Source organism: Triticum urartu, chromosome 3 (assembly GCF_003073215.2).
Source record: "Triticum urartu cultivar G1812 chromosome 3, Tu2.1, whole genome shotgun sequence".
NCBI lineage: Eukaryota > Viridiplantae > Streptophyta > Magnoliopsida > Poales > Poaceae > Triticum > Triticum urartu.
Genome location: NC_053024.1, coordinates 653371902 through 653443990, shown reverse-complemented (window position 1 = coordinate 653443990; position 72089 = coordinate 653371902). Strand labels below are relative to the sequence as shown.

At 46.1% G+C, this 72089-nt stretch overlaps 3 protein-coding genes across 3 annotated transcripts; 2 read left to right on the top strand and 1 right to left on the bottom strand.

The window, feature by feature from the left end:
* Positions 1-38415: 38415 nt before the first annotated feature.
* LOC125545727 (zinc finger CCCH domain-containing protein 12-like) lies at positions 38416-43471 on the top strand. The gene is made up of 7 exons (XM_048709755.1): positions 38416-38711; positions 39137-39297; positions 39954-40016; positions 40715-40834; positions 40932-41228; positions 41722-42048; positions 43080-43471. The coding sequence occupies exons 1-7, from the start codon at positions 38561-38563 to the stop codon at positions 43266-43268; spliced, it is 1308 nt and encodes a 435-aa protein (XP_048565712.1). The 5' UTR covers positions 38416-38560; the 3' UTR covers positions 43269-43471.
* A 978-nt stretch (positions 43472-44449) lies between these two features.
* Positions 44450-45425, top strand: LOC125545728. The gene is made up of 2 exons (XM_048709756.1): positions 44450-44783; positions 44866-45425. The coding sequence occupies exons 1-2, from the start codon at positions 44712-44714 to the stop codon at positions 45151-45153; spliced, it is 360 nt and encodes a 119-aa protein (XP_048565713.1). The 5' UTR covers positions 44450-44711; the 3' UTR covers positions 45154-45425.
* Positions 45426-48626: 3201 nt separating this feature from the next.
* LOC125545726 lies at positions 48627-51834 on the bottom strand. Its single transcript, XM_048709754.1, has 2 exons — positions 51327-51834; positions 48627-50477 (listed from the first exon to the last, which is right to left on the bottom strand). The coding sequence occupies exons 1-2, from the start codon at positions 51584-51586 to the stop codon at positions 49082-49084; spliced, it is 1656 nt and encodes a 551-aa protein (XP_048565711.1). The 5' UTR covers positions 51587-51834; the 3' UTR covers positions 48627-49081.
* Between the last annotated feature and the right edge of the window lie 20255 nt (positions 51835-72089).

Genomic DNA, 72089 nt, shown 5'->3' with positions numbered 1-72089 from the left:
AAAATATGTGTATACCCATCAGAGGAAGGAAACGGTCCCATATGGTAGGCCAATAAAAACCGGATTGCAATACCTTATGTGCAGTTCTATCTCCAGTGTGGTGTCCTTCATAAGCTTCGGAGTGACACTTGCGTAAGATCTGTTCCTATTCATGCTCAGGTATACAACGTTTGATAACACCATCTACTCCTTCTTTATAAAGGTGTGGGTCATCCCAGAAATAATGTCTTAAATCATAGAAAAACTTTTTCTTTTGCTCGTATGTGAAACTAGGTGGTATAAATTTAGCAACAATGTAATTAGCATAATCAGCATACCATGGAGCAGCACGAGAAGCATTTATGATAGCTAATTGTTCATCAGGAAATCTATCATCAATAGGTAGTGGGTCATCAAGAACATTCTCTAACCTAGACAAGTTGTCTGCAACGGGGTTCTCAGCTCCCTTTCTATCAATAATATGCAAATCAAATTCTTGTAGCAAGAGAACCCATCTAATAAGTCTAGGTTTAGCATCTTTCTTTTCCATAAGGTATTTAATAGAAGCATGATCAGTGCGAACAGTTACTCTAGAATCAACAATATAAGGTCTGAACTTATCACAAGCAAATACAACTACTAAAAATTCTTCAAGTTTGAGTGAGGAAGGGAGAGAGGAGTAAGTAGAAGGAGAGAGGAGTGCAGATTTGTAAGAACTTTGTGGCTTGGTGGTACGATAGGCGTATAATATTTATAGGATAGATTCAGTTTTGATTGTAGGTTATTGGGATGTTGGTTATATAAATACCATTTTTATTATTTTGTACGTGTCTTTTGTTAAAATACGCTGTTAGTGTTTGTTACTTTGTCAGGATTAAGATCAAATGACCACGGTTTATACAGCTAGATCGTGGCTTGTGAGGATCCACACATAAATTTCAAAGGGTTGTATTGCCAAAGGTTTGTCAGGGTTGGGCTTGGAACAATAGGGGCAGGAACCATTTAAAGTTTCTCCTTTATAGATATTGTCAGCTGCCTTTCTTACCTAAACCATGTGTCCAATTAAAGGATCAAAGAAGGCGAATATAATCGTTTTTGTATAAGAGTTTATGTGAGGGTTATAGACCGGTCGGTTGAGGAGATTTTTAATGATGGATATAGTTCAACTAGATGTATGGTCCTCTCTATATAGAATAACTGACCGATGCGACACCAAAGGTAACTTTCTTATACCTTGGTTTTACATGTCGTTTGGACACGGCAATGTTGCTTTTTCTATAATTATCATAAACTTTAGCTAGTTCCAAAAGCGGTGTCGAAGATACCATTGGTCTTTTCAAGAAAATTTTTATGGCCCAGGGATAAGATACTTTCGATTTTGTAACAGTAATATGTGTAGTGGTAAAACATGGGTTTTCTTCATATTCAAGGATAAGTGTTTACGTCTTCTCACATCTTCGATGTGTCGTTGCAATGTGCCATTGCTCTAAAAGAATGGTCATCAAAAAAGATCGATGTTCCTATAGGACTATGGGAAAGCGTGTAATCCATTCCTATTTGGAATAATAAAACGAATCAATATTGCTTTTCACAAGTAAGTCAGTGGAATTTGTGAGCCATCTGCATGTTTTGGATAATATTGTTATGTATATGTAATAGTTTGTTTAATTTATGGGATATAGCAGGGCATTTACTTTAAAACCAATATGGCTTATTGTCATGAGTGAAGCTAAAGGTCTTAATACATATTGTTGTGTGGCATGTAAAAAGTTGGGTCTTTTTCTTGTTTTTCCTTTCTTGTTTGTACACAGTGTATTTTGGAAGTAGTAACCAGTAATTATAATACCATTCTAAGTGGCGAAATAGATTTTTGGGCTGTGTTGTTGGCATATGTTTGTTGTTATTCTAGCGAGGGTGTTTTCTTGTGGATTCAATAAAAATATGTTTGTTTCTATTCAATGTGTGATTGTAAAATGATTCTGTGTGTTAGTATGGGCTTATTTATTTGGGGGAAGATCATGTACGATTCTTTAACCTTGTGAAGTAGATTCTGTATGGGGAGGTCATTAGTGTTATACTATCCGATTTGGCCGGTATGAATAACTAACAATGTTAAGTACTCTTTCCTCAATTCTTGGGGGAACTATCTATGGGGACAGGGGACTGACCCCACTGGGGAACTTCAGAACGGTGAAAGCTTATTACCCTGTCCTTTCCAGAGCTATTTGGGTTTTTTCTCTCTTTAGACTTATCTTCTTATTTCTATTTCTTAGGTGATTTTATAACCGTCATGTTAAAGTCTGGTAGTGAGAATTCTAGTCAAAACAAAAAAACTGGGTTTTTTAAGTTTAGGCGTGGAGTTTTATCTTATTTTATTTTAGTTGTTGAGTTTTTATCGGAGATGGGTTGGTACCACTTAGAGTGTAAGGAAGGTAACTAATGCCCTCTTAGGTTATTTTTTATATGCAAGGCCTAAAGGTATATTTTCCTTGGAATTGGCTGTGTCAGCTGATAATAGTGTGTGTATTCTTTAAGGCACGCTCTTTCCATAATTTTTCTTTTCCTTCTGCTTCTAAAAAAAGTGACTCGTGTACGGTTAGTGTGTTTAGCACTATTAATTAGACATTATGAGTTATATCTTTTTCTCATCATTGATAAGCATATTGAAGGTATTCAGGTAATTCGGTCTAGAGGGCTTGCAAACCACGGGGTTCACCCTTGGGGTGTGAGAGGTTTTAATGCTTTTTTTGTGTTTCATATTTAAGTGGGCAAGTTGTTGTTTGCTAAGAATTATTGTGGTGTGTGGGTGTGTGCACATTTTTTAAAGAGGAAATTAGCTTCATACTGTTTTCCTTTTTTTTTCTTGTCTTTATATAGGATCATTTTTCCATTGATTTATGGATCTAAAGCAATTTGTGTCTAAGAGTGATTTTGTACAAATGTGTAGAAGGAGGGTGTATTTTGCATATGGTTTGTTGCTTTTTGATCTTGATAGGACCAAATTAAACTTCATATCTTTGTTTATAGAATTGGGGCGTATGTTCCTTTGGACACAATATTTGGGTTAGTGTTCTTGATCTCGGATCTAGATTTTGTCAAGTATATAATAATCATTGAGAATTCATTATCCCTCTCCAAACCCATTTATGATAACATACTATATGGCCTTTGTGGCTGCAGTTAGGTTGCTTTTGTTTAATTATGCTGTATAATACAAGTTATTCAGGAGAATGTGCGCGGTCTGATTCTATACAATAATTATGTGGTGGTGGATATAAAAGCGCATATATTTTTTTGTTTGGAAAACCAAGAATAAGAAATCTAGCGAGGGATATTTATTTTCGGGCTTCACACCCAAAGGATATTGAATGGATATCTCTCTGATACGAATCCAGACTGTTGGTGTAATATATTTGTTTGGTTCTTTCGTGGGTTTAGGATGGCACTTTATATTGGGTTGTGATAATATCAATTATTTCCATATCTTCATTTAATAAGCTTTCTTAATGGCAGGGGGCCGTAATCTCCTATTGCCATAATAATTTCTTTGTTTAGTGAAGAGATTCTTGTGATAGGATGGGGTAATTACTGCTAGCTTTGACTGAACTATAGTACGAGCCATATCAGTCATAGTTACCGTATCGGAGTAAGCCCAAATGAGGATCTTTATCATCATAGTGTAATTAAAACCATTGTTCTTGATAGTCTTGGTACAATTAAGGTATCTATGTTGATTTTTGGGTTGATTAATTTTGTCCGTAGTGAGGTGTAATTCTAGATGCATTCTAAGCAGGTGTCTTTTCATTTTGAGGAAGTAAGAATAATAAATTTACAATGTGCTCTATGGCATCGTTAGTCAGTTCCAAAGGATGGCTTAAAGCCCATAGGATAACACTAATGCAGAGCTACAAACTTTTTAATTGTTTTTCAGGGGTGGTTGGGGTTTGTTTTACATGTTTACTCCCTTTTGTTGTTTTGAACCACATTTGTGGGATATCATGTTCAGGGTCATGATTTGCGTGTGTGTATTCTAAATCTGGGTGGCATACAGGTGGTTTCTCAATTATAAAGCTTCAGTTGTCGTAGGTTTTGAGATGACCTTATGGATTACATTATATAGTTGATAGTGCTTTTTCTTGAACTTATTAATATGAGGTTGCAACTTATTTTATCTTTGGGGTTTCACGTTGAGGGTTGCGTAGGGAATTAGTGTATTTAAAGAACCGATAAATAACCTTTCTCCTTTTTAGGGGGATGTTATAAATCGATAATGTTAGTTGCAAAATTTGTTTAAAAGTATTCCACTGAATGAGTAGTGGAGAATAAGAGAAGCTACAATATCTCAGGGATGGGTATCTTATTAGTCTCATGATTAAGTGCATAATTAATTCTTGCGAAAAATCGGTCGGAGAGTGGTTATCCATTATAAAAAAGATTTCTCAACACCATATCCATTACACTAAAGTTTATATTGGTTGTAACTTCCTTGGAGCTTTTGAGATTACTCTGGGACTCCCTTACCTTTCGTCGGAAGTGAAGTTTGCCTTTGGATTCCTCATGATTTCAGTTGAGGTTGTGCGTTGTTAATAATTTTTCCAATTAAAAATTTCCCGATTTTGATCTTTCATTATAGTGTGATGTCATCATTTCTAATGAAGAAGCCCACTTTCCAAGTAGTTATGGCTCTGATGCACCCAGGTTGGTTATCAGAGAAGTGGATATTATTTCGAAGGTGGGAGCAAGGAGACCTTAAATTATTGATTGAATAATTTTCATTTACTCTGTGAGGATGTCTCTGGTTTGTGGAATGTTGGCATGGGAAGTTGATAACATTGGAACTTTAAAAAGGGCCGTCCCGCTCTCCCAAGCTGTGAGATGATGCTTCTCCTTCGGCGAGGCCAAAAATATTATATATATATAATAACGATCACGATGAACAAGATGCATAGGATAAAACTTCTGATGAAATTCCAAATTCAATCGTTTGTAGTTCCATGATCCCATATCATCACATAGCCTAACCATGTCAATGCATCTCCCTTCAAAGATAAAGGGAAGACCTTCTTCTTGATAACATCCTCGGGCATACCTGCAAGCTTAAATAATCCACAAACTTCATCCACATAGATTAGGTGCAAATCGGGATGTAATGTTCCATCTCCTGTAAAAGGATTAGCTAGCAGTTTCTCTATCATACCGAAGGAATTTCAAAGTAAACATTTTCAGTAGGTTCAGTAGGTTGAGGAGCAACTCTTTGCTCTATTGGTCGGGGTGAAGATACCCCGAACAAGCCCCTCAAAGGATTACTTTCCATAGTAACAAGTGACAGTAAATTTCAGCACACTATATAAATTTTTCCTTACCAAATTCCACCTACCAAAGGCGCTTCACTCCCCGGCAACAGCGCCAGAAAAGAGTCTTGATGACCCACAAGTATAGGGGATCTATCGTAGTCCTTTCGATAAGTAAGAGTGTCGAACCCAACGAGGAGCAGAAGGAAATGATAAGCGGTTTTCAGCAAGGTATTCTCTGCAAGTACTGAAATAAGTGGTAACAGATAGTTTTGTGATAGGATAATTTGTAACGAGCAAAACAAGTAACAAAAGTAAATAAGGTGCAGCAAAGATGGCCCAATCCTTTTGTAGCAAAGGACAAGCCTGGACAAACTCTTATATAGAGAAAAGCGCTCCCGAGGACACATGGGAATTCGTCAAGCTAGTTTTCATCACGTTCATATGATTCGCGTTCGGTACTTTGATAATTTGATATGTGGGTGGACTGGTGCTTGGGTGCTGTCCTTACTTGGACAAGCATCCCACTTATGATTAACCTCTATTGCAAGCATCCGCAACTACAACAAAAGTATTAAGGTAAACCTAACCATAGCATGAAACATATGGATCCAAATCAGCCCCTTACGAAGCAACTCATAAACTAGGGTTTAAGCTTCTGTCACTCTAGCAACCCATCATCTACTTATTACTTCCCAATGCCTTCCTCTAGGCCCAAATAATGGTGAAGTGTCATTGAGTCGACGTTCACATAACACACTAGAGGAGAGAACAACATACATCTCATCAAAATATCGAACGAATACCAAATTCACATGACTTACTTAATCAAGACTTCTCCCATGTCCTCAGGAACAAACGTAACTACTCACAAATCATATTCATGTTCATAATCAGAGGGGTATAATAAAGGATCTGAACATATGATCTTCCACCAATAAACCAACTAGCATCAACTACAAGGAGTAATCAACACTACTAGCAACCCACAGGTACCAATCTGAGGCTTTGGACAAAGATTGGATACAAGAGATGAACTAGGGTTTTGAGATGGTGCTGGTGAAGATGTTGATGGAGAATTGAAAGTGCAACTATCCCTAGGTGGTTTTGGTAATTCATAACAACATATAGCTCATTGAGCTAATGCTATTCCAAGATGACTTATTTCAGGAAAGCTCAATGATTGGCATGGCATGGATGTGAAAGTGGAACCCTCAAAATGCTAAGGACAAAGGATTGGCTCAAGTCAAAAGCTCAAGACTCTTCATTTTATATTTTAGTGATCCAAGATCACATTGAGTCTTTAGGAAAAGCCAATACTATCAAGGAGGGATGAGGTGTTGCTTAATGAGCCTCTTGCTTCATGTGCTTAGTGATATGCTCCAAAACCCTCAACTACTTTCCCATATCCACATATGACCTAAACCCTAAGCCAAACTCGGTCCTACCGATTCTTCCTATCCGGCGCCACCGAGTTTCACTTGTCATTAGCCACTGCCAAACCCTAGCAATTCGGTTCTACCGATAAGGATCTCGGTCTCACCGAGATGGGGTTGCAAACTCTCTGTTTTCCTTTCGTAACTTTTCGGTCTCACCGAAAGAGCGAATCGGTCCCACCGAGATTGCAATGTAAACTCAGTGTTTCCCCTTTGTAACTTTTCGGTCTCACCGAGTTCCACTCGGTCTCACCGAAAGAGCAAATCGGTCCCACCGAGTTTGCCTGACCAACTCTCTGGTTAGCTAATTACCAAATTCGGTCTCACCGAGTTTGTGTAATCGGTCTCACCGAGATTACGTTATGCCCAAACCCTAACCATATCGGTCCTACCGAGTTGCATGTCAGTCCCACCGAAAATCACTAACGGTCACTAGGTTTACATTTTCGGTCCGACCGAGCTTATTGATTCGGTCCCACCGAGATTGGAAAACTGTGTAACGGTTGGATTTTGTGTGGAGGCTATATATACCCCTCCACCTCCTTCTCATTCGATGAGAGAGCCATCAGAACACACACACATTCCAACTCATATGTTCTGAGAGAGAACCACCTACTCATGTGTTGAGACCAAGACATTCCATTCCTACCATATGAATCTTGATCTCTAGCCTTCCCAAGTTGCTTTCCACTCAAATCTTCTTTCCACCAAAATCCAAATCCTATGAGAGAGAGTTGAGTGTTGGGGAGACTATCATTTGAAGCACAAGAGCAAGGAGTTCATTACCTAACACACCATTTGTTACTTCTTGGAGAGTGGTGTCTCCTAGATTGGCTAGGTGTCACTTGGGAGCCTCCGACAAGATTGTGGAGTTGAACCAAGGAGTTTGTAAGGGCAAGGAGATCGCCTACTTTGTGAAGATCTACCACTAGTGAGGCAAGTCCTGTGTGGGCGATGGCCATGGTGGGATAGACAAGGTTGCTTCTTCGTGGACCCTTTGTGGGTGGTTGCTTCTTCGTGGACCCTTCGTGGGTGGAGCCCTGTGTGGACTCGCGCAACCGTTACCCTTGGGTGGAGCCCTGTGTGGACTCGCGCAACCGTTACCCTTCATGGGTTGAAGTCTCCATCAACGTGGATGTAGGATAGCACCACCTATCCGAACCACGGGAAAAACATCCGTGTCTCCAATTGCGTTTGAATTCTCCAAACCCTTCCCTTTACATTCTTGCAAGTTGCATGCTTTACTTTCCGCTGCCAATATACTCTTTGCATGCTTGCTTGAATTATGTGATGATTGCTTGACTTGTCCTAAAATAGCTAAAATCTGCCAAGAACTAAAATTGGGAAAAGGTTAAGTTTTTATTTGGTCAAGTAGTCTAATCACCCCCCCCCCCTCTAGACATACTTTCGATCCTACAAGTGGTATCAGAGCCTTGGTATCCATTTTCTTGATCTCCATAGCTTTTTGTGGTCATAGCCTTGGTTTCACAACCTAGGAGAGTATGGCGTCTAGCGAGGGAAATTACCACCGTAGAGGTCCTTACTTTGATGGTACTAATTTTGCTAGTTGGAAGCATAAAATGAAAATGCATATTATTGGACATAACCCCACCGTTTGGGCTATTGTGTGTGTTGGTTTGCAAGGTGACTTCTTTGATGGGAGAGAACCAAACCATGAAGCTACCGCGGATGAGTTGAAGATGTTGCAATATAATGCTCAAGCTTGTGATATTCTCTTCAACGGATTATGCCCCGAAGAATTCAACAAAATCAGCCGTCTTGAGAATGCAAAGGAAATTTGGGACACTTTGATTGATATGCACGAAGGTACCGACTCCGTCAAGGAATCCAAGTTGGATGTGCTTCAAAGCCAACTTGACAAGTTTAAGATGAAGGATGGTGAAGGTGTCGCTGAAATGTACTCTAGGCTTGCTCTCATCACAAATGAGATTGCCGGCTTAGGAAGTGAAGAGATGACCGATAGATTCATCATCAAGAAGATTCTAAGAGCCTTGGATGGAAAATATGATACCGTGTGCACATTGATCCAAATGATGCCCAATTACAAAGATCTCAAGCCAACGGAGGTGATTGGAAGAATTGTTGCTCATGAGATGTCACTTAAGGATAAAGAGGAACTTCACAACAAATAAAGTGGTGCCTATAAAGCCTCATGTGAAGCCCCTACATCATCAAGTGAGAAACAAGACTTGAATGAAGAATTGAGCTTAATGGTGAAGAACTTCAACAAGTTCTACAAGAGTAGAAGCAAAGATAGAAGCTTCAAGTCAAGGTCCTACAATGACAAAAGATCTTCTAGTCGAGAGCGAAACTGCTACAATTGTGGAAGACCCGGACACTATTCCAATGAGTGTACGGCTCCCTACAAGAGAAGAGAAGATTCTCCAAGAAGAAGAAGCAAAGAATCACCACCAAGAGAGAGAAGGAGTAGAGATGATCGTTATGAACGAAGATACTCACGGAGAAGCAAGGATTCGGAAAGGAAGGAAAAATCATCAAGGAGCTACACAAGACAAAGACATCAAGCTCATGTTGGTGAATGGGTATCCGGCTCCGACTCCGACAGCCACTCCGAGAGAAGTTATCACTCCGACTCCGAAGATACTCAAGATGAAGGTGTTGCCGGTCTAGCACTTGTGTCAACCAACTCCTACGACATATTTGACTCACCAAATGAAGGAATTGGAAGATGCTTCATGGCCAAAGGTCCTAAGGTAACACACCCCGAGTATGTTGATTTCAATAGTGATGAAGATGACTTGTTAGGTGATGATTTGCTTGTTGACAACTCTAGTGATGAATACTATGATGAAATGTCAATTAAACATGCTAATCAAGATAAAACGAATGACAATGATAAGGAGAAGATTGAGGCCCTAACTAAAGAACTAAACACTCTTAAGTTATCTCATGAAACCATCTTCGAAGATCATCGAGAACTTTTAAGAGCTCATGAGAAATTACACTTTGAAAAGCTCAATCTTGAGCAAGAGCATGAGTTCTTAAAAGCAATCAATGATGATCTCCGCAAGAAAAGTTCTTCTTACATTGCCAAGCGTTTACTCTTATCTACTTACATGCCTCAAGTCAAGTCTAGTAACAAGAAAGATTCCTCCTCTAGCAGTAACAATGATCATGCTAAATCCAATATTGTTGATTCTAGTAGTTCTCTTGATTCCACTAATGATTCTCTTAGCCAAGTTACACTTGAGCAAGAAAATAGTTTATTGAAGGGAATTATAGAGAAAGGAGTGTACAAAAGCCTTGCCGGGAGTAAGCAATTCGAGGAAATTGTGCGCAAGCAAGGAATGCACTAGAAGAATCAAGGTGTTGGTTTTGAACGAAAGTTCAATGCCAATGGAGTTGAGTGGGAAGAAGATCAATACCCCAAGACAAAGTTTGTTCCTCAACAAGAGAAGTATACTTCTTTCAAGGGGACACAAGCTCAAGATGATCTTCCACCACAAGACTACAAGCAAAAAGGCAAGGACAAGCTTCAAGAGGAAATTGATGCATTTGAAGAAGCTCCTAAGGCCTTAGTCAAGTGGATCCCCAAGACTACTTCAAGTTCCACTTCATCAAGTACGACTACAACTCCAAGGATTCCCATCAAGATGATGTGGATCCAAAAGAAGAAGAACTAGAGAGTTCTTGAGGGTGACTCCGCCAACATACTTCACTCTTATCATTTTGGCAAGAACAAGTGCAATCAACTTCCACATCTTGCACTAGTTCAAGGAGTCACAAACCCTCTTGTTGGTAAGACAAGGGACAAGGTAACCTAAAAGTTTTCATGGACATCATCTTGTGTGTGCATCACTCTATGTCTATGGATATCCTTGTTTGTTCCTTGTGGGACTAACCCATGTAGGTATTCAAAGTGCAATTCACTCAAATGGATAGCTCCAAGTGATCTACATCAACATTGAGCATCCACATCTTCAACATCTACATGAAGTCATCATCGACAAAACCCAAGGTTACTTCATCCCTCTTAGGGGGGATATCACATCTAGGGGGAGCTTTACTCTAAGACTTGAGCTAAAGCAACTCTAAAGATGTGAACACAACAATGCTTTATGTAAAAGTGGTAACCCCACTTGATCTTAAACGATGAGTATGACCTATGATCAAGTGCTCTCACTTGACTCCTAAGTCAATATACTCATATATAGATGACCTTGTCATCGCAAATTGCTTGATAGATGCTAGAATTGGTTGTGAATGCTTTGTCACATATTTCATTTGCCATCTTATTGTGTGAGCATGCTGGTTGCATTTTTTACTCATTCGAGGACATCCACTTGTTGTTTTGATTGTTTGGTTTTATCTTCTTCTGCCAAGTGGATGGACAAGAATGCCTAAGAACCTCCCCTTGCTATCTATGCTTTTCTCGTCTCAAACTCTATTCATGCTGCATCACAAAACTTGATCAAGTCAGATTCGAACCACTCTGTGTGAGGAGCGCTCGGAGTCCCCGATTCGTCATAGACTTAAACTTCCAAAACCTCTTTATGATTCTCGGTTTGACCTATACCCCACTTTCAGTCCTACCGAGATCATTAAGTTGATCTAGGTTTTTGATCTCGGTGCAACCGATTTGAACATTTCGGTCACACCGAGTTTCAGTAACTGCACGCAGTTATGAATCTCGGTGCCACCGAGTTGTTCCACTCGGTCACACCGACAGGGTCGGGCTATATACAGCCACGGGCAAAATTTTGGAAATTTCTCCGAACCCCTTCGCCCGCGCGATAGCCTGCTCTGCCCTCGTGGTCTCCGGATCGTCTTCTCGCCGCCAGCCGCCTCCAGTAGCTGGTCTCCGTCGCCGTCAACGGGAATTCTGCCCCGCCGTTGCCGCCGTAGCAAGTCCCCGCCGAACTAGGGTATGGACTTGATCTTTGTGCTATTCTCCAATCTGATTCCTAGCACATTGTGTTCTTCATGATTCTTGCCACGATTGAAACACTCCTATCCAGTCAAAACGCCCGTAGATTAGCTTTGATTCGAAAATTCTAGGTTTAGGTTTCCGCCGAAACCATCTCGGACCCACCGAGTTGAAAAACTCGGTCCCACCGATTTGGCTTATGCCATTGCACAAGTGAGACTCGGTCTGACCGAGAATTACTTATCGGTGTGACCGATTTTGGAACTCTGTGAAACCCTAGCAGTCTCAGTGCCACCGAACTGTGACTCGGTCCAACCGAGTTCACTAGTTTAGGTTCCAAAACTGCTTCGGTATCACCGAGTTTGAAAATCGGTAGATCCGAGATGATTTCAGTGGGAAACTAAAACTAAGTTTTTGGATCATTCTTTTGCAAAAATCTCTGCATTTTGTGATGCTCATCCTTTTCTACCTCATCTATAAACTGTTCACAGGGTCAGCAGTCAGTTTGCAGCATGTCTGATCAAAGTGATAGCCAGAATGTGTCAGAACAGCAAGTGGTAATGAGTGAGGGCACTAGTCCCTCCAGTTCTTCTGATGAAGGCAGCAGGAGCACTCCTAGCAACCTGCCAAAGGCTGCCACGAGACAGAGGAAGAAGAGGACTTTTGATTCCGAAGATGAAGATTATGTGGCAGAGGAAGAGGCCACTTCCAAGAGAGTTGAGCCAGCTCAAGGCACTAAGCCAGGCCTGAAAATCAAAAGGCCAGCAGGCAGGCAGCCAATGTCAAAGGCCAGAATGTCAACTGAGAAGCCCATAGAGCCAGTTGCAGCTGAGGGCAAGAAAAGAAAGGAAAGGGTGAAGAAGACTGTGGCTAGAGTGCTTGGCAAAGCTTCCATCATGGAAGAAGAAGAAGAAGAGGTAGCTGCACCAGCACCCAAGGCACCCAAGCTAATGGGTGATGCCATAAAGTCAGGGGCTACTGCATCTAAGCCCAAAGCTGCCTCCAAGCCCAAGTCTGCACCCAAGAGGAATACAAGGAGCATTCCTGCAGCTGAGAAGAACAAGGCCCCAGTGCCTGACTATTGCTGAAGAAGAGGAAGAGAATGTCCTAAGGAAGCTAAAGCCCAAGATCCCAGACTACAACGATGCTCATCCTGTGGCTGAGGATATGAAGCTTAGGAGAGATTCAGGGCTAAGGAAGTGGAGAGAATAAGACCCGTATGCTTCAAGGAGAAGACAGCAGTTGACTACAGGTTTCACACCAAGGAGCAGCAGGATTTTTATGAGACAGTGCTGCTAGATAAGAAGCCCATTGTCTGTGATATGCGATGGGTTGATTGGACATACATCAAGGACAATGAGGAGCACTACCCAGGAGTTCAGGACAGCTTCAAGGCATGTGGAGTAGAGGACTTTGTTGGGCAGAAGCTCACAAAGTGGAACGAGGAACTCATCATGCAGTTCTACTCCACAGCTCACTTTTATCCAGATGGGAGGATCACATGGATGTCTGAGGGTACGAGGTACCAATCCACTGTTGAGGAATGGGCACAGATCATTAATGCCCCAGAGGAGCAAGATGATGACTTGGATATCTATGCCAAGAAGAAGATGGACCACAACTCAATGTCAAATATGTACAAGGAGATCCCAAATGAAGCACTTGATACTTTCAAGTTTGGCTCAGTACATTACCTTCTGTCAGGGCTGCCCACTATCAATTGGATCTTGAGGCACACCTTATTGCCCAAGTCTGGAGATCACAAGATGATCAGAGGCCATGCTATCAACTTTCTACATGTGTTTGATGTGCCTCAGAAGTTCAAGGTGATGAGCCTCATAGTGGAAACAATCAAGAGGACTGCAGCAGACCAGAAGAGGAGTTGCGGATATGCCCCTCAGATCCAGGAGCTCATCAACTCTAAGATGGGCACAAGCATATACCTATTGGACAAGGAACACCTGCCCATCCGTCCATATTTTGAGGATAACCAAGTTATCATGACTGAGAACGAGCCATCATCTGCCCAAGCATACGCGAAGAAGGAGAAGGCAAGGAAGGAGAAAGCTGCCTAGATGCCAACTCAAGAGAAGGCATCTGAATACTTCTTGAAGACCAAACAAGAGCAGCTTGGTTACTTGATTGCATCCACGCTGAGGATTGAGCAAAGTCTGGCCACCCTCACTCAGAATCAGCAGAGCCTAGAGAGAATCATGGAACAGAAGTTCTATGACTTGGATGTTAAAGTAACGGAAGTTCAGTCTGCAGTGGAGCAGCTCCAGGAGGACATGCAGGAGAGGAGAGGCAGGACTACCACTCATGCCTTTGCCAGAGTGCCACGAGGCCCGAGGTCGTCTGCCGTGCCAGTTGCTGACACAAGAGCCACCACTTCAGCACCAGCTACAGCCTCAGTTCCACCAGCTCCAGCATCTACTTCAGCTCCAACTCCAGCGTCTACTTCAGCATCTACCGAAGCCTTCGTCCTTGGAGTGATCCGGACTCCACCACCACCAGAAGATCAAGCCTGAGCGTCGATCTAGCACTATGCATTTTCTAGGAACTTTTTGGTAACTTGTTGCCAAAGGGGGAGAAGATGTATAGATCATAGGCTTCGAGAGAGAGAGAGAGAGAGTGTGTGTTGCTTTTCTCTCTTGCTTTATTTGGTGGTTTTTCAAACTTGTTTGCTTTTGAGTGCTTGAGATACTACGTCATTATTTGTGAGACATTGATGATCATGTGTTTGATCATAAGCTACACTTAATATTTGCTTAATGCTATTATCATATCTATCTTGTGTGATCATTCACTATTCTTGGTGATGAGTGCATGTATTTCATTCTTATCATTTTAAGCGCTCCACCAAGATGTATGTGACATGGAAAAGTAACCCATGACTCTAACTCCTTGTGCATTTGCAGTCCAAAGCAAATTTTAAATATGCACAACTTTAGGGGGAGCTCTTACTTATCACATACTTCTCAAAGCGACGATATATTTCATGCTTATTATCATTTGTCGAAGCTTTGATCTATATGTTGTCATCAATTACCAAAAAGGGGGAGATTGAAAGTGCAACTATCCCTAGGTGGTTTTGGTAATTCATAAAAACATATAGCTCATTGAGCTAATGCTATTCCAAGATGATTATTTCAGGAAAGCTCAATGATTGGCATGGCATGGATGTGAAAGTGGAACCCTCAAAATGCTAAGGACAAAGGATTGGCTCAAGCTCAAAAGCTCAAGACTCTTCATTTTATATTTTAGTGATCCAAGATCACATTGAGTCTTTAGGAAAAGCCAATAGTATTAAGGAGGGATGAGGTGTTGCTTAATGAGCCTCTTGTTTCATGTGCTTAGTGATATGCTCCAAAACCCTCAACTACTTTCCCATATCCACATACGACCTAAACTCTAAGCCAAACTCGGTCCTACCGATTCTTCCTATCCGGCGCCACCGAGTTTTCACTTGTCATTAGCCACTGCCAAACCCTAGCAATTCGGTCCTACCGATAGGGATCTCGGTCTCACCGAGATGGGGTTGCAAACTCTTTGTTTCCCTTTCGTAACTTTTCGGTCTCACCGAAAGAGCGAATCGGTCCCACCGAGATTGCAATGTAAACTCAGTGTTTCCCCTTTGTAACTTTTCGGTCTCACCGAAAGAGCAAATCGGTCCCACCGAGTTTGCCTGACCAACTCTCTGGTTAGCTAATTACCAAATTCGGTCTCACCGAGTTTGTGTAATCGGTCTCACCGAGATTACGTTATGCCCAAACCCTAACCATATCGGTCCTACCGAGTTGCATGTCAGTCCCACCGAAAATCTCTAACCGGTCACTAGGTTTACATTTTCGGTCCGACCGAGATCATTGATTCGGTCCCACCGAGATTGGAAAAAACTGTGTAACGGTTGATTTTGTGTGGAGTGATATATACCCTCCACCTCCTCTCATCGAGGAGAGAGCCATCAGAACACACACATCACCATTCCAACTCATATGTTCTGAGAGAGAACACCTACATGGTGTTGAGACCAAGACATTCCATTCTACCATATGAATCTTGATCTCTAGCCTTCCCAAGTTGCTTTCCACTCAAATCTTCTTTCCACCAAATCCAAATCCTATGAGAGAGAGTTGAGTGTTGGGGAGACTATCATTTGAAGCACAAGAGCAAGGAGTTCATTACCTACACACCATTTGTTACTTCTTGGAGAGTGGTGTCTCCTAGATTGGCTAGGTGTCACTTGGGAGCCTCCGACAAGATTGTGGAGTTGAACCAAGGAGTTTGTAAGGGCAAGGAGATCGCCTACTTCGTGAAGATCTACCGCTAGTGAGGCAAGTCCTGTGTGGGCGATGGCCATGGTGGGATAGACAAGGTTGCTTCTTCGTGGACCCTTTGTGGGTGGTTGCTTCTTCGTGGACCCTTCGTGGGTGGAGCCCTTCGTGGACTCGCGCAACCGTTGCCCTTGGGTGGAGCCCTGTGTGGACTCGCGCAACCGTTACCCTTGGGTGGAGCCCTGTGTGGACTCGCGCAACCGTTACCCTTCGTGGGTTGAAGTCTCCATCAACGTGGATGTAGGATAGCACCACCTATCCGAACCACGGGAAAAACATCCGTGTCTCCAATTGCGTTTGAATTCTCCAAACCCTTCCCTTTACATTCTTGCAAGTTGCATGCTTTACTTTCCGCTGCCAATATACTCTTTGCATGCTTGCTTGAATTATGTGATGATTGCTTGACTTGTCCTACAATAGCTAAAATCTGCCAAGAACTAAAATTGGGAAAAGGTTAAGTTTTTATTTGGTCAAGTAGTCTAATCACCCCCCCCCCTCTAGACATACTTTCGATCCTACAGAGAGTATCATCTACGTACCCTCGTAGACCATAAGCGGAAGTGTTATGAGAACGCGGTTGATGTAGTCGTACGTCTTCACGATCCGACCGATCCAAGTACCGAACGTATGGCACCTCCGAGTTCAGCAGACATTCAGCTCAATGACGTCCCACGAACTCCGATCCAGCAGAGCTTCACAGGAGAGTTCCGTCAGCACGACGGTGTGATGACGGTGATGATGTTGCTACCGACGCAGGGATTCGCCTAAGCACCGCTACGATATGATCGAGGTGGATTATGGTGGAGGGGGGCACCGCACACGGCTTGGAACAATCAACTTGTGTGTCCTAGGGTGCCCCCCTGCCCCCATATATAGAGGAGCAAGGGGGGAGGCCGGCCGTGTTGGGGAACATTGCAGAAAATAAAAAATTTCCTACGGTTTCACCAAGATCCATCTATGAGTTCATCTAGCAACGAGTGATCGGATTGCATCTACATACCTTTGTAGATCACGCGCAGAAGCGTTTAAAGAACGGGGATGAGGAAGTCGTACTCGACGTGATCCAAATCACCGGAGATCCTAGCGCCGAACGGACGGCACCTCCGTGTTCAACACACGTACGGTCAGCGTGACGTCTCCTCCTTCTTGATCCAGCAAGGGGAAGTAGAGGTTGATGAAGATCCAGCAGCACAACGGCGTGGTGGTGGATGCAGGGGTCACCGCAGCAGGGCTTCGCCATTTTACTACGAGAGGGAGAGGTGTAGCAGGGGAGAGGGAGGCGCCAAGACTCAAGGGTGTCGCTGCCCCCTCCCTCCCCCCCCCCATTTATATAGGCCCCCTAGGGGGTGCGCCGGCCCTAGGAGATGGGATCTCCTAGGGGGGCGGCGGCCAAGGGGTGGAGTGCCCCCCAAGCCAGGTGGGGCGCCCCCCCCCCCACCCTAGGGTTCCCAACCCTAGGCGCATGGGGTGGGCCAAGGGGGGCGCACCAGCCCACTATGGGCTGGTTCCCCTCCCCACTTTGGCCCATGGGGACCTCCGAGATGGGTGGCCCCACCCGGTGGACCCCCGGGACCCTTACGGTGGTCCCGGTACAATATCGGTGACCCCCGAAACTCTCCCGATGGCCGAAACTGCACTTCCTATATATAATTCTTCACCTCCGGACCATTCCGAAACTCCTCGTGACGTCCGGGATCTCATCCGGGACTCTGAACAACTTTCGGGTTACTGCATATTATATCTCTACAACCCTAGCGTCACCGAACCTTAAGTGTGTAGACCCTACAGGTTCGGGAGACATGTAGACATGACCGAGATGGCTCTCCGGTCAATAACCAACAGCGGGATCTGGATACCCATGTTGTCTCCCACATGCTCCTCGATGATCTCATCGGATGAACCACGATGTCGAGGATTCAAGCAACCCCGTATACAATTCCCTTTGTCAATCGGTACGTTACTTGCCCGAGATTCGATCGTCGGTATCGCAATACCTCGTTTAATCTCGTTACCGGCAAGTCACTTTACTCGTACCGTAATGCATGATCCCGTGACCAGACACTTGGTCACTTTGAGCTCATAATGATGATGCATTACCGAGTGGGCCCAGAGATACATCTCCGTTATACGGAGTGACAAATCCCAGTCTTGATCCGTGTCAACCCAACAGACACTTTCGGAGATACCCGTAGTATACCTTTATAGTCACCCAGTTACGTTGTGACGTTTGGTACACCCAAAGCACTCCTACGGTATCCGGGAGTTACACGATCTCATGGTCTAAGGAAAAGATACTTGACATTGGAAAAACTCTAGCAAACGAACTATACGATCTTGTGCTATGTTTAGGATTGGGTCTTGTCCATCACATCATTCTCCTAATGATGTGATCTCGTTATCAATGACATCCAATGTCCATAGTCAGGAAACCATGACTATCGTTGATCAACGAGCTAGTCAACTAGAGGCTTACTAGGGACATGTTGGTGTCTAGTATTCACACATGTATTACGATTTCCGGATAACACAATTATAGAATGAAAAAGACAATTATCATGAACAAGGAAATATAATAATAATCCTTTTATTATTGCCTCTAGGGCATATTTCCAACAGTCTCCCACTTGCACTAGAGTCAATAATCTAGTTACATTGTGATGAATCGAACACCCATGGAATTCTGGTGTTGATCATGTTTTGCTCTAGGGAGAGGTTTAGTCAACGGATCTGCTACATTCAGGTCCGTATGTACTTTACAAATTTCATGTCTCCATTTTGAACACTTTCACGAATGGAGTTGAAGCGACACTTGATATGCCTGGTCTTCCTGTGAAACCTGGGCTCCTTGGCAAGGGCAATAGCTCCAGTGTTGTCACAGAAGAGAGTCATCGGCCCCGACGCATTGGGTATGACTCCTAGGTCGGTGATGAACTCCTTCACCCAAATTGCTTCATGCGCTGCCTCCGAGGCTGCCATGTACTCCGCTTCACATGTAGATCCCGCCACGACGCTCTGCTTGCAACTGCACCAGCTTACTGCCCCACCATTCAAAATATACACGTATCCGGTTTGTGACTTAGAGTCATCCAGATCTGTGTCGAAGCTAGCGACGTAACCCTTTACGACGAGCTCTTCGTCACCTCCATAAACGAGAAACATTTCCTTAGTCCTTTTCAGGTACTTCAGGATATTCTTGACCGCTGTCCAGTGTTCCTTGCCGGGATTACTTTGGTACCTCCTACCAAACTTACGGCAAGGTTTACATCAGGTCTGGTACACAGCATGGCATACATAATAGAACCTATGGCTGAGGCATAGGGGATGACACTCATCTCTTCTATATCTTCTGCCGTGGTCGGACATTGAGCTGAGCTCAATTTCACACCTTGCAACACAGGCAAGAACCCCTTCTTAGACTGATCCATATTGAACTTCTTCAATATCTTATCAAGGTATGTGCTTTGTGAAAGACCTATGAGGCGTCTTGATCTATCTCTGTAGATCTTGATGCCTAATATATAAGCAGCTTCTCCAAGGTCCTTCATTGAAAAACTCTTATTCAAGTAGGCCTTATGCTGTCCAAGAGTTCTATATCATTTCCCATCAAAAGTATGTCATCTACATATAGTATGAGAAATGCTACAGAGCTCCCACTCACTTTCTTGTAAACGCAGGCTTCTCCATAAGTCTGCATAAACCCAAACGCTTTGATCATCTCATCAAAGCGAATGTTCCAACTCCGAGATGCTTGCACCAGCCCATAAATCGAGCGTTGGAGCTTGCACACCTTGTCAGCATTCTTAGGATCGACAAAACCTTCCGGCTGCATCATATACAATTCTTCCTTAAGGAAACCATTAAGGAATGCCGTTTTGACGTCCATTTGCCATATCTCATAATCATAGAATGCGGCAATTGCTAACATGATTCGGACGGACTTCAGCTTCGCTACCGGTGAGAAAGTCTCATCGTAGTCAACCCCTTGAACTTGTCGATAACCCTTAGCGACAAGCCGAGCTTTATAGATGGTCACATTACCATCCGCGTCTGTCTTCTTCTTAAAGATCCATTTATTTTCTATGGCTCGCCGCTCAACGGGCAAGTCAGTCAAAGTCCATACTTCGTTTTCATACATGGATCCTATCTCGGATTTCATGGCTTCCAGCCATTTGTCGGAATCCGGGCCCGCCATCGCTTCTTCATAGTTCGAAGGTTCACCGTTGTCTAACAACATGATTTCCAAGACAGGGTTGCCGTACCACTCTGGTGCGGAACGTGTCCTTGTGGACCTACGAAGTTCAGTAGCAACTTGATCTGAAGTTTCATGATCATCATCATTAACTTCCTCTCTAGTCGGTGCAGGCACCTCAGGAACATTTTCTTGAGTTGCGCCATTTTCCGGTTCAAGAGGTAATACTTCATCAAGTTCTACTTTCCTCCCACTTACTTCTTTCGAGAGAAACTCTTTCTCTAGAAAGGATCCATTCTTGGCAACAAAGATCTTGCCTTCGGATCTGAGGTAGAAGGTATACCCAATAGTTTCTTTAGGGTATCCTATGAAGACGCATTTTTCCGACTTGGGTTCGAGCTTTTCAGGTTGAAGTTTCTTGACATAAGCATCGCATCCCCAAACTTTTAGAAACGACAGCTTAGGTTTCTTCCCAAACCATAATTCAATGGTGTCGTCTCAACGGATTTTCGACGGAGCCCTATTTAAAGTGAATGCGGCAGTCTCTAAAGCATAGCCCCAAAAAGATAGCGGTAAATCGGTAAGAGACATCATAGATCGCACCATATCTAATAGAGTGCGATTACGACGTTCGGACACACCATTACGCTGAGGTGTTCCAGGCGGCGTGAGTTGTGAAACTATTCCACATTTTCTTAAGTGTGTGCCAAATTCGTGACTCAAGTATTCTCCTCCACGATCTGATCGCAGGAACTTGATTTTCCTGTCACGTTGATTCTCAACCTCACTCTGAAATTCCTTGAACCTTTCAAAGGTCTCAGACTTGTGTTTCATTAAGTAGACATACCCATATCTACTCAAGTCATCAGTGAGGGTGAGAACATAACGATAACCACCGCGAGCCTCAACACTCATTGGACCGCACACATCAGTATGTATGATTTCCAATAAGTTGGTTGCTCGCTCCATTGTTCCTGAGAACGGAGTCTTGGTCATTTTACCCATGAGGCATGGTTCGCACGTGTCAAATGATTCGTAATCAAGAGACTCTAAAAGTCCATCTGCATGGAGCTTCTTCATGCGTTTGACACCTATGTGACCAAGGCGGCAGTGCCACAAGTATGTGGGACTATCATTATCAACCTTACATCTTTTGGTACTCACACTATGAATATGTGTAGCATTACGCTCGAGATTCATTAGAATAAACCATTCACCATCGGAGCATGACCATAAAACATATCTCTCATATAAATAGAACAACCATTATTCTCGGATTTCAATGAGTAGCCATCTCGTATTAAACGAGATCCTGATACAATGTTCATGCTCAAACTTGGCACTAAACACTCAGTCTCGGGCTTGGGTCCATTCTTTGGCTTCTTCCTGGCAGCTTGCTTACCGGGCGCGGCAACTCCCTTGCCGTCCTTCTTGAAGTTCTTCTTACCCTTGCCTTTCTTGAACTTAGTGGTTTTATTCACCATCAACACTTGATGTTCCTTTTTGACTTCTACCTCTGCTGATTTCAGCATTGCAAATACTTCAGGAATGGTCTTTTCCATCCCCTGCATATTGAAGTTCATCACAAAGCTCTTGTAGCTCGGTGGAAGCGACTGAAGGATTCTGTCAATGACCGCGTCATCCGGGAGATTAACTCCCAGCTGAGTCAAGCGGTTATGTAACCCAGACATAGTGAGTATGTGCTCACTGACAGAACTGTTTTCCTCTATCTTACAGCTGAAGAACTTGTCGGAGACTTCATATCTCTCGACCCGGGCATGAGCTTGAAAAACCATTTTCAGCTCTTCGAACATCTCATATGCTCCGTGTCTCTCAAAACGCTTTTGGAGCCCCGGCTCTAAGCTGTAAAGCATGCCACACTGAACGAGGGAGTAATCATCGGTACGTGTCTGCCAAGCGTTCATAACGTCTTGTTCTGCAGGGAGAACAGGTGCTTCACCTAGCGGTGCTTGTAGGACATAATCTTTCTTGGCAGCTATGAGGATGATCCTCAAATTCCGGACCCAGTCTGTATAGTTGCTGCCATCGTCTTTCGGCTTGGTTTTCTCTAGGAACGCGTTGAAGTTGAGGACAACATTGGCCATTTGATCTACAATACATGTTGTAAAGATTTTAGACTAAGTTCATGATAATTAAGTTCATCCAAATCAAATTATTCAATGAACTCCCACTCAGATAGACATCCCTCCAGTCATCTAAGTATAACATGATCCGAGTTAACTAGGCCGTGTTCGATCATCACGTGAGACGGACTAGTCAACATCGGTGAACATCTTCATGTTGATCGTATCTTCTATACGACTCATGCTCGACCTTTCGGTCTTCTGTGTTCCGAGGCCATGTCTGTACATGCTAGGCTCATCAAGTCAACCTAAGTGTTTGCATGTGTAAATCTGTCTTACACCCATTGTATGTGAACGTTGGAATCTATCACACCCGATCATCACGTGGTGCTTCGAAACAACGAACTGTCGCAACGGTGCACAGTTAGGGGGAACACTTTCTTGAAATTATTATGAGGGATCATCTTATTTACTACCATCGTTCTAAGTAAACAAGATGCAAAAACATGATAAACATCACATGCAATCAAATAATAATAGTGACATGATATGGCCAATATCACATAGCTCCTTTGATCTCCATCTTGGGGCTCCATGATCATCTTGTCACCGGCATGACACCATGATTTCCATCATCATGATCTCCATCATCGTGTCTCCATGAAGTTGCTCGCCAACTATTACTTATACTACTATGGCTAACACATTTAGCAATAAAGTAAAGTAATTTACATGGCATTTCTCAATGACACGTAGGTCATACAAAAAAAAGACAACTCCTATGGCTCCTGCAGGTTGTCATACTCATCGACATGCAAGTCGTGATTCCTATTACAATAGCATGAACATCTCATACATCACATATATATCATTCATCATTCGTCACAACTTTGGCCATATCACATCACAAAACACTTGCTGCAAAAACAAGTTAGACGTCCTCTAGTTGTTGTTGCAAGTTTTTACGTGGCTGCAATACGGTTCTAGCAAGAATGTTTTCTTACCTACGTGAAAGCCACAACGTGATTTGTCAACTTCTATTTACCCTTCATAAGGACCCTTTCCATCGAATCCGCTCCAACTAAAGTGGGAGAGACAGACACCCGCCAGCCACCTTATGCAACTAGTGCATGTCAGTCGGTGGAACCGGTCTCACGTAAGCGTACGTGTAAGGTTGGTCCGGGCTGATTCATCCCACAATACCGTTGAAGCAAAATAAGACTAGTAGCGGCAAGAAAGTTGACAACATCTACGCCCACAACAAATTGTGTTCTACTCGTGCAAAAAGAACTACGCATAGACCTAGCTCATGATGCCACTGTTGGGGAACGTTGCAGAAACAAAAAATTTCCTACGGTTTCACCAAGATCCATCTATGAGTTCATCTAGCAACGAGTGATCGGATTGCATCTACATACCTTTGTAGATCACGCGCGGAAGCGTTCAAAGAACGGGGATGAGGAAGTCGTACTCGACGTGATCCAAATCACCGGAGATCCTAGCGCCGAACGGACGGCACCTCCGCGTTCAACACACGTACGGTCAGCGTGGCGTCTCCTCCTTCTTGATCCAGCAAGGGGGAAGGAGAGGTTGATGAAGATCCAGCAGCACAATGGCGTGGTGGTGGATGCAGGGGTCACCGCAGTAGGGCATCGCCGTTTTACTACGAGAGGGAGAGGTGTAGCAGGGGAGAGGGAGGCGCCAAGACTCAAGGGTGTCGCTGCCCCCTCCCTCCCCCCCTTTATATAGGCCCCCTAGGGGGTGCGCCGGCCCTAGGAGATGGGATCTCCTAGGGGGGGCGGCGGCCAAGGTGTGGAGTGCCCCCCAAGCCAGGTGGGGCGCCCCCCCACCCTAGGGTTCCCAACCCTAGGCGAATGGGGTGGGCCAAGGGGGGCGCACCAGCCCACTATGGGCTGGTTCCCCTCCCCACTTTGGCCCATGGGGCCCTCCGGGATGGGTGGCCCCACCCGGTGGACCCCCGGGACCCTTCCAATGGTCCCGGTACAATACCGGTGACCCCCGTACTACTAGGAAAAGGGCTATAGATAGGATTGATACTAATGGCGCACCAGGGAAGTAGTGCGCCACTACTATATACTAATGGCGCACCAGAAACAGGGTGCGCCACTAGTATTAATTTTTTTTCCATTTTTCCATACATACTAATGGCGCATCAGGTCGACAATGCGCCATTACTAGTTAGAACTAGTAATGGCGCACCAGGCAGAGAGTGCGCCATTACTGTAATTTTTTTATTATTCTTTTTTTTGCAAAACTACTAATGGCGCACTATTACACGGTGCGCCATTAGTATCCCCCTCCATCTCCATCTCGATCTCGATTCCCCCTCCATCTCGATCTCGATCCTCCTCCATCTCGATCCCACCCGCACCCTCCCCCGCTAGCTCCACCGCCGCGGACAACCCACCGCAACCCTCCCCCGCTCCACCGCCGCCGCCGAGCACCCGGCGCCCCGCCCCCTCCCCCGTTCCACCGCCGCCAACGAGCACCCCCCGCACCCTCCCCCGCTCCATCGCCGCCGCCGATGATATTTTCAAGTAACAAATTTGAACATATTTTTTAAAAAATTATTATTGTTTTTATAAAAAAATATTACTGTTATGATTTAAACAAGTTTGAACATATTTAAACACAAATAAATATAAAAAAACAGCATTTAAAATGCATAAAAAATATTGGGGAGCCTGGGAATCAAACCCAGGACCTCCTGGTGTGTGTGCTGCGTCCTCACCAGTCGGGCTAGTGGGTGGGTTCTGTTGTAGATAGGGTTAGGTTGTAGATAGGGCTAGTGTGGGCTAGATTAAAACAAAATTCTAATGGCGCACCGAGGGGTGGTGCGCCATTAGAATAGTCGTACTTATGGCGCACGAGGGTGTGGTGCACCATTAGAAAGCTTCCCCCCACACTAAATCCCCAATCTCTCTAATCTCTCCCCTGCCTCATCGATCTCACCCGCCGCCCCCCGTGTTCGCCGTCCCCCTCGCCGCCCCCCTCGCCTCCTTCGCCGTCCCCGAGCCGAGCGCCGCCACCCTCGCCGCCTCCCTCCGTCGCTCCGCCGTCGCCGTCGTTCTCGTCCCCCCCCCCCGCCCACCCGCCGCGCCCAGCGGCTGCTCCCACGAGATCACCGCCCTCCCGACTCCGACCCCACCGTTGTCCACTGCGACGAGCTCACTGTCACCCTCCCCTGAGTCCGCCGTCCCCGTGCGGCCCCTGGTCAGTCTCTCTCCCCCTCTCTCCCGCGCTCATCCCCATGCCCCCACGGGGCGGCGCCCTAGGGTTAGGAGCAGGAGCTCGCCGCCGCCGCCCCGTCGTGCCGCTGCTGCTGCTTCGTGCCGACGCCGTTCCCGCGCGCTCGTGCGCTGACGCTATTAGAATGTTGGTCTTAGGTTCATAACAGTGTTAGAGCTTCAGACTATGATGCTTCGCTGATTATCCTGTTATGGCACTGCTTCTATGAAACTGCCCCTTTTATATTTGGCACCCTCATTGTTACGTCTTGTAGATGCTTTCCTTATCCTGCAGGCTTGTACATCATTACGTGTCTCTTCAGTGGTTTCTTAGTGGCTAATTCTGTTTGCTCCATTGATGAGCTCTAGGCGCCTTGGCGGTGTTGTCATTGTCTTTGCATATCAATGCTGGCAAAATTGCTTGACTTAACGTTTAATGTGTTCCTACATAGCTGAATAGGATAAAACTCATATTCTTCAACCACTGTCCCTTTTACATTTAGTGCACTCATTGTTATGTCCCGGGGATCCTTTCATTACCATATAGGCTTGTACATCATGTGTCTCTTAAATGGTTTCTATAAGCTGGATGTCATTAGTTGTGTCCAAGTTGTGTTAATGGGCTGCTGCTTTGTGATGTAACCACCAAACTCCCTGATTTTGCAGTTTGATTGCTACATTTATCTAACTTCTAGTTGACATTTCTACTTGATTAGAATTTTACAGGGGACTTATGCTGAAATTTCAGAATCTGATTCTGACTATGATGCTTCTCTGATTATCCTGTTATGCCCTGTCAACGATTTGCTACCCTCGATGCTGCGAGTTATTAGTTCTCATGCCCCAATGAATTCTCTTCACTATGCTCTAGGCAGTCAACTGTGGTAGATGCTAGAGTATTGTAACTGCATTTCACATGCCAAAGTAAATGTAGCCTATTAGGACAATATGATTATTTTAGAATAGTTAGAGGAGCATCGGTTTATTGCATCAGATGTGATATGTCAGGAGATTTATTCCATGTGTTAATATTTTCTTCCCAACAGTTCTGTTAAGATGAGATCTATCCATTGTCCATAATATATTGCTGAATAATAATATGTGTGGTGTCTTTGACATAAATAATAAATTGGAAGATGTTCAGAGATTTAGGCCAACTGGAACTTTAACAATATTGGTGATGATGACGAGTAGTTCTTATTATCTTCTGTGTTCACGTCTCTAGATTTTATCTCATGTGTTCACATCTGTCTTAATACCTTGCCTTGCCTTGTTCGGTTCTAGTGCATAAAGGTCTGTTGGTCTGTTGTAAGGGTACTAATTGGTCTCTTCTGCTGCTTATCAGAGATGGCGGGAAGCAGCCACCGCCGCTCTGCGACACCGCAGTACGAGTTGGATGCTTCCGAGTTCTTCACTATCATACTTGGGACTTCAGTATCATCCATGACGCAGGTATATAAAACGAGAGATCTCCCCTTCACCCATCTCATTATGATATCTGTTGTTTGCCTACATCACTCATTGTCCCAAACTGCAGAGGTTGCCTGGCAGTTTTAAGAACATGCTGATGGGTGAAGATCTGCCAAATAATGTGAAGGTGCGACAGGCCAGCAGCGGGTTTCGCAGGCTGTGGGATGTGGAGTTGGTGATCAAGGAGGGCCACATGTACTTGTCTCGTGGGTGGGAGAAGTTCTACCGTGCCTACTACCTGTGGCTGGGGTACTTCCTTCTCTTCACGTACGACGACGACGCCACCATGCTCATCGTGAAGGTGTTCAACGCAACTATGTGTCGCATGCGCTACGCTGAAGATTATGATGCCGGTACGTTCTACCTCTTCTTATTCTTCTACATTTGGATTTGTCTCACATCGATTGTTAACGGTCATTGTTGCATTTGGACAGGTAATGGGAGCAGCAGTAGCGACAATGGCTACAGCCAAAGCAGCAGCGACCATGGTTGTAGCGAAAGCAGCAGCGATTCTGGCTGTAGCGAAAGTAGCAGCGATTCTGGCAGCAGCATAGACAACAAGAAGGATGATCCGGACTGGAGTGCGGGAGAAGAGGAGCAGAGTGGGGATGAGGAGCTGCAGGATGACGATGGGCATCAGGCTAAGGATGACCTAGCGCTGGTGGTGGCTGACCAAGGGCAGGAGATGGTGGTGGCTGACCAAGGGCAAGAGATGGTGGTGGCTGACCATGGCAAGAGATGGAGGTGGCTGAGGATGACCTAGCGATGGTCGTGCCTGAAGGTGGCCTCGCGATGGTGGTGGTGCCTGACAATGACCACGCACCGGTGGTGGCGCTGGCGATCCCACAGCTGGGCGACATGACCACGCCAATTGAGGTAGAAGACTACATCCCACTGCCTCCACCGCCTCACCGCTCTTGGCGCATCAGGCTGAGGAAGGAGAAGGAGAAGAACAATGCATGAGAACTGAACTTTGTCAGGTATGTCAGATCTCCAAAATGATATATATATATATATATACTTAGTTACCTATGTTATCTCTAATATGCTTAGTTTCCTATAGGTTAGCTTCATTTTACCTAAGTTGGCTCTAATATGCTAACTTAGAGCTTATATGCTTAGTTTCCTATAGGTTAGCTCCAAAATAACTTATGTTAGCACAAAATGATCAAGTTTACATAATAAGCTTATAGTCTTTTTCTTATTCTTCTTCTTTTCCAAAATGACATAGGTTAGCTTCATTTTACCTAAGTTGGCTCTAATATGCTAACTTAGAGCCTATATGCTTAGTTTCTTATAGGTTAGCTCCAAAATAACTTATGTTAGCACAAAATGATCAAGTTTACATAATAAGCTTATAGTCTTCTTCTTATTTCTTTTCCAAAATTCTTCTTATTCTTCTTCTAGTGTTCTTCTTCTTCTAGTATTCTTCTAGTCTTCTTCTTTTTTTTCTTCTAACTTCTTGTTTATCATTTTGCAGATTTGATTTAATTCACGGAAGCTTGCATGGATGGAGTGCTTCTTTTCCATTTGTGTTTTTATTTTGTATCAATGTGAAACTTTTGTGAATTGATGGATAACGGTGTTGGATGAACAATGTGAAACTTTTGTAATATGTAACGATGGAACTATGTGTTGGCTATGTATGTATATATGATGGAACTTGTGTGTTGGCTATGTATGTATATATGATGGAACTTGTGTGTTGGCTATGATTGTTATATGGATGCTTGTTGTATATATATGTGTTGGATATCTCATAGGTGAAATAGTGACATGAGATTAAGAAAAAAAATTAAAAAAATTGTTACTAATGGCGCACTAACGTGTGCTGCACCATTAGTATAGCAGACACTAGTGGCACACTGTGGGCAAAACTAATGGCGCACTGTCTGGTGCGCCATTAGTATACCAGATACTAATGGCGCACCTGTGGTGCGCCAATAGTAAGATATACTAGTGGCGTGCTACTAATGGTGCACTGGTAATGCGCCATTAGTAGGCAAAACCAGTGCGCCATTAGTAGGCCTTTTCCTAGTAGTGCCGAAACTCTCCCGATGGCCGAAAATGCACTTCCTATATATAATTCTTCACCTCCGGACCATTCCGGAACTCCTCGTGACGTCCGGGATCTCACCCGGGACTCCGAACAACTTTCGGGTTACTGCATATTATATCTCTACAACCCTAGCATCACCGAACCTTAAGTGTGTAGAACCGACGGGTTCGGGAGACATGTAGACATGACCGAGATGGCTCTCCGGTCAATAACCAACAGCGGGATCTGGACACCCATGTTGGCTCCCACATGCTCCTCGATGATCTCATCGGATGAACCACGATGTCGAGGATTCAAGCAACCCCGTATACAATTCCCTTTGTCAATCGGTACGTTACTTGCCCGAGATTCGATCGTCGGTATCCCAATACCTCGTTCAATCTCGTTACCGGCAAGTCACTTTACTCGTACCGTAATGCATGATCCTGTGACCAGACACTTGGTCACTTTGAGCTCATTATGATGATGCATTACCGAGTGGGCCCAGAGATACCTCTCCTTTATATGGAGTGACAAATCCTAGTCTTGATCCGTGTCAACCCAAAAGACACTTTCGGAGATACCCGTAGTATACCTTTATAGTCACCCAGTTACGTTGTGACGTTTGGTACACCCAAAGCACTCCTACGGCATCCGGGAGTTATACGATCTCATGGTCTAAGGAAAAGATACTTGACATTGGAAAAACTCTAGCAAACGAACTATACGATCTTGTGCTATGTTTAGGATTGGGTCTTGTCCATCACATCATTCTCCTAATGATGTGATCTCGTTATCAATGACATCCAATGTCCATAGTCAGGAAACCATGACTATCTGTTGATCAACGAGCTAGTCAACTAGAGGCTTACTAGGGACATGTTGGTGTCTATGTATTCACACATGTATTACGATTTCCGGATAACACAATTATAGCATGAATAAAAGACAATTATCATGAACAAGGAAATATAATAATAACCCTTTTATTATTGCCTCTAGGGCATATTTCCAACAGGCCGGCCCTTGCTGGGCGCGCCAGGAGGAGGAGTCCTCCTAGTAGGAGTAGGACTCCCCTTTCCTACTCCTACTAGGAGGGGGAAAGAAAGGACGAGAGGGAGAAGGAAAGGGGGCACCGCCCCCCTTCCCTCGTCCAATTCGGACCAGAGGGGGAGGGGGCGCGCGGCCTGCCCTGGCCGGCCCTATCTCTCTCCACTAAGTCCCATGTGCCCATTACTTCTCCTGGGGGGTTCCGGTAACCCTCCGGTACTCCGGTTTTCTCCTAAATCACCCGGGACACTTGCGGTGTCCGAATATAGTCGTCCAATATATCAATCTTTATGTCTTGACCATTTCGAGACTCCTCATCATGTCCGTGTCACATCCGGGACTCCGAACTACCTTCGGTACATCAAATCACATAAACTCATAATACCGATCGTCACCGAACGTTAAGCGTGCGGACCCTATGGGTTCGAGAACTATGTAGACATGACTGAGACACGTCTCCGGTCAATAACCAATGGCGGAACCTGGATGTTCATATTGGCTCCTACATATTCTACGAAGATCTTTATCGGTCAAACCGTATAACAACATACGTTGTTCCGTTTGTCATCGGTATGTTACTTGCGAGAGATTCGATCATCGGTATCTCAATACCTAGCTCAATCTCGTTACTGGCAAGTCTCTTTACTTGTTCCGTAATCCATCATCCCGCTACTAACTCATTAGTTGCATTGCTTGCAAGGCTTATAGTGATGTGCATTACCGAGAGGGCCCAGAGATACCTCTCCTACAATCGGAGTGACAAATCCTAATCTTGATCTATGCCAACTCAACAAGTACCATCGAAGACACGTGTAGAGCACCTTTACAATCACCCAGTTATGTTGTGACGTTTGGTAGCACGCAAAGTGTTCCTCCGGTAATCGGGAGTTGCATAATCTCATAGTCATAGGAACATGTATAAGTCATGAAGAAAGCAATAGTAGTAAACTAAAACGATCAAGTGCTAAGCTAACGGAATGGGTCGAGTCAATCACATCATTCTCCTAATGATGTGATCCTGTTTATCAAATGACAACTCATGTCTATGGTTAGGAAACATAACCATCTTTGATCAATGAGCTAGTCAAGTAGAGGCATACTAGTGACACTCTGTTTGTCTATGTATTCACACATGTATTATGTTTTCGGTTAATACAATTCTAGCATGAATACTAAACATTTATCATGAAATAAGAAAATAAATAATAACTTTATTATTGCCTCTAGGGCATATTTCCTTCAATTAGTACCTAGAAACTACTGCCCTAATTACCATCTAATTTGATGAACCCTAACTAATTTGATACAATCTAAAATTTGAAGAACCCTAGAAAATTTAGCTAGGCAGAGGTAGGGGAGGGGGAGGAGGAGGCGTGCTCACCTCGGGTGCCTGCGGCAAGGTCGGGGCAGGCGGCGTCGAGGTCGGGGTCGGGGCCTCAGGCGCGCGGCGGAGGGCGGTATCGAGGTCGGGGTCGGGGCGGCGTCGAGGTCGGGGTCGGGGGCGGCGTCGAGGTCGGGGTCGGGGACGGCGTCGAGCGTGTGCGGAGAGCGACGGGAGAGCATGCGGCGGTGGACGGCGATGCAGAGCGGCGACAGCGGAGGAGTAGGGATTTGGGGGAAGTGGCCGTGGGGGAAGAACGAACCGCGCGGTTAAGTCAAAAGTAGCAGTAGCGCGTTCCAGGAAGTGCGCTACGGCTACGTTAGCTATAGCACGTTTCTGAACATGTGCTACTGCTATTCCTTTCTCTTTTTTATTTGCTTTCCATTTAATTTAGTTTTCGTTAGCCGTAGCACCTTTTTTCATAAACGCGCTACTACAAAACAAGTAGCGGTAGTGCTGTTTCTATAAGATTGCTACTACTATGTGTAGCCTATTGGCTTAGCATTGGGAATTTTAGTAGTAGCGCTTTTATGGCTAGACACACTACTGCTATATATGTATCTGTAGCGCAGTTTTCGCCAATGCGCTACTGCTAGTTAGCATTAGCGTGCTTTTTTAACAAGTGCTACTGCTAAAGTTCTGTGTATAAGATTTTCCCTAGTAGTGGATGGTTGAAGTAACATAATATGTTACTATAACATAACACATCCCAAGGCAAACTGAGTCTATATCTTAATAATGATGGCTTGCATGATACCACATATATGTTACTCCCCACTAGAAAGGTAGTAACATAGACTAGTAACATATGCAATGTTACTATTCTAAGTTACTCACCACTATGACTAGCCTAATCATGTCTAGGGTAAATGTGTCGTGGGGCGTGCGGTAACGCCTGCTTTCAATGGTTTGCGTGTTGACCTACAGTTGGATTTGATTGAGGGAACAGATCCAACTGAAACCTCCCCACTGGCTGATCGTGACATGTGGCGTTGTTGTACTGGGTCGTGTCGCTTGTAGACCTGGGCCCTTAGCTGGCCGACTACCGCCTTGTGCCTACTCAGTGCCCCCACCCCCAGAGAGAGAGGGTGAGTTAGATTTAAGGTTGCTGCCAATGCATGGGTACTTAGATGAGGTGCTAAGCACATTAAATAGCTTAGCAACTATATTCCCCAATGCATATGTGCTTAGCTTATGGTTGCTAAAGCTTGCTTCATTTAATGATTTAGCAACTAAAGCTCTTTATGTATTGGTGGGCTCCTTTCCTTTAAATGTTTTGCCTAGGTTCACGCGCTTAGCATTGGTTCTTCCTGGGGTCACCACACACTCATCTCTCTCCTCTTAAATAACTTGCCACATCAGATTTTTTACCTACGTGGAAGGCTTAGCACCTGTACAAGGTGAAGCATTGGGAGGGGCCTAACAGGGTGGTGTCTAACAAAGAATGAGACAAACAATTTACATTCTTTGTTTGCTTCAAAATGTGAGGCATTTCAGTCGATTTTAGAGACGACGCGTGGACCGAGCGCCAAGCCAAGCACGACATGTTCAGCTGAAGGGGCGTTTGTAAAGAGGAGGTGCTAGTTGACGTTGCGCGTGCATCAATTTTCCGACGCCGAAAAACATAACCGAGGAAGGGAAATGTTTGGAGAGATGGACATGACAGCGGTGGTGCGGTGGAAGAAACTGGTTGGAGAGGACCGAATGGCGAGGTTGTGCGGCAATGAAACTAGGCACGAAGGGCGAGAGACATTAACACGGCACAAGGGCGACAGGGGAGGATCGACGGCGGTGGGCGGAATCGCCCTGAGATTGAAATTTTTCGATCAACCAAGAAACAGAAGGCCCGAACACTCGTAGCCACGAACAGAGATATGGCCATATATACACGTGATGGGACACACACACAAAGATACACCCGAAACCACATATGGCGATACATACCCATCAATCATACATACCATTTTCCTCTCTCCTTGGCGGCTGGAACCCTAGCCACCGCCAGGAGAGGCCATTCTTCCAGCGCAGTCCTCCGGCGGCTCCTCTCTGCCGGCGACCTCGGTCGTTAGTGGTGAAGGAGGGGGGAGAGGGGGTCGCCGGATTCACACGTGTGGATCATTTTTACTTCCTCATAGTCTAGGTTTTTAGTCTATTCATCGTCTTGGCTTCGCCCGTGAGGATGACAACGTTGAATAAAGATTCTTTGGATCCTTCCCTGACGAGGTCATCGGTCCTATGGTTGGGGGTGGATATGGAAATCGGTCTATTCAAGCAAGGATGGTGTGGCATGGCGGCGGCATCCTCGTGGTGGACCTGTGTCCTCCGGCTCCGCCGTTGCGGCTGCGTTTGCTCCAGCGTCGGCGCAGAGTTTGGGAGGTAGTCTAGGAGCGGATGCAGATTGTGGTCTGCATCGACGACATCTGAAAGACGAAACATGTGCTCGCTTCGTGGTTCGTGGTTCATGGATGGCTGGTATGATTTCCTCCATCGGCGTCTTAGTTGTGGTGGAGTGCCAGATCTGAAGTTCGATGACGTCTCCGGGGTGTTACCCCCGTCTGCTTCGTTCAACGGCAAGGGCTTCACTTTTGGTGAGCCACCTCGAAGGTCCGCAAAGCTGCATATCAGCGATGGAGCTGCGTCAAGCTCGGGTGAAAAGGTGATCCGTCATTTTTTTTCTTCGATGACTGTTGTAGTGGTGCCGAAGGTAGGTGATTAGCGTTAGTGTCAAGCTCAGAGATATTATGCTATCTTTTCAGTTTCGTCATGTCGGTCCTTACACTTTAATCTTTAGGCCAACTCCACCGCGCGACCCCAAATGGACGTCCGTTTTGTCCGGATTCTGTCCGTTTGGGTAGGGATTTGGGGTCGTGTCCGGGCATGTCCTGGGATGCGGTGGTCGTGCGTCTAGCGCGCGGACACATCTCGGCCGCATCCTGTCCGCGTGCATTTTTCTTTGCAATCCTTAACTTTTTTATCATTCATTTTTGGTACATAACAATACATCATCACATTTTGACTAGTAAAGTAAGGCCAAAGAAAATAAGAACAACAAGGATACATTTTAGAAGATACCCAACTTCCATAACTGCTCCCTTGAGTTGGGTTAGGGCCTTCTCGATGCACTCATTGTTGATATGTGGAGGAGGCTCGATGTTGCACCCTCCTTTCTTCTTCAAGCCAGAAGTCGATGTTGCTTCCTCACACCTAGTCTCATGGCTAGCCTCTAATCTAGCAACAAGTGCACTTGTCTCATCTACAGCCTCTATGCTAGCTAAAAGTGCATGAACATGTACTAAATTTCGCTCTATCAATATATCGATGTACTCTTCTTCGCAATACCAAAACTTGCATCCATTCTACACAATAAAAATTGAAGTTAGCACAACTAGTCTAATCCAAAAGCACAAACCGAAGCTAAAAAGAGCACATACCCCATCGTTTAAGCACTTGATGAACACCCATCCGGGATGTTCCGGCGTTGTAGACACACGGCGCACGACCATCCTTAGGCAGTGGGCGCACTTAATGAGTGGCAACGGTGCGCCGACGAGCTTTTGGGCAAGCACCGAGCCCGGCCGGCCGCCATTCGTGTATCTGCCGGCGGACCACCGACGGTGCAGATCCGAGCGGCTAGAGGAGGAACCACTGCCTGCATGTGGCCTTGCGGCCCTGCCAGGGCCTTCCGGCGAGGTGCCCAGCCAGTCCATGGCGCGGCCCAGCCTCCCATAGCCGGGCGAGCTCAAAACCGACCGAATCCGCCCCAAATCCGGCCGGCGGGTGCGCAAACCAGGTGACCATGGTTGGGTAGCTCGGCGGCGCCAAGGGGAAGGGGCTGGGCGAGACGCGCGTCTGAGCTGCACGGCTGCAATGGCAGCGGCGGCGGCGGCGGCGAGGGAAAGAGTGGGGAAGGGTGGAGTGGGGTGCGGCCGGAGGAAGGGAGGGGGGAGGGGGCGGATAAAAAATGCCCGCCCTGTGCCACCGACGGGCGGGCCAGGGGAGGACACGCGTAGACGGCCAGCACGTCTGCGTGGTGTCCGTTTTACCCCAAAAGCGGCGCAAACTTGGGTCAGGGATGGGTCGAAAGCGGACACAAAACGGACAAAAGTTTGTTTGCTCCCGCGCGCTGGGCCGCTCGATTTATCCCTTTTATCCGAAACAGACAGGGCCGGACAGGATAGGGTCACGCGGTGGAGATGACCTTACGATATGAATGAACACGTGTTATCCTGAAAAAAAAACCACATATTCCGATCGCGCCCACCCCCACCATCTCTACAGAATACGGAATCGGCATGGCATCCCATCAACTAGGCGAGGCCGTAGCGTAGCATAGGCCCCGTCCGTGGTGACCACCACGCACGCACAACACAGCATAACGCAACGCACCGCCGCTGCTGCATCACCCGTGTCCGCCTCGGGAAACCCAGCCCCCCACCACCCCGTCCCTCCACTCCACTGCTCGCTTCAGCGCCAAGCCGGAGGAGGAGGATCCGTCCCCGGCCCCCTAGGCAAGGCCAGAGGCCGGACTCCCAAAGTCGCCGCCCGGACCGAATCGCAGTACGCCGGGAAAACACAGGTGGTCGGTGAGCAGCAGCACAGCAACGGAACGGAACGGAACGAAGCGAAAAAACAAAATAAAAGAAGCGATACGCATCGAACGGGAGACCGCGAAAGCGACGCGACGCGACCGTGGAGGAGCCCCCCGGGAGACAAAAGGCGGGCGAAGAAAGAAAGAAGTATTTTCTGCGAGGGAGAAAAAGGGCCCCCGCGAATGGGAAATGGAGGAAAAGGGGGGCAAAAAACGAAGCGGAAAACGAAAAGGAGAGCAAGGGGGTGGGGGAACGACTGGATGAGGTCACTCCACTCCCGCGGTGGCGCTCCTCTCCTCACAATTCACACCCGAACAAAAAGAAGGAGGGAGGGAGGGAGGGACGCGTAAAAGGAGCGGAGCGTCAGGTCAGGGGAAGGGAGGAAAAAAATGGATGGGGAAAAACACCCGAGGCGGGCGCCCCGGGCACACTGGCACCATGCACAGTGCGGGCGGAATTGTTACGCGCACCACCGCCGCGGATGATGCTCCCCTCCCGTCCACTTGTCGTCAACACGCACACACGCAAGCGCACTCTTTTCCCTTTCCCATTTGATGATTTGCCTACCAAGACTACTAGACCGGGTCTCCGTTTCGGAGAGTGAAATGAAATGAAATTCTAAAAATAGCGTTGCTCTTACCTGCTCCCTCCGTGATCCATCACCCATATCTAGATAAATATCCGTATCGACGGAGGGAATACGACATAGTGTTGGTGTATACAGTTTTATTTTTGTACAACAATTGACATCCACCGTTAATTTTATCATGACTAACTACGAGTGGGGTGGAGATTCATCGTCGTATCGATTTTATCGGACACACTCTACCGTAGTTGTTCGGTCCTAAAAACACAAGGAAGAACAAGGAAAATTATTACAGAGTCGGGACGTCACGAGTCTTTTGATCTCATGACGAGGTTTTACAAAACATTGTTCTTTGAAGGCTCCACGGAAATTGTAAAAGATACAAGATGCATGTAATGAAGAAAAGAGATAATGGAAATAGTAGTCCGGATCAGGCATGCCACTATCAAAACTGAGGTGTAAAAATAGCTATACGTAGCTTTTTTGACCTGTCTCAACGTTTTTGATCGCCTTGCTTCTATTAAAACAGTGCATTTGACTTCTGATCATGAAAGATAGTTGCGGACATCACTTCATCTATACACGCCATAAACGACGAGATATGGCAGCGAAACGTATATCTCATTTAGTGCACTTTTCATTGTCTCATCTCTTTACTTTCTGGCATTTATCGCCTTGCATCCCGCGCCTTCTTTCGGTGCCTCATCTCTGCGCTTTCTGGCATCCATCGCCCTGCGTATCGCGTCCCTCTTTCGGCGCCTCATCTCTTTGCCTTCTGGCATCCATCGCCCGCCATTTCGTGCCCTCTTTCGACGCCTCATCCCTTCACCTACCAGCATCCATCGCCCCGCGTTTCGTGCCCCCCTTTCGGCGCCTCATCCCTTCGCCTTCTGGCATCCATCGCCCCGCGTTTCGCGCCCTCCTTTAGGCACCTCATCTCTCCGCCTTCTGGCATCCATCGCCCTGCGGCCCCCCTTTCGACGCCTCATCTCTTCGCCTTCTGGCATCCATCGCCCCGTGTTTCGCGCCCCCATTTCGGGCCTCATCTCTTCGTCTTTTGGCATTCATCGCCCCGCATCCCGCGCCTCCTTTTCGGTGCCTCATCCCTTCGCTTTCTGGCATCCATCGCCCCACACCCCTTTCGGCGCCTCATCTTTTTTGCATGTTATCCTCTATCTCATCGCAGCCCACGCCACCGGTCACACGCAAATCTCCAGCTCACCATTCTTGTCGACATCCTTCTCGGTTTCTCCGCCAGACGTAACGTTCGCTAGCCCCACACCCTACCTACCCCCTTTTTCTTCAATACCGCCATTGACCATTGCCTTTCCCACCACCGACACCCCCGTCATCTCTATCTACACGCATAAATGACAGACGAAGGATAAAACCCAGCCGAGCGGCGCCGTGTCCGCCACCCCTCGTCAAAGCTCTTTCCATCGGGCATGGTTATAAATACCGGGGTCCGTGGGCAAACTCATCATCAGAAGATTCAAGACATGAAAGTCGGTGAGTAAACTACCTTCCCTCTCCCAGCTGCAAAATTAGAGTGCTCCATCCTTTTCAAGTTGATGAAACCAACACAACATAGTAAAACACACAGTTGCAAAGATGGCCCTGATTTTTCTTTTAGGATTTGGGAAAATTTCACCTGTTTTGCTCTCCCATGCCCTTGCCGTGATCATAATTTTTTAAAGCAAAGCGCTGCAATTTCGCCGGGTAGAAAAAGGGAATAATCGCGCGAGAGCGGGCAGCGCGCGTGCAACGCGCGGGTGCACGTAGCAGGCCGCGCACCGAAAAAGAGAGCGAGAGAAAGGGGGAGAAATAAATACAAGGGGCAGCGGCAGGCAGGGCGCCTCCCCTCTCTCCCTCTGTATCCTGCACACACCGCCACCGATCACTCGCCGGAGCCCCTCCCCCAATGGCCGCCGCCGCCGCCGCGATCGCGTGATGGCCGACCCAGCCGCTCGCCGAAGATGGACGAAGCCGGAAGGGCCTCCGCTCCCGCGGTGGTGACGGTCACGGCCTCCGCCGCCGCCCCCTCGCCTCCTCCTCCCCCGCCCCCCGCCCCGGCCACCGCCGCGGCCGCCGACCCGCCATCGCCCGACCCTGACGCTCTCTATGAAGGTTAGGGTTTCCGTGGCTCCTCCCCCCACCACGCCCGAGCGCCCGGGCCGTTTTGGGGAATTGGGGTTATAATCGGAAGCTAAATTCCGCGCCGTAGGTTTAGCTCGGATGCTCGGCTTTACTTTTTTGTCTCCGCAATTTCCTGCGGAATCAGTGGGCGTTCTCACGGTATCCTGCCATGGATCGGGGAGTGGTAACCCCAGCGGATTTTGACGGTGGCTAAAGCTATCGTCTTGCGTACATCCCTGTCGGCGTGGAATTGGGGTTTTTGAGGGTGATTGATCGTGTCAGGCCGCGATGCTGTTACTTTCCATGTTTTGCATGCTGTTACTTGTGGAATGTGGATACTCTGTTGGCGCTTAATAATCAATCTGCAAACTTATTGATCTCGATTTTTATCAGTTTTGTGTGTGTGCGCAATGCAGAGGGAATGTGGCAGCAGATGGCCATGAGCAGCGGCGCCACTATGCAATCTGGGCCATATCCTGTGCGGCCAGGGGAACCGGACTGCACCTACTACCTCAGGACTGGATTGTGCAGGTTCGGCATGAGCTGCAGGTTCAATCACCCTCAGGACAGGAATACGGTAAGGAAACTACCTCTCTCCCAGCTGTTATTTCCATACTGCTTTGTGTCACATGTTCACAATCGTCAGGGTTACGTTTTGTACATTTTCCAATATGTTATATCCTCATGTAGTACATAAGCAGGACTGTAAGATGAATACACAATTAGTACAAGAGAAACATCTTGTGTCGGTTTGTTCCTATTGCACCATGGAGTCAAATGTAGTAATTTTGACCGAATTTAATGCAAATAATTAATGCGCAAAATGCTCAGTAACATGATTCATATGACCACCTTTAGATAGTCAAGTGCTTTCTCATTCGAAGGCACATAAATATCCTAGCATCAGTAAGTATGTTTTGATAAAAAGTTTTTAGCCTGGTGAGGGTCTACTAGTCTATGATTCCCTGTACTTTTCCATTTGCATTGGATAAAGTTTGCTATATGTTACTCATGTGTAATAGTAGATAGAATCCACTTTTCTTTTGGATAATTGTCACCAGTATGCCACTTTCTTTTGGATTATTCATGATTGCCACCGGCGAGCTGGATATCATTCCTGTTCCTTAGAGTCATTACAGTACTAACTGCCAATTTTCTGTGAAACCTCTTTATATACTTATTGTTGTTGCTTCATCTCACATTTTTCTTCTCAACTAACCTGCTTATTGTCAGGCTATTGCCTCTGCCAGAATGAAAGGAGAATATCCTGAGAGGGTGGGACAACCTGAATGTCAGGTAATTATATTTAGGAGCCATTTGTTCTTCCAGAAGCTGTTGTTGTGCCATAGATTTTACTTGGATTCACGCCATGCTGCCTTGATTAACAATATCAGCAGTGTCGTATACTCATGTGTGGCTTGTTTTCTGCTTATGCAATGCGTTGGAGCAATTATTTATCTTGTTAAAAATGCTTAGCGAAAACATGTGGAGAAAAGGGGGTCTTAAATTTGGTTGATGCTTTTATATAGGTCAAGGAAAAAAAGTTGTGGTTCATATGAGGACTTTGTAATTCTCCTAGTGCTTTCTTCAGTGCTTATTTGTAAGGACTGATTGTCATGTGACAACCAAGTCATTCAAGATAACTGTTACAAGAATTTGTAGAAGTACTCGTACATCAAGAAAATAACCGCTAGGTGATTTAGGTTCAGTTTTGTCAGGATGATAACCACAATTTCAGAGTGCCTTTGTAAAAGTACAGGGTATTACTATTTGTTTCCATGGCATGTTTGTAGAGTCTATATCTTGCAATCTACTCCCTCCGTTCCAAATTACTCGTCGCAGAAATGGATGTATCTAGAACTAAAATACATCTAGATACATCCATACCTGCGACAAGTAATTCGGAATGGAGGGAGTACAAGCAGTATAATTTTAGCATTTTGATGCTTTGCTGGAGTGTTGAACTGATAGAATTTCTCAATGTTTTCATGCAGTACTACCTGAAGACTGGAACATGCAAGTTTGGGCCTACGTGCAAATTCCATCACCCTAGAGAAAAGGCTGGAATCGCAGGAATGGTGCAGCTAAACACATTGGGATATCCACTTCGACCGGTTAGTTGTGTACTGTTAGTAGAATAATTTATTTGTCCATCCTTTTATATATTTTTCTGCTTGTTGTACTGAGCTGAAATCTATTTTGCTGCTGTAGAATGAAAGGGAGTGTGCATACTACTTAAAAACGGGACAGTGTAAATATGGGAATACATGTAAATTTAACCATCCAGAAATTTTCAATGCGGTGGCTTCTTCACGTGGTTCCCCTATTTATCCTCCTGTACATAACTCTGGAAGCACTGGTCCACATTCCTATACTGGAACAATGGCAAGCTGGACTTATCCAAGAGGTTCTTTCATTCCAAGCCCTAGATGGCAAAGTCCTTCAAACTATACACCGATGATTGTACCACAGGGTCTTGTTCAAGTACCAAGCTGGAACTCATATCCTGTAAGATCATCTCATTTCATAGTAATGCAGTATAATGAATTTTCTCTTAGTCATGATGTGTTTGTCTGTTCATTTCCTAGACCTACAGAGGGAAAACATAAGAAATACATCAGTCTCAAGTCTCAACTTTTAACTTATCATTTTCCCTTTGTTTGGATTTCTGCAAGTCTAACCTTTGATCCTTGTTTTGTGTCATGGCTCTGTTAATATTGCCTGTCTATACTTGCATTATTTTGCTATTTGAATTACTATTGCCATGTTGATGTTTCCTGAGAGACAAATGTTCAAACTAGGTAATAATGATTTGCTCAAAGAAAAGAATTAAGTTCAGTAACAAATGAGTTTATTCTATATGCATCTTGGAAAGCTCTGTCATGCAGCTTGGTCTATAATCTTACTTGGCTTTAGCTATTTAGCTCTAATTTTGTGAAAGAAAAACATGTTGGAGTCTGTTATTTAGGGTTGATATTTTTTATTTTTCTTATCTTTCAAGGGCCAAATGGTACCTGTTTCATCTCCTGAGAGTCGACTACAGTCTCCAGGGGCTCAACAATACTATGGAACTTCTCGACAAGGTGAAGCCAGTGCAGGAAATCAGGGAATGCAATCATCCTACAGATCCAGTTCGTTTCCTGCACCTCAGTATGCACTGCAGAGAGAGAATGTATTTCCTGAGAGACCTGATCAGCCAGAATGCATATACTACATAAAGACTGGAGATTGTAAATTTGGTGCAGTTTGCAAATTCCATCATCCCCGGGTGCGCTCACAGCCTCCCCCAGACTGTATCTTGAGCCCAATGGGTCTTCCATTACGCCCAGTAAGTACATGGAACCCCTTCACTGTTTTTGCTTATCCTTAACTCATTGTCCATGGTAGTTTTTGCCCATGTTTTGAGCGTTGTACCTCCTTCAGCATCCGTCTGAGAGAGACCCTTGTACTCCCTCCGGTCCTTTTTAGTCTGCATATAAGTTTTGTCCGAAGTCAAAGTATCTCTAGTTTGACCAAACTTGCAGAAAAAGGTAACAACATTCATAATGCTAAATCAACATTGTTAGATTCACTACGAAATGTAGTTCCATAGTATATATATTTGATATTTTAGATGTTGATATTTTTTAATATAAATTTGGTCAAACTTTGTAAAGTTTGACTTGACACAAATCTAATATGCGAAGTAAAAAGGAACGGAGGGAGTACTATTTTAGTTAAGTAGTTGATTTACATTATATTTCTCTGAGTATAGATTTGGGATGAATTGTAGAACCCAAGATGCTTGATAAATTATCATGTTTATTGGTTACACAATTGATTCTGCAATAATATATAGTTCCTGATATTGATGAGCAATTCTACAAACAAGAAATTCAGCATATTTACTGATGCTAAATCCTGCATGTTCGAGGACTATTATTAAACCGTACTTCTCTTGGTTACATAGTGTTTTATCATTAAATTCAGCATTTTATCAACCTGAACATTGTAATAAGATGCCAGTCTGACAGGCAAGTGATAAGTAGACTACCTCTGCTTAGTTATTACTTCCTCCATTCCGAAATAAGTGTCTCAAGCTTAGTAGAGTTAGTACAAAGTTGAGACACTTATTTTGGGACGGAGGGAGTATTTGGTTAACACGCTGTACTTATTTAGCTATTGATGACTGGATCATAGGTAGTTTGAGATTTGCTAGTTCCTCTCAAATTGAAATGGCTGAGGCCTGCTAATTAAGAAAAGGCCTATTATGCTTAGCTAATGATTTTGTTGCAGCTTCTCAAATACTAGTTCATCTTTGCTGTTCCCAGCGCACCTGTTTTTGGATCATGACAAGCCATTTTTGTTTGAGATTTTCAGGGGGAAGAGCTCTGCAAGTTCTACTCTCGCTATGGCATCTGCAAGTTTGGCGTAAACTGCAAGTTCGACCATCCGATGGCGGCTCCGATGGGGGTGTACGCGTACGGCTACTCTGCCTCCGCGTCGCCCAATGCTCCCATGGCTCGGCGTCTCCTGGAGTCCCCCTCCGGGTCTGCGTACGCCTCCTAAGGCAAGGCTCCCTGGCATTTGACCCTACCTTGATTGATCTCGATGATGTATAAAAGCCATCGCGCGCCGTCCTTCCCAGGGCTTGCGCCGCGAATGTTCTCCCCCCTAACTCCCCGGAATCAAGTTCTGTAAAAATCGAGTTTGCTACCAGAGATGTACAGTTGTTATTTTTGTTAATGCGGGTCAGTCAGTCTTTGGATGGATGGATGGAGAAGCCATTTGCTACCGAATGAAATAATGCTTGAATGCAGTGTGAAAAATGTTGGCATTGCTTCATCGATGGTTTCCTGACAGAGGTCGGCCTGCGTTGCATCAACTGTTTTTTTTGAATCTCTTTTCTGCAGGCCACGTTGCATCAACTGTTTTGCGCCCGGCATTTTAGGTGATCTATAAGCTGGGTGCTGGTTGGGTTTTCTTGACCACAGGGCCAAGGGTAGAACGAGGCAAAACTTGGCGCGGAATTCGGTTGTGGCATCGCCATCATGATCTTGTTGCGGAGAAAGTTTTGTGAGGCAACCGGGCGTCCTCCCAACGACCCCGAGTTTAATGTGGGGGGCGATGATGATGATAAGGCGCCGAACATGGTCCAACCACTTTTCTTGTTGCGGGGGTGTCGCATAAATGCCTGCCCCAAATTGTGGTGGCAACCGAATTGCCCTCCATCTCACGATCGTCGCCTCATCCACCTTCTCTCTCTTTGGTAGTAACAGTGCGGAATCGTCCTAACCATAGGGCGTTTCCTCCCAAAGCTGCCGCACAAATTTTATCATTCTTCTTGACACCTGTGATGATGATCTAGACAGTACTACAGTACCACCAAACGGAAGAGGCTTGATTTTTAATTACTGATTGATGATCCGGTGTCCGTCCGTCCAGGTTTGACAACAGTGTCAGTTTGTCCTAGGCTCCTGCAAGATCTCCCTGTAACAAACAGGATTGGAAACAGAATCATGATCTGCCGACGACGCGAGCACCGCCATCCCAATGACCCATCCATCAGCCTCGTCCACATCGAGATCCTAGTCCTAGGCAGGCGGATCAGGAGCAATTATCATAGGCATGGGCATAGGCTGATCTCGAGTGCGCGAGTATGAACGCGCCAAAGCCGATGGGGGGGCGCGGTTTCGACACGGGCCGGCACATCATGTGCGTACTATTATTTACTGCCACTCCTGTTTTCTACCAGCGTCCACTCGGCGCGGCGCCCACCCGGCGGGCGAGGGGGTGACGACGGGCGTGACGGCAGCCAGCCGGTGAGCGAGCGTACCGTAGCCTCTGCCTTTCTACGAGCGAAGACGAGATCTCGCCCTCCGGTTCCATCCCAAGTCGTCCGTCCGTCGTCGGCTACTGCCACTCCCCCCGAAAAGGACCTCACTCCCCACCCCAGCCCTCCCCGCCCGCTGCACAGTCCAAATCCCCGCTCCGGCCGCCGACCGACCGAGGATGCCCGCCTCCATGCCCAAGCTGCTCTTCCTCCTGCTCCTCCTCCTCGCCGCGGCCGCCCACTCCTCGCCGGTAAGCCTTCCTCTTCCTCTTCTCCCGCCCAATTCCGCGAATCTTGGCCCTCACATTGCCTGCCCCCTCTACGCGCGCGCAGGTCGTCCCGGCTGCGTCCGACCAGGCGGAGCAGTCGGCGGTGCGCATGGTGCCGATGGCCCCGGCGGGCGGGGACGGGGCGGGGTTCAGCGGGGTGGTGCTGAACGAGACGCGGCGGCGGCTGGGGAGCTTCCAGCTCTGCGCGCCCTGCACCTGCTGCGGCGGGCCCAGGGGCGTCTGCGTCCTCTCCCCGTGCTGCTACGCCATCAACTGCAACATCCCCAACCGCCCCTTCGGGTTCTGCTCCTTCACGCCCAGGTCCTGCGACTGCCTCCACTGCAACGTCTGAGCTCTGCTTCTGCTCTGCTCTGCTCTCGAGTGTCACGAGGAGGGCAATGTTGAGGGCGATAGTAAGTACTACGTATTTTAGAGTGGTGAGGGTGGGGGAAAAAAGGACATGACAGCATGAGTTCCCCCAGCCCGAATGCTTGCCGATTTGTTATTTGTTTTAGCCCTATAGCCATTTTGCTACCGAATTGTTATTAAGTATATGGTGTAGCTGCTACCTCTCGATGGATGGAATTGGTTGGTTATTAGCAAAGAGTGGGTGATTTGGAGACATTGCTCTGTTTCCTCTCATGGATGCGTGATTCTTCGCGTGCTTTCTACTGATAGATTAGTTAATAGTGCGGAGATTCGGTACCTTTCCTTTGAATGCTGGTATCTCTTGTGCCTCCATCTCTTTCCACTGATTCAGTAAAACTGAACTGCACAGGACATTTAGAAGGCTGTGTTCTTCATAGTTGAACCATTTAGACATGCCTGCAGATATTATTATTTACAGTATTAGTGTGCGTTGTGTTGGATCGATCCACTCTATGCAACTCCTCTTAGCACCTTCTGAAGATTTATTGCTTCACAATTTTGTTACGCAAAGTGTCATGGGTTCAGTACTATGTACATCTGTCACCGTAGCCTTGATTTATTTTGTGGCAATTTTAGAACTGTAGAAGTTGACCTGTTTTTTTTTCTTTCTTTTTGGTAGTTTAACACATTGTCTGCTCCTTTACTAACCTTTAAGGAAGCCTAGTTGGGCTCCAGCTTTTGTGAATTCAGTAGGCAGCATCCTTTATTTAGGCTAAAAAAAGCCTTGCAGCCGTTTTAATGGAACATAAAGTTTTTTTTATCACAAACACTGGTTTTCATTATCAAGCATTCATTCTACTACACACAAGTCAGTTATGTCTAAAGAACACACCATTCAATTAACTTATAGTTTATCTTTTACTAGATTTGTAGCTTCAAACCTGGACAAGTAGCTTCTACTTTTGAACAAATTAAAAGGCAATGCACATGCACATGCATCATACTAGTAGGCAGTACTTGTTTCTAAGTTAACGAAGCACATTCTGTTGTTTAATCCAAATTGTGTTATCAAAAGTTGCGCAGAATGTGTTGCTTTTGATTGTTATCTGTTCAAGGACATTCAGCTGCGTTGCGATGCTATAATCCTACTCCTAAGCATACTGCTCCTAAGGCAAACACTTTATATGATGTTACTCCGAGTTTGCTACATTTACGCATTTTTTTGTGAACACTTCATATGTTGTTATTCTGGGTTTGCTGTCTTTTCATATTTACACAAACAAAAGGTATGGTTAGGGACATGCCAAGGGCCTACTTTACTGCTTGTGCTGTACATAGGTGATGTTGAGTTACACACCAAAAGGTAGCTCACGTGCTAATCTCCCAGTAGTCATCAACAGGCAGCTTTACTTCCCCATCTGGGATTATTGAGTAGGAGTGTATCAACCATCATCAGGCCATCACTTGTTCTCCTTGTTGTGTGTGTCTCCTACTCTCCTGCATGTTCTCTTGTTCTGAAGAGAGTGACTATGATTGATTGACTGTGAAGTGACTTTTGACTACCTAAGGCTGAAAAGGTAGCATGCAAAAGTGATTTTATAGAGGGGAAAAAGTGAGTTTTGTCTTAGATCAGATCTTGAATTCCTCCTTTTTCATCCTTTCTTATGCCTCAATCAAGGTTGAATCCACCATTTTCATATCCTCCAACGCTCAGTGCATTTTTGCTGTTGTTACTTGGCTGCTGTACTGTAACTCAATTGCCAGAAAGGAAAGCTTCATTTTTTGTTGCCGCCTTCAGTTGCATTCTGTTCAGACAGTCAGCTGCTTCGAGATGATTCGCCCTAGGACAAACGCTAACACTGACTAGATGCTGTTAAAAAGCCGTTCCACGCACGGGTTTGCGTCTTTCCACATTTTTTTGTGCTTGTTTTCAGTAGTTTGATGGGGCATTCGAGTTATGCCATGAAAGGTAGGGTTGGGACTTGGGAACATGCCAATAACCCACTTTACAGATTGTGCTGTTCATGAGTGATGATGTTGAGTTGCATCTGCATGCCAAAGATTGCGCCCACGTGCCAATCTATGAGTTTGGCCATCCACACCCTTTGTCGAAAAAATAAACATGCAGCTTTTCTCCCCAATTTTTTCAGTGGTAGAAGTGTATCGACTCGCAAAGTTTTCGTTACATCCATCATCAGACCATCACCTCCGCTTGTTGCGTAGTTGCTGTTCTCCGTGTGAAATGAAATGATAGCAGAGATGTATGGCTGCGCCGGGGCGCATAGTTTCAGAGATGAACGTGGGGAAACCCCTCCCATCCGGCACCCCTGGCTGGAGATGGAGCTGGACACGTATATAAATGATGATCGGTCGGTCGGCCCTGCGAATTATTGGGCGACGTTTATTACGCCAGCCCCATGTTGCTTCCTTGCGGGACGGACAGATAGGGCGCCGACCTCTCCATCTCCATCTCCATGTGCGGCAAGGCATAAGTGATTGCCAGTGGCAAAACCTCATGGCAATGCGGACGCATGTGTTTAGTGCGGTGGATTCGCCACTCAAGTCTTGACTCCGACCCAAGCATTCCAGCATGTTCCGGCCGTCGAAACAGACAAAGATGGTCATGTGCATCTCAGTTGGCATGATCGACCCCCCTTTTCGAGAGACAAAAATTGTTCGAGCCGTCCCGTTAACCATGTGGCTTATTAGCTTCTCTGGCTATAAGTTCAAGGGGACTAATTTCAGTTATTGGATAGACAGACTAGGGGATGCTATGCTGCCTGTCATGATTCATGAACAGAGCATAGGATAGGGCAGCTGCAACGTTTGCCTCCCTTTCGTCTTCACAACTGGAAGCCGCAATCGTCGCCACTCGCCAGCCAGTGGTGCGTGATAAGCCCCATAGCCTCTTTCGGCCAGGCATTTCTCAGCCATGATCCCGGAGAAATCTGTGAACGGAAAGAAAAACACCCAAATGCTATGCGCACACAAGCATGCTCTTTTTTGAGTGCTCGGCTACTTTGGCTGATCCCGAGCGCTGTGAACAGTTGGGTGCTGTTTTTCTTGCCTCATTTGCAATAAAATGGGACAGGGGAAAACTCCTTTTGATCAAAAAAACAAACAAACTCTGTTTTTACACATAGACATGTGCATTGTAATTTTTTCTCAAGAAAGCATGAAAGTTTTGTGTCCCCATGCATTGATAGAAAGCACAAGCATATCATAGCAGCAACGCGAATCAGTTGTGCGGGGAATTCAGCCTGTAAAAAAAATTGGCGCCCGAAAACCTGACAGGAAGCATATTCTTCAGCCTCAGCAAACTGTATTATTCAGACCCGCGGAAGCACCTGCTTCAGACGGGTGAAAGAATCTCACTTGGAAGTTCTTTATGCCACCTGAAGTTCTAATCCATAATTTAGGTAGAAGCAAACAAAAATGATAGGCATCAGTCCCATGTGAAGTAAAGTAAGTACAGAGATACTAGCATATCTTGGGCAAAAGAACTGATAGTCATTCAGTTAAAAGTGGTACAATCAAGAGTCAAGCTAGATTTTCTCACTCAAAACAAAAAAAGAAAAAGAGTCAAGCTAGATGCTACTACATGAGTACATGCCCAGACTGTCTGCACGCGGAAACACATGACATTTCAACAGCTCACACTTGACACCTCCATCCAGGGTATATGGTCCATTATCTTTTCCGTCGAACTTTTCTTTTTCTTTTAACCTTTTATTTGTCCAAGTCATTCTGCACAAGCACACAACTCTAGAGAGAAGAAACACAACAAAGAGATCATCGGCTCGCTGACGAGCTTCCAGGAGAAAACAAGGGAGCAACAGACCTCCAAAATGGCCATGCCGACGCGGCGCCATCAGTTCATTTCCTCCTGTAAAACTAAATGGAGGAAACCTTCAGAACATCCATTTTGGAGAAGATTGGACGATGATCCGACGGGGCTTTGGGGGCTGTTGCAGCTCCATGGAGTTCCTCTTCTTCATGGCCGAGGAGACCGTCGGGCTCAAGTAGTCATGACTCCTCTGCGGCAGGGACGTGCTCTGCGAGTGCGTCTTCCGCATGGGGATCAGCGTGTGCTGCTTCCTCAAGGTCCCGGTTTGAATCATCGACGGTTTCCTCGGAGAGCTCCACCTGCTGTAGTTGACGCAGCTCTGGCTCCTCCCGACGTGCTTCTCCCTGGAGCTCGGAACGTTCGTGCTCTCCATGGTTTCGGCCGAGTACATTGTCTCCTCCTCGCTGCTGAACTGGTCTTGATGTCTGTACCGCGACCGCTCAGCAGGTGACGAGCTGGACTGCCCCTCACTGCTACAATCCTCCATAAGAGCAACCGGAGGATCCCTGGAATCTGCCTCGCCATTGCGGTGCCATATCAGGCCTGCTGGAAAGTGATTCTCTCTGGATGGATTCCTGGGTTTCGCCTTCGACGTGTCCCCATTGTTCTCCTCAGAAAGCATTTGTTTCAAGGGCAGTGGTAGAAAGATGGTCTTGGGAACCTTAGCTGGGAAGTTGATGTCCAAGAGTTGTACTGGTGCAGGATCCTGGCGACCCTGACAAGAACTACCCCTCGGCGATTCGTATATTTCTGGAGTTGAAATCCCCTGCTCATTGTTGGTCCGTAGATCAACCAGAGGATTTGCATCATGAGAAATCCTTGCATTGGCTGAGCTACCTGACCCCTGCTGGTATTTAGGCTTTGAAGTCATCTTTGAAGTAACCGATGCATCATCATTATCGTCATCTGCAGGCTTGAACACATTGCGACGAGTGAAGGAGGAGCTTGAGCGATCGCTTCTGCTGGACATCAGTCTAACAAGAGGTAACTTTGGCTTGGTAACCTCATCCAGGTTGCCCTGCCAATGCTGATACAACCAATCGCAGACCACCGATATGGGGATCCCGAACTGCATTTGCTGATCCTTCTTCGATGAATGTGATGAGGATGAGGATGCTGAAGATGACCTTGCAGTGGGGGAGGAGGCCAGCTTCATGGGGTCACAGATCATGAAAGCTAAGTTCCCCTGGGCGTCGAAACCGGCAGAGCCAGGACACCATGTCACCCCATCTGTCGAGAGCTTTATGAGGTTATCCGTGCCAATCACTACTTTCCCGTCGCCGATCACCAGTTCCTTCTTCCCGGTATGCCCCAGCAGGTAAACAACACTCCCATGATCTAGGCTTGGTTTGCAGCATGTTTTCAGATAGTGAGGTTGCTGAGCCTGCAAAGTCAAGTCATTCTCGGCAGAATCAACACCGACTATCGTAAGGTCAAGAATCGAGCTGGTGATGAAGAATCTGCAAACATGAACATTACAAAAAGAAGAATGTAAGTAGGGATAGAGTTACATGTAAACAACAAAATACTACAGCAAAAAAGCACACATCTTAACAACCAATCATGAAACTCTGTCCAGAAAAACCCTTTGTTTACTGAGCAGCAAAGCTGATCTGACTTGACATTAAAATAATTAACACTATGAACTTTTCATGACTCCAACCTTGCTGCCTTTTATCATCAACCACTTACTACTATTGCTTGCCTGTGACACAACTTTTCTTGAATGTCATGTCCCTAAAGAAAAACCTTTCCAGAGAAGAAAATAAACACATTGGAAACAACTCTAACAACCGTGCAAAATCACATTAATTCTATGTTCTTCCAACTAGTACCGAAAAAGAGAACTTCTATGTTCCTCTCGTCCTTGCTTGGATCCAACCAATGGCACTTGCCCCCACTGTTTGTAGAGCAGCACGAAGTACTTTCCAACTCCACCTTGTGATCACCATGATTACAACAAGATAGTAGCGCATACTCTCAACCACCTGCTAACAGAAACCGCACTAGCGGTTGAATTTGGCTTCTAATCAGCCGCATTACGGGCTAATCATCACCGGCAGCAACAGCTATCCCACCACCACCGAGCAAATCGGCCGCGTGGGCCGGGCCCGCCCAGCTGCTGCTGCCGGAGACGCGGATCTTGGCCTAATCAGTCCGCAATAATCGCCGGGAGAGCCGAACAAATCCACAGGGACGACGCACCCGCAGGCAGAAATGGAATTTAAAATGCAGCGATTTGGTTCAGTGGGGCGGCGGCTAGGCTGGTAGGCTAGCACTAGGAAGTGGGCGGGAGAAGGCGCACGAACCTGTGGGGCACGAGGCGGGCGGCGAGGCGGGCGTGGCCGAGAAGCGCGTCGGCGGCGTCCTCGGCGGCGGCGGCGGAGGGCAGGTTGCCGTGCGTGGTGAGCAGCAGGTTCCGGTGGATCAGGAGGCCCGTGCCGTGGCCGCCGCAGACGGCGGCGAGCGCGGCGGCCTTGGCCGAGAAGATGGCCGCCTTGACCCGCTCGGACCGCCCCCCGCCGCCGGAGCAGAAGCACCACCCCGCCCCCTCCCTCCACACCCCCATCAATGCAGCAGCGTGCACGCTCCCTGCGTACCACCCCCCTCTCTCCCCTCTGATCCCAGCAGTTAAAAGCTCACGGACGGCTCCCCTGCTCCCCGCCGCATTCCCCGGAGGCAAGACAGACGGCGGGCGTCGGTCTCCGCGCCTGCACGCCGCCTTCTTGCTTCTTCCACTGGCTCCTCTGCTTTGTTTTTTCCCTTGGGGATTCCCTTCTCTTCTCTCTCTCGCTCACTCGGCTCGAGACAGGGCAGCAAAGACACCCGGGAAGTGAGGTGGGGTTCGTATTAAAGCTGACCACGCTGCCACCTTCTGCCGCGGGCTCCTCCCCTGGCCCGCCCGCCCCGGCCGACCGGTGGGGCCGTTTACCACTGGCCCCACAGGTAATAGACACGGTGCCACGGGGTAGTTTAGCTTGGGGTAAAGCGTGCGCTGTGGTTTTGGTTCGGGTGGGGAAGAGAGAGAGGATGCGAGGGCTTTGGCTGCGCGCACCGACACGCTTAACTGCCCTTGACATTGGCAGGTGGGGCCAGCGCATCCACGTTCCCGTGTTCGCTCGCCGGTGGGGCCGGCCGTCGGCGAGCGCGCGGCTTTACCACTATTTTTTTAATTAATACATTTTTAAATTAATTTTCAAAAATAATACGTCGAAATTTTATTTTCTATATGGCCTCGTCTCTCCGGAGGACGAGTGGGGCCCGTCGGCCTATAGGAGGACGACAGGTGGCCGGTCCTCCACGTGGCGCCCGACGATTGGCCCGCCCACGTCGCATCGCTCTCCCTCGTCCCGGCATGGGCCGTCGGTGGCTGGGCCCCAGACGACACAGGCCTGTCGTCCAGCCCTAGGACGATCGACCACCTTTTGGACGACAGGGTCCCAGCCCCGCCCGGTCGCCAGCTTCTTCCACCTCCCGCGAGAGCTTATCCCCTTGCCTCCGTTCTTTCTGCCGTTCTTCGTTTATTCTCTTTTCCACCTAAAAAATAACCCATTTGTACACCAAAGTGAGCCATTTTCTTCTCGATTTGCCACGATAGATACGTTGTAGATAGTTGGGGAGGCAAGGGAGACCTCGATCTAGTGATGGGGTAGCTCGTGGTGGTCGTGGTAAGCATTTTGGTGGAGGTGGTGGTGAGCATATTGGTGGAGGTGGTGGAGGTGAACTGGTGCAGCTGCGGCAGTGTGGTCATTCGTCGTCGTTGCTTCGCACGCTTCAAGGGTATAATTTAGCAGACATTTTCTCCGGTAGTAACCGATATATTTTCAGATGTCTAATATTTAGTTGTGTGAATATATTCAGTTGCTTCGGTAATATTTCGTATTATATGTGGATGTCAAATATTTAGGTTTGTTAGTTTTTTTAGTTGTTGCGGTACTATCCGTAATATATTTAGATGTCAAATATGTAGTTCTATCAATATTTGAAGTTGTTCCGGTAATATCCGTAATATATTTAGTTTAGTAAATATTTTTAGTTGCTCCGTCAATATTCCGTAATATATGTACTTGTCAAATATTTAGGAGTGCGAATATTTCTAGTTTGTCATGCTGTTTAAAAGTTGTCTGTCCATGTTAAATAATTTTATAGGTGAGTCGAGATGTCCGATGTAGTGATGTTCTGATGGAAATATGCCCTAGAGGCAATAATAAAATAATTATTATTGTATTTCCTAAATCATGATAAATGTTTATTATTCATACTAGAATTGTATTGATCGGGAACTTAAATACATGTGTGAATACATAAACAAACACCGTGTCCCTAGTATATGTGTGAATACATGCTAGAAGCAATATCATGATAAAGTTGTTATTTATATTTCCTTATATCACGATAAATGTTTATTATTCATGCTAGAATTGTATTAACCGGAACCTTAGTATATGTGTGAATACATAGACAAACAAAGTGTCCCTAGTATGCTTCTACTAGACTAGCTCGTTGATCAAAGGTGGTTAAGGTTTCTTAACCATGGACATGCATTGTCATTTGATAACAGGGTCACATCATTAGGAGAATGATGTGATGGACAAGACACATCCGTTAGCTTAGCATAATAATCGTTCAGTTTGTTGATATTTCTTTCTTCATGTCAAATACATATTCCTTCGACTATGAGATTATGCAACTCCCGAATACCGGAGGAATACCTTGTGTGCTATCAAACGTCACAACGTAACAGGATGATCATAAAGATGCTCTACAGGTATCTTTGAAGGTGTTTGTTGAGTTGGCATAGATTGAGATTAGGATTTGTCACTCTGAGTATCGGAGAGGTATCTCTGGGCCCTCTCGGTAATACACATCATAAGCTTGCAAGCAAATGACTAAGGAGTTAGTCGCGAGGTGATGTATTATGGAACAAGTAAAGAGACTTGCCGGTAACGAGATTGAACTAGGTATAAAGATACCGACGATCGTATCTCGGGCAAGTAACATATCGATAGACAAAGGGAATTACGTATGTTGTCATAACAGTTCGATCGATAAAGATCTTCGTAGAATATGTAGGAGCCAATATGGGCATCTAGGTTCCGCTATTGTTTATTGACCGGAGAGGTGTCTCGGTCATGTTTACATAGTTCTCAAACCCGTAGGGTCCGCACGCTTAATGTTTGTTGATGATATAGTGTTATATGAGTTATATGATTTGGTGACCGAATGTTGTTTGGAGTCCCGGATGAGATCACAGACATGACGAGGAGTCTCGAAATGGTTGAGAGGTAAATATCGATATATAGGACGATGATATTTGTACACCGGAAGTGTTTCAGGACGTACCGGAAAGGAATCGGGTCACCGGAAGGGGTTCCGGGCACCCGAGGGAGTCCTGGACTAAGGGGTCCTCGGGCGTCCAGCCTGTTAGCCATGGGCCGGACTGATGGGCTGTGAAGATACGAAGACCGAAGACTGCACCCGAGTCCGGATGGGACTCTCCTTGGCGTGGAAGGCAAGCTTGACGACCGGATATGTATATTCCCTTCTTTGTAACTGACCTTGTGTAACCCTAGATCCTCTCGGTGTCTATATAAACCGGAGGACTTAGTCCGGATAGGACACTCATTATCATAGCCATACAAGCTAGACCTCTAGGGTTCAGCCATTACGATCTCGAGGTAGATCAACTCTTGTAATACTCATACTCATCAATATCAATCAAGCAGGACGTAGGGTATTATCTCCATAGAAAGGGGCCGAACCTGGGTAAACATCGTGTCCCTTGTCTCCTGTTACCATCGACCTTAGACACACAGTTCGGGACCCCCTACCAGAGATCCGCCAGTTTTGACACCGACATTGGTGCTTTCATTGAGAGTTCCATTGTGCTGTCGCTAAGAGGTTTGATGGCCCCTTCAATCGTCAATAATGATGCTGTCCAAGGAGAAACCTTTCTCCTCGGACAGATCTTTGTGTTCGGCGGCTTCGTATCGCGGGCCAATTCGCTTGGCCATCTAGAGAAGATCGAAAGCCACGCCCCTGCCCATCAGGTCAGATTTGGGAGCTTGAACTACGTTGCGGACATCCGTGGAGACTTGATCTTTGCTGGATTCGAGACCGCGGTAGCCCCTCCTGGTCACCCCGATGATCATGACCTAAATCTGTCATCAGGCTGCGTCCAGGAGATTGCTCCTGTAACCGCTCTGGCCCAAGATCCGGAGCAAGCTGCGCCACCCAAGGACAGGAGGATCAACCCTACCACGGAGGCCACAGATTCCACGGTGTTGGAGCCGCATATAGACTTAACCTCTCACGACGTCTCTGTCAGCGGAACTCCGTACTCGTATCCGGTCATAAGTTCTGAACCACGTGAGCCCGCGGACGCCGAGCTTGATCGTCTATCGATCTTCGAATTCGGCATCGCGGACATCTTCCAGCACTCGCCTTTGGGCGATATGCTAAACTCGTTAAAGAACCTGTCCTTGATAGAGGACTCACAGCCGAACTATATCCAGCTCGAACCAGGGACTGGCGGCGGAGAATTTTGCTTCCCACCCACCACCTACTTCATAGCCACAGTCGAGGATTCGACCGATACACTTGATTACGACTCCGAGAACATTGACGGTATGGACGACGACGCCGAAGACAGCGAAGACCCCGTTGATACAGCTAATGACCAAGATGAACGGGAAGATGCGCAGGTTAGCCCTGGTAAGTAGGCCAAGTACGAAGATTCAGAGGACGACAATTACCTTCCGCTCTCTGAGGACGAGGTGAGCCTCGGCATCGAGGATTTTATCATGCCTGAGGAACCTCTTGAGCAGGAGCGCTTCAAGCGCCAACTAATAGCCACTGCAAGGAGCCTGAAAAAGAAGCAGCAGCAACTTCAAGCTGATCAAGATCTTCTCAATAATAGATGGACCAAAGTCCTAGCCGCCGAAGAATACGACCTTAGTGGCCCAGCCAAAAGCTACCCGAAGAGTAGATTGCTACCCCAGGTTGACGACAGGGCGCTCGAGCCCACGCCATTATCGCACAGGACGTCAGGTCAACCACAACTTGGTTCGGGTAAAGCGGCAACTCAAGCCGAACACCAGACCGCCCCACCTCGCTGTAAAGGCAAGACCAAAACAGCTCGGGATTGTGCACACGACCGTCACCAGGCCCCGGGTAGCAGAGCAGGGCACCCAAGAGCGACCTACGGATCGCGAGGACATACCTCGACACGCGACGACGACCACCTATCCTGACGTGCCAAACCTAGCCATGCCCGGGCCGAAAACCGCAAACGGACTCCATCAGAGGTACGTCACAGTGCCCAACATAGAGGCGTCGCGCACCCTATTTGCTTCACATACGAAGCAATGGAGCATCAATTCCCAGACGGGTTCGAACCTATGAATATTGAATCATACGGTGGAACAACATACCCCACAGTATGGATCCAGGACTTCCTCCTCTATATCCACATGGCCCATGGGGACGACCTTCATGCCATCAAATACCTACCACTAAAACTCAAAGGACCAGCTCGGTACTGGTTAAACAGTCTGCCCGAAAATTCTATTGGCAGCTGGGAAGATTTGGAGGACGCCTTTCGCGAAACCTTCCAAGGAACATATGTCCGGCCACCGGACGCCGATGACTTAGGTCACATTGTCTAGCAGCCCGGAGAGTCAGCCAGGCAGCCCTAGACTAGGTTCTTAGTTAAAAAGAACCAAATCGTCGACTGTACGGACGCGGAGGCCCTTGCGGCCTTTAAACACAGCGTCCGAGATGTATGGCTTGCACGCCACCTCGGTCAAGAAAGACATAGATCCATGACAACCCTTACCGCTCTAATGACCCGCTTTTGCGCGGGAGAAGACAGCTGGCTCGCTCGTAGAAGCAATAGCGCCAGCGACCCGAGCACTTCCAAAATTCGAGACGGCAACGGCAAGCCACGACAAAGTAAACACAACAGTCGCAATGATAATGAAAGATCACACGACACAACGGTCAACGCCGGATTCAGCAATCCTAAGCCTGGTCAACGAAAAAAGGCATTCAAGGCGAACAAAGACAGACCATCCAACCCAGACAGGGTACTGGACTGACCCTACCAGATTCACGACCACCCCAATAAACCAGCTAACCATACCAACAGAAACTGTTGGGTCCTCAAGCAGGACGGCAAGCTCAACGCCGAACACAAGGGAAGGGGGCCGCTAGGCAATAGGGACGACGAAACGGTTCACCAGCCAAGTGCCGAAGGCCAGAAGCAATTTCCCCTGAAGATTGATCAAATCCGGAGCAGAAATAGCAATTTGGCTTCCGTTGCCCATCTCATATACCCGTTAAAACTATACCGCGCATACATAACTACACGCTTAAGCTACCATGGGCATTGGCGGAAGCATAATACGGACAAGTCTGCAAGCACTCCGGTAACATTTTTAATCTACTTTCCCTTTTTCTTTCTTTCTTCATTACCTCTTAAAAACAGGTGGGCAAAGGAGAAACATCTAAAACCGACTCTATCGGAGTTCGGATCCGTACACTCACCTACGGGGCTACTTCCTTCAAGGATTCCGCTCGCCGAGGACAGGCAGCGCAGACGTGCGACAGAAGGTCCAAAATAACTTTTTGTAGACCGCACTCTTTTTCAAGCCTGTAACATGCCTTTTTCCTTTGCCTTCGACCGAGGGCATATCAAATAGCCGGGGTCGTGGCCTTTATATATATCAAGTAATCTTTGGCATATTGCTCAGGTCCCAGTTCACATTACCAGTATTATTTATCCGCATCTTTCCGCAATTGAACACACCTCCTATGGTTGTTTCACAGATATACCCCGGCTTAAACTTGCCAGGGGCTCGGTACGGGAACAATTGAGTTGCCAACAAAGTCCGAACAGCTTTTGTAGCGTACTTCGGCGTCGCGAGTTTGGCCTTATATGCATCAGCTCCGAATCATGTCTTGGGTCAATAGTTGGGTTGCCCGGCTCCTGTGCTTGCTATCCTACATTTCGCTCTATTAGCTAGGGTAGTAAAGGGAGAACTACTGCGATTGTGCTTCCGGTTCACCTGGCTCAGCACCTCAGTAGAGAAAGCCGAAAACCGACTGTCATGATGCAGCGAGAGCTGGTCAACCACTCGATGACTTATCGGAATCTCTAGCGATTCCTCCGTTTCACACGAAGGACCTCTTTTCGGTCAAATATGTACACGCATCGTATGAATATGCCGCATACATACCAGGGGCTATGTCATAGACCCACCATAAAACTCCTATGGCTAAGTGAAAGTGTTAACGCCCTATAGTCTGGTTGCCTGGTTCGCCGCATTGACACCTCCTTCACGGACCAAGACATTGTGTCAAGAGTGATCAAATGCTTTTCCGAACACCCCCATACTTCCCATGAGGGGGCTGAAGCCGACGACTGGAAAACTTTCAGATTATATTAAAACGGCCGCACAGGAGGAACACAAACTTTCAAGCAACATATAAAAACAGATTAACTATAAAATTGTCTCCTACAATTCTCATAGACCTCACTCGAACATTATGTCTTTCGAGCACTGACCCTCTATCAAGCGGGCAGCCACTAGGACGTTTTCAAAATAATGCTTCGGTTCTTGGTGGTCCTTGCCCTTGGGTGGACTCTTCACTGCAACATCGATGGCCTTCATCTTCCCCCAGAATGTCTTGACTCGGGCAAGGGCCATCTGTGCACCCTCGATGCACACCGACCGCTTCACAGCGTCGATACGTGGCACCGCTTCAACAAGCCATTGCACCAAGCCGAAGTAACTATTTGGAACAGGCTTAGTTGGCCATAACCGGGTTATGACATTCTTCATGGCAGCGCCGGATATCCTATGAAGCTCGGCCCACTGGGACATCTGCTCATTTAGCAACAGGGGCGCTTCGAAGCGCTGAATTGCGACCAGAAAAGCTTCTCTATTGCATACCCCTCTCGCGCCTGGTAAAACTGCGCCGCATCGGAAGAACTCTTCGACAAGTCTAAAAACTCGTCCGGAGAACTCCATAATTGGTTAAGCTGAGCATAGTTCGGATCGCCGAACTTAGTCTGTAGCAAAAATGGCTCACCAGCCATAATCTCCCTAGCTTACCGGATCTCCTCACGGGCAGCTCTGGATTCAAACTGCCCTTCCCTCGCCTCTCGTAAGGCCTTGTCAACTTCAGCTGTTTTGGCTTCATTCTCCTTCTCAAGGAGTTTACAGTGGCTAGCAACATTTTTTAGTTCGAGCGCCATCGTGGATATCTTCTCCTCGTCTTAACGCTGAGCAGCTCGTTCGGCCTTTAAATCAGCCGATGCCTTTTCGGCAGCCACATTACTACACCGGGCTTTCTCCTTGGCCCGGGCCAGCTCCGCCCGAAGAATTTCAACGGCGTCAGCACCATCTGCAGCCATGCATATTACAGTATATAAATTTCAGCATTATGCTTATATCACAAACATGTATGTGAAGGGACTGCCCCGAACACATACCTTGTGATTCGTTAAGACGCAGATTGATTAACGCAATGTCATCCCCGACCATATCAAGCTTTCGTTGTAGCTCAGCAATTTCCATAGTCTGGGAAGTAGCCAGGGGGAATCAGCCTGTGTTCAAGTCAATCGGATTAGTCCTTGAATGTTTCTTCTTGATCCTTCGTTCACCTCCCATGGGAAGCCAACCTGAGTCTCAGGGGCTACTATCTATACACAGGTGTATTTTGCGAATAAAACACAATTGCACATATTACAGTACAAACCTCGAAGCCTCTTAGTAGGCTCGCAAAAGCCTCATCCAATCCGCTCTTCATGGACTGGACCTTTTCAACCACCGTTCCCATTAAGGTATGATGTTCTTCTGAGACGGACGCCTGCCGCAGCATGTTCTTCAAGATATCCGGCGCCTTTGGGTCTCCGGAGGCTGCCGTAAGAGTACGACCAGCCTTTGAAGGGATCCATTCGTTCATATCCGATTGTATATCAGACTGTCCGGGGCCTTCACTGTTGTCCCCTGGACCCTGGGCCACCGAAGTATTACCTTCGGGCAATGTCTTCATCATCCCTTGCACCACTTGTTGGTCGGGGTAGACCCTCCGCGACGACACCTCCAAGTCGTCTGCCCTATTGGACGGGGAATCCGGTGGGGGCGTCTCGCTTTCCATCATCTCTGGGAGAAGGTTCCCCGAGGAAAAGGATTGTTGAGGAAGACTGCGTGCTGACCTACAAAAACAAAGAATATACATTCCGGGCATTATAAGAAAGGAACGAGACATGTTTAAAACAACTTTGATTCACTTACAATTTGGCCTGAGGCTTGTCCTCGTCATGAGACTGCGCTTCGACATCCTCCAAGCCCGAGCCGGCCTCCTGAAGCATCTTGCCTTGCTTAGAAGGCTACTTCTCCCCATCTTCGGAGGCGGCCCTTCTCTTCCTAGGAGGAATGGAGATAGTGCCCCCCTTCACTTTTGTCTTCGGATAGGGGGACTTTGATTCCTCCAGACACAATGTTCGATGCACCCTTGGCATAGGGGCCATCTTTGGTCCTCTCACTCTCCACCTCGCCCTCCTTCACAGGCTTTTGGCATGGTGCCAGGGCCAGCATCCTTGTTAGAACAGGATTCGCTGGGCCCTCGGGCAGAGGGGCCGAACACATAATTAGCTCCGCCTTCTTTGTCCAGCCTTGGAAGAAGATAGATTGCTTAGTACCATATTACGGTATGCATAATTATAAAGTGTTCGGGAGCTAAGTGCTTACCGGGTATCCGGGCGGTTGTAGTTAAGGCCAGCATCTTCGGTGATGTTCGGCCAGTGTTTCCACTTCCCGAAAAATAACTTCCACATCCCTTTGTGTGTGGTGCCGAAGAAGTGTTGAAGGGTTTGTGGTCCTCCTGGATTAAACTCCCACATGCGGCGAGACCTGCGCTGGCACAACAGGATTCGGTGAACTAACATCACTTGGATCACGTTGACAAGATCGATGTCTCTCTCGAGGAGGGTTCAGATGCGGCTCTGTAAAGTCGCACTTCATCAACTGATCCCCAGTGCAGCCCCTTGTTGACCCATGATACAAACTGTAACGGTGGGCCAGGATGGAATATGGGTGCAGCTACCCACTTGGTGCTGCGGGGCTCTGTAATGTAAAACCACTCCCGATGCCAGTGATTGGAAGTTTCGGTAAAAGAACCATTCGGCCAAGGAGTGCTGGTGAATTGGCTGATCATAGCACCGCCGCACTCCACCTGTTCCCCGTCGACTACCTTCGGCTTCACACGGAAGGTCTTGAGCCATAAGCCGAAGTGTGGGGGGATTCGAAGGAAGGCCTCGCATGTAATGATAAACACCGAGATGTGGAGGATAGAGTCCGGGTCTAGGTCATGAAAATCTAGCCCATAATAAAACATTAGCCCCCGGACGAAGGGGTGAAGAGCAAACCCTAGCCCTCGGAGGAAGTGGGAGATGAATACAACCCTCTCGCCAGATCTGGGGGTCGGAATAACCTGTCCTTGAGTAGGAAGCCGGTGGTGCACCTCCATGGTCACATATCTGGCCGCCCGAAGCTTTGCGATATCCTCCTCCGTGACGGAGGAAGCCGCCCATCGGCCTTGGGAGCTGGGTCCAGACATGATGGGAGGCTTGAAACGATGAAGTCGAACCTTGGGTGCTAGAACTCGAGGTCGAGAAGGCTGAGGAAAGGTTTGGCATAAAAGACGGCCCTTGGTTCCTTTATAAAGGCAGCGGGTATTGAACGCCTCCTCCCGAGCCTAAGAACCTGCCTATTCCTAAGGAATCTTTCCCGAAGGATGGTTGGGTTACCCACGCTTGTATTGATGAAAATCCCGCAATTGGGGGACACGATCTCTGCTTCGACAAGACGTGTCAAGGACAACCACGCCCCGAAAAGTGGGACGACGGGACGGGAAACGGTCCGAAATAATGACTGAGAAGCATGACGTCACATTGCTAAAAGTTTCCAGCAGGTTGGATTCGTAGAATACTATACGCTCTATGACTGTATGTTACAGGTCCGGACACAATCAATTCGTCCGAAGACTATTTTGGAGTTCAGAAGGAGGAACCTGCCTTGCAATGCCGAAGAAAGCACTACGCGTCGGATACCTTGTCATTGAAGCCAGGTTCAGGGGCTACTAAGGGAGTCCTGGACTAAGGGGTCCTTAAGCATCCGACCTGTTAGCCATGGGCCGGACTGATGGGCTGTGAAGATACAAAGACCGAAGACTGCACCCGAGTCCGGATGGGACTCTCCTTGGCGTGGAAGGCAAGCTTGATGACCGGATATGTAGATTCCCTTCTTTGTAACCGACCTTGTGTAACCCTAGATCCTCCCGGTGTCTATATAAACCGGAGGACTTAGTCCGGATAGGACACTCATTATCATAGCCATACAAGCTAGACCTCTAGGGTTCAGCCATTACAATCTCGAGGTAGATCAACTCTTGTAATACTCATACTCATCAATATCAATCAAGCAGTACGTAGGGTATTACCTCCATAGAGAGGGCCCAAACCTGGGTAAACATCGTGTCCCTTGTCTCCTGTTACCATCGACCTTAGACGCACAGTTCGGGACCCCCTACCCGAGATCCGCCGGTTTTGACACCGACAGCACCCCCCGACAAGTTATGGGCATAATGGGCCAAAGGGAGGGACAAACCAGCCCACTAGGGGGTGGTGCGCCCCTCCACTTGTTTGGACAGCCCTAGGGAAGGAAAAGGGGGAGGGCTAGCCCCTCCTGCCTTTCCCTATCATGGGAGAAAGGAAAGGGAGGGGCACCACCCTCCCCTGCCTTTCCCCGCACTCCAAATAAGGAAAGAAGGGGGTGCGGCTTGGGAGGGACCCCAAGTAGGATTCCTCCTACTTGGGCGCTTCCTTTGGCTGCTCCTCCCTCACTCCCACCTATATATGTGTGGGAGGGGGCGCCTAGCACATACCGCACAATTGCCTAGCCGTGTGAGGCGCCTCCTCCACCGTTTACACCCCAGTCATATTTTTCATAGTGCTTAGGTGAAGCCCTGCGGAGATCACTTCATCATCACCGTCACCACGCCATCGTGTTGACGGAACTCATCTACTACGTCGACATCTTGCTGGATCAAGATGGCGAGGGACATCACCGAGCTGAAGGTGTGCAGAACGCGGAGGTGCTGTGCGTTCGGTACTTGATCGGTTGAAGCGCAAAACATCAACCGCGTTATGAAACGCTTCCGCTTACGGTCTACGAGGGTACGTAGACACACTCTCCCCCTCATTGCTATGCATCTCCATGGATAGATCATTGGGTGTGCGTAGAAAACTTTTGTTTTCCATGCAATGATTCCCAACAGTGGCATCATGAGCCAGATCTATGCGTAGATGATATGCACGATTAGAACACAAAGAGTTGTGGGCGGTGATAGTCATACTGCTTACCACCAATGTCTTATTTTGATTCGGCGGTATTTTGGGATGAAGCGGCCCAGACCAACCTTACATGTCCACGCACATGAGACCGGTTCCACCAACTGACATGCAACTAGTTTTGCATAAAGGTGGCTGGCGGGTGTCTGTTTCTCCTACTTCCGTGGAATCGAATTTGACTGCGGCCGGTCCTTGAAGAAGTTAAAACAGCAAACTTGACGAAACACCGTTGTAGTTTTTGCCGTAAGTAAGAACGGTTCTGGCTAGAAACCCGCACCAGCCACGTAAAACTTGCAACAACATAGTAGAGGACGTCTAACTTGTTTTTGCATGGTATGTTGTGATGTGATATGGTCAAGACATGATGTGATATACGTTATTGTATGAGATGATCATGTTTTGTAAGATATCTGGCAACCGGCAGGAGCCTTATGGTTGTCTCTTTATTGTATGAAATGCATACGCCATGTAATTGCTTTACTTTATCACTATGCGTTAGCCATAGTTGTAGAAGCAATAGTTGGTGAGACGACCATGATGCAACGATGGAGATCAAAGTGTCAATCCGGTGAAAATGGAGATCATGACGATGCTTTGAAGATGGAGATCAAAAGCACGAGATGATGATGGCCATATCATGTCACATATTTTGATTGCATGTGATGTTTATATTTTATGCATCTTATTTTGCTTAGTACGGCGGTAGCATTATAAGATGATCCCTTCACTAAATTTCAAGGTAAAAGCGTTCTCCCTGAGTATGCACCATTGCTACAGTTCGTTGTGTTGAGACACCATGTGATGATCGGGTGTGATAGACTCTACATTCACATACAATAGGTGCAAGATAGTTTTGCACATGCGAAATACTTGGGTTAAACTTGACGACCCTAGCATGTACAGACATGGCCTCGGAACACTGGAGACCGAAAGGTCGAACGCGAATCATATAGATATGATCAACATAGAGATGTTCACCATTGATGACTACCCCATCTCACGTGATGATCGACATGGGTTAGTTGATTTGGATCACGTGTCACTTAGATGACTTGAGGGATGTCTATTTAAGTGGGGGTTCTTTAGTAATTTGATTAATTGAACTTAGTTTATCATGGACTTAGTCTTAACAGTTTTTGCATATCTATGTTGTAGATCAATAGCTCGCGATGTAGCTCCCCTATATTTTTGATATGTTCCTAGAGAAAACTAAGTTGAAAGATGATAGTAGCAATAATGAAGACTGGTTCCATGATCTGAGGATTATCCTCATTGCTGCACAGAAGAATTATGTCCTTGATGCACCGCTAGGTGACATACCTATTGCAGGAGCAGATGCAGACGTTATGAACGTTTGACAAGCTCGATATGATGACTACTTTATAGTTTAGTGCGTCATGCTTTACGGCTTAAAATTGAGACTTCAAAATGTTTTGAATGCCACGGAGCATATGAGATGCTCCAAGAGCTGAAATTAGCATTTCAGACTCATGCCCGTGTTAGGAGGTATGAGACCTCTTACAAGTACTTTGCCTACAAGATGGAGGAGAATAGCTCAACTAGTGAGCATGTGCTCAGAATGTCTGGGGTACTACAATCACTTGAATCAAGTGGGAGTTAATCTTCCAGATAAGATAGTGATGACAAAATTCTCTAGTCACTATCACCAAGCTACTATAACTTTGTGATGAACTATAATATGCAAGGGATGATGAAAATGATTCCCGAGCTCTTCACAATGTTGAAATCGGCAAAGGTAGAAATCAAGAAAGAGCATCAAGTGTGGATGATTAACAAGACCACTAGTTTCAAGAAAAAGGGCAAGGGAAAGATAGGGAACTTCAAGAAGAATGAAAAGCAAGCTGCCGCTCCCATGAAGAAGCCCAAAGCTGGACCCAAGCCTGAAACTGAGTGCCTCTACTGCAAAGGAAATGATCACTGGAAGCGGAACTGCCCCAAATACTTGGCGGATAAGAAGGATGGCAAAGTGAACAAAGGTATATTTGATATACATGTTATTGCTGTGTACTTTACTAGTGTTCATAGCAACCCTTGGGTATTTGATACCGGTTTAGTTGCTAAGATTAGTAACTCAAAAACAGGAGTTGCAGAATAAATAGAGACTAGTTAAGTGCAAGGTGACGATGTGTGTTGGAAGTGATTCCAAGGTTGATACGATCACCATCGCACACTCCCTCTACCTTCGGGATCAGTGTTGAACCTAATTAAATGTTATTTGATGTTTGCGTTGAGCAGGAATATGATTTGATCATGTTTACTTCAATACGGTTATTCATTTAAGTTAGAGAATAATTGTTGTTCTGTTTACATGAATAAAACCTTCTATGGTCATACACCCAATGTAAATGGTTTATCGAATCTCGGTCGTAGTGATACACATATTCATAATATTGATGCCAAAAGATGCAAAGTTGATAATGATAGTGCAACATACTTGTGGCACTACCGTTTAGGTCATATTGGTGTAAAGCGCATGAAGAAACTCCATACAGATGGACTTTTGGAATCACTTGATTATGAATCATTAGATACTTGTGAACCATGCCTCATGGGCAAGATGACTAAAACTTCGTTCTCCGGAACAATGGGCGAGCTAATGACTTATTGGAAATAATACATACCGATGTATGTGGTCCGATGAGGATTGACGCACGCGGCGGGTATCATTATTTTCTGACCTTCACAGATGATTTGAGTAGGTATGGGTATATCTACTTAATGAAACACAAGTCTGAAACATTTGAAAAGCTCAAAGAATTTCAGAGTGGAGTGGAGAATCATCGTAACAAGAAAATAAAGTTTCTACGATCTAACCGCGGAGGCGAATATTTGAGTTACGAGTTTGGCCTTCATTTATATAATGTGGAATTGTTTCACAACTCACACCACCTGGAACACCACAGTGTAATGGTGTGTCCAATCGTCGTAATCGCACTTTATTAGATATGGTGCGATCTATGATGTCTCTTACCGATTTACCACTATCGTTTTGGGGTTATGCATTAGAGACAACCGCATTCACGTTAAATAGGGCATCATCTAAATCCGTTGAGACGACACCATATGAAATGTGGTTTGGCAAGAAACCTAAGCTGTCATTTCTTAAAGTTTGGGGTTGCGACACTTATGTCAAAAGGCTTCAGCCTAATAAGCTCGAACCCAAATCAGAGAAGTGCGTCTTCATAGAATACCCGAAGGAAACAATTGGGTACACTTTCTACCACAGATCCGAAGGCAAGATCTTTGTTGTCAAGAATGGAACCTTTCTAGAGAAGGAGTTTCTCTTGAAAAAAGTAAGTGGGAGGAAAGTAGAACTTGATGAGGTAATTGTACCTTCTCTCAATTTGGAAAGTAGCACATCAGAGAAATCCATTCCCGTGATGCCTACACCAACTAGAGAGGAAGCTAATGATGATGACCATGAAACTTTAGATCAAGTTACTACTGAACCTTGTAGGTCAACCAGAGCATGATCCACACCAGAGTGGTACAGTAATCCTGTTCTGAATTTCATGTTACTAGACCAAGGCGAACCTATGAACTATGAAGAAGCTATGATGAGCCCAAATTCCGATAAATGGCTTGAGGCCATGAAATCTTAGATAGGATCCATGTATGAGAACAAAGTATGGACTTTATGGACTTGCCCGATGATCGGCAAGCCATTGAGAATAAATGGATCTTCAAGAAGAAGACAAACGCTGATGGTAATGTCACCATCTACAAAGCTCGACCTGTTATGAAAGGTTTTCAAAAAGTTCAAGGAGTTGACTACGATGAGACCTTCTCACCCGGAGCGATGCTTAAGTGAGTCCGAATCATGTTAGCAATTGCCGCATTTTATAATTATGAAATCTGGAAAATGGATGTCAAAACTACATTCCTTAATGGATTTCTTAAAGAAGAGTTGTATATGATGCAACCAGAAGGTTTTGTCGATCCTAAAGGTGCTAACAAAGTGTGCAAACTCTAGCGATCCATCTATGGACTGGTGCAAGCATCTCGGAGTTGGAATATACGCTTTGATGTGGTGATCAAAGCATACGGTTTTCTACAGACTTATGGTGAAGCCTGTATTTACAAGAAAGTGAGTGGGAGCTCTGTAGGATTTCTGATATTATATGTGGATGAAATATTGTTGATCGGGAATGATATAGATTTTCTGGATAGCATAAAATTATACTTGAATAAGAATTTTTTAGTGAAAGACCTCGGTGAAGCTGCTTATATATTGGGCATCAAGATATATAGAGTTAGATCAAGACGCTTGATGTTTGCTTGAACTACGTCGGTACTTCCCCAAAGAGGAAGGGATGATGCAACACAACAACGGTAGGTATTTCCCTCAGTGATGAGACCAAGGTTATCAAACCAGTAGGAGAACCAAGCAACACTACGTATACATCACCTGCACACAAATAACAAATACTCGCAACCCGACACGTTAAAGGGGTTGTCAATCCCTTTCGGGTAACGGCGCCAAAAATTGGCAAGTGACGTGAGAGAGTTGTAATAAATTGATAGATAGATTGCCAAATAAAGTAAAGTGTAGCAAGGTATTTTTGTATTTTTGGTTTAATAGGTCTGAAAATAAAAGCAAATAAAAATAGATCGCAAAGGCAAATATAATAAAGAAGAGACCCGGGGGCTGTAGGTTTCACTAGTGGCTTCTCTCGAGAAAAATAGAAAACGATGGGTAAACGAATTACTGTTGGGCAATTGATAGAACTTCAAATAATCATGACGATATCTAGGCAATGATCATTATATAGGCATCACGTCCAAGATTAGTAGACCGACTCCTGCCTGCATCTACTACTATTACTCCACACATCGACCGCTATCCAGCATGCATCTAGTGTATTAAGTTCATGGAGAAACAGAGTAATGCAATAAGAACGATGACATGATGTAGACAAGATCTATTTATGTAGAAATAGACCCCATCTTGTTATCCTTAATAGCAACGATACATACGTGTCGGTTCCCCTTCTGTCACTGGGATCAAGCACCGTAAGATCGAATCCATCACAAAGCACCTCTTCCCATTGCAAGATAAATAGATCAAGTTGGCCAAATGATACATCTCTAACATATCTATAATTTATGAATTATACATGCTGTTATATTATCATTCTTGGATATTCTACAATCATTTTATATCAACTTTATATCATTTTTTGGGACTAACCTATTGACCCAGTGCCAAGTGCTAGTTGCTGTTTTTGCTTGTTTTATACATCGCAGGAAATCAATATCAAACGGAGTCCAAACACCGTGAAATTTTTTGTGGATTCTTATGGACCAGAAGACATCCAGTGGGCCAGAGAAGCACCTGGGGGTGCCCTGAGGGGGGCACAACTCACAAGGGTGCGCCTGGGGGCCCAGGCGCACCCAGGTGGGTTGTGCCCACCTCGGTGGCCTCCTACACCCCCTCCTTGCCCTATAAATTGCCAAATATTCCAAAAACCCTCGTGGAGACCCTAGATCAGAAGTTCCGCCCCCGCAAGGCTCTGTAGCCATGAGAGACCAATCTAGACCCCGTTCCAGCACCCTGTGCTACCTCTTGAGCACTGCATTGGTTTTCCCCGAAGAGGAAGGGATGATGCAGCAAAGTAGCGTAAGTATTTCCCTCAGTTTTTGAGAATCAAGGTATCAATCCAGTAGGAGGCTATGCGCGAGTCCCTTGTACCTGCACAAAACAAATAAATCCTCGCAACCAACGCGAATAGGGGTTGTCAATCCCTACACGGCCACTTACGAGAGTGAGATCTGATAGATATGATAAGATAATATTTTTGGTATTTTTGTGATAAAGATGCAAAGTAAAATAAAGGCAAAGTAAAGAAGCAAAGGAAATAACTAAGTAGTAGGAGATTGATATGATAAAGATAGACCCGGGGGCCATAGGTTTCACTAGTGGTTTCTCTCGAGAGCATAAGTATTCTACGGTGGGTGAACAAATTACTGTTGAGCAATTGACAGAGTTGAGCATAGTTATGAGAATATCTAGGTATGATCATGTATATAGGCATCACGTCCGAGACAAGTAGACCAACTCCTGCCTGCATCTACTACTATTACTCCACTCATCGACCGCTATCCAGCATGCATCTAGAGTATTAAGTTAAAAACAGAGTAACTCCTTAAGCAAGATGACATTATGTAGAGGGATAAACTCATGCAATATGATGAAAACCCCATCTTTGTTATCCTCGATGGCAATAATACAATACGTGCCTTGCTGCCCCTACTGTCACTGGGAAAGGACACCACAAGATTGAACCCAAAGCTAAGCACTTCTCCCATTGCAAGAAAGATCAATCTAGTAGGCCAAACCAAACTGATAATTTGAAGAGACTTGCAAAGATAACCAATCATACATAAAAGAATTCAGAGAAGATTAAAATATTGTTCATAGATAGACTTGATCATAAACCCACAATTCACCGGTCTCAACAAACACACCGCAAAAAGAAGATTACATCGAATAGTTCTCCACAAGAGAGGGGGAGAACATTGTATTAAGATCCAAAAAGAGAGAAGAAGCCATCTAGCTAATAACTATGGACCCGTAGGTCTGAGGTAAACTACTCACACTTCATCAGAGGGGCTATGGTGTTGATGTAGAAGCCCTTTGTGATCGATGCCCCCTCCGGTTAAGCTCCGGAACAGGCCCCAAGATGGGATCTCGTGGATACAGAAAGTTGCGGCGGTGGAATTAGGTTTTTGGCTCCGTCTCTGATCGTTTGGGGGTACGTAGGTATATATAGGAGGACAGAGTACGTCAGTGGAGCAACAGGGGGCCCACGAGGGTGGAGGGCGCGCCCCCTACCTCGTGGCCTCCTCTTTTGTGTCTTGACGTAGGGTCCAAGTCGCCTGGGTCTTGTTCGTTGAGAAAATCACGTTCCCAAAGGTTTTATTCCGTTTGGACTCCGTTTGATATTCCTTTTCTTCGAAACCCTAAAACAGACAAAAAACAGCAATTCTGGGCTGGGCCTCCGGTTAATAGGTTAGTCCCAAAAATAATGTAAAAGTGGAAAATAAAGCCCAATAATGTCCAAAACAGTAGATAATATAGCATGGAGCAATCAAAAATTATAGATACGTTGGAGACGTATCAAGCATACCCAAGCTTAATTCCTGCTCGTCCTCGAGTAGGTAAATGATAAAAACAGAATTTTTGATGCGGAGTGCTACTTGGCATAATTTTAATGTAATTCTTCTTAATTGTGGTATGAATATTCAGATCCGAAAGATTCAAGACAAAAGTTTAATATTGACATAAAAATAATAATACTTCAAGCATACTAACAAAGCAATTATGTCTTCTCAAAATAGCATGGCCAAAGAAAGTTATCCCTACAAAATCATATAGTCTGGCTATGCTCCATCTTCACCACACAAAATATTTAAATCATGTGCAACCCCGATGACAAGCCAAGAAATTGTTTCATACTTTTGGTGTTCTCTAACTTTTTCAATCTTCACGCAATACATGAGCATGAGCCATGGACATAGCACTTATAGGTGGAATAGAATGGTGGTTGTGGAGAAGACAAAAAGGGAGAAGATAGTCTCACATCAACTAGGCGTATCAACGGGCTATGGAGATGCCCATCAATAGGTATCAATGTGAGTGAGTAGGGATTGCCATGCAACGGATGCACTAGAGCTATAAGTATATGAAAGCTCAACAAAAGAAACTAAGTGGGTGTGCATCCAACTTGCTTGCTCATGAAGACCAAGGGCATTTTGAGGAAGCCCATCATTGGAATATACAAGCCAAGTTCTATAATGAAAAAATCCCACTAGTATATGAAAGTGATAACATAGGGGACTCTCTATCATGAATATCATGGTGCTACTTTGAAGCACAAGTGTGGTAAAAGGATAGTAACATTGTCCCTTCTCTCTTTTTCTCTCATTTTTTATTTGGGCCTTTTCTCTTTTTTTATGGCCTCTTTTTTTTGTCCGGAGTCTCATCCCGACTTGTGGGGGAATCATAGTCTCCATCATCCTTTCCTCACTGGGAAAATGCTCTAATAATGATGATCATCATGTTGGGAATGTATTAATTTCAAAATTTTGCTACGCACACGCAAGATCATGGTGATTTATAGCAACGAGAGGGGAGAGTGTAGTCTACGTACCCTCATAGACCGACAGCGGAAGCGTTATGACAACGCGGTTGATGTAGTCGTACGTCTTCACGGCCCGACCGATCAAGCACCGAAACTACGGCACCTCCGAGTTCTAGCACACGTTCAGCTTGATGACGATCCCTAGACTCCGATCCAGCAAAGTGTCGGGGAAGAGTTCCGTCAGCACGACGGTGTGGTGACGATCTTGATGTTCTACTGTCGCAGGGCTTCGCCTAAGCACCGCTACAATATTATCAAGGACTATGGTGGAAGGGGGCACTGCACACGGCTAAGAGAATGATCTTGAAGATCAATTTGTGTGTCTATGGGGTTCCCCCTGCCCCCGTATATAAAGGAGTGGAGGAGGGGAGGGTCGGCCCTCTCTATGGCGCGCCCTAGGGGAGTCCTACTCCCACCGGGAGTAGGATTCCCCCTTTCCTAGTCAAACTAGGAGTCCTTCCATGTAGTAGGAGTAGGAGACAAGGAAG

Bases quoted from the DNA above. Each gene is read 5' to 3' on its own strand.
- LOC125545727 (XM_048709755.1), top strand. From the start codon at position 38,561: ATGGACGAAGCCGGAAGGGCCTCCGCTCCCGCGGTGGTGACGGTCACG. The intron at 38,712-39,136 runs GTTAGGGTTTCC...TGCGCAATGCAG, and splicing joins CCCTGACGCTCTCTATGAAG to AGGGAATGTGGCAGCAGATG. The intron at 41,229-41,721 runs GTAAGATCATCT...TTATCTTTCAAG, and splicing joins CAAGCTGGAACTCATATCCT to GGCCAAATGGTACCTGTTTC.
- LOC125545728 (XM_048709756.1), top strand. From the start codon at position 44,712: ATGCCCGCCTCCATGCCCAAGCTGCTCTTCCTCCTGCTCCTCCTCCTC. The intron at 44,784-44,865 runs GTAAGCCTTCCT...ACGCGCGCGCAG, and splicing joins CGGCCGCCCACTCCTCGCCG to GTCGTCCCGGCTGCGTCCGA.
- LOC125545726 (XM_048709754.1), bottom strand. From the start codon at position 51,586: ATGGGGGTGTGGAGGGAGGGGGCGGGGTGGTGCTTCTGCTCCGGCGGC. The intron at 50,478-51,326 runs GTTCGTGCGCCT...TCATGTTTGCAG, and splicing joins GCCCGCCTCGTGCCCCACAG to ATTCTTCATCACCAGCTCGA.